Source organism: Cervus elaphus, chromosome 26 (assembly GCF_910594005.1).
Source record: "Cervus elaphus chromosome 26, mCerEla1.1, whole genome shotgun sequence".
Taxonomy (NCBI): Eukaryota; Metazoa; Chordata; class Mammalia; order Artiodactyla; family Cervidae; genus Cervus; species Cervus elaphus.
In genome coordinates this window covers 21,986,286-22,058,374 of record NC_057840.1, presented here as the reverse complement: position 1 = coordinate 22,058,374, position 72,089 = coordinate 21,986,286, and the positions used below count along the sequence as shown (strand labels likewise).

General features: G+C 41.4%; 2 protein-coding genes across 3 annotated transcripts in view; both read left to right on the top strand.

Annotated features, from left to right (window-relative positions):
• The first annotated feature begins 27,407 nt into the window (after nucleotides 1-27,407).
• IFNGR1 (interferon gamma receptor 1) lies at nucleotides 27,408-51,167 on the top strand. 2 transcript variants are annotated; one of them, XM_043888265.1, is made up of 8 exons: nucleotides 27,437-27,581; nucleotides 39,280-39,394; nucleotides 40,054-40,217; nucleotides 41,640-41,812; nucleotides 43,697-43,883; nucleotides 47,374-47,445; nucleotides 48,183-48,310; nucleotides 50,090-51,167. In XM_043888265.1, the coding sequence occupies exons 1-8, from the start codon at nucleotides 27,497-27,499 to the stop codon at nucleotides 50,636-50,638; spliced, it is 1,473 nt and encodes a 490-aa protein (XP_043744200.1). In that variant the 5' UTR covers nucleotides 27,437-27,496; the 3' UTR covers nucleotides 50,639-51,167. The 2 variants fall into 2 exon arrangements, with proteins under 2 accessions (XP_043744199.1, XP_043744200.1); XM_043888264.1 differs by lacking the exon at nucleotides 47,374-47,445 and having other exon boundaries at nucleotides 27,408-27,581.
• An 8,711-nt stretch (nucleotides 51,168-59,878) lies between these two features.
• Nucleotides 59,879-72,089, top strand: part of IL22RA2 (interleukin 22 receptor subunit alpha 2) — a 17,059-nt gene continuing 4,848 nt past the window's right edge. Inside the window, exons 1-3 of the mRNA XM_043888412.1 lie at nucleotides 59,879-59,939; nucleotides 64,073-64,208; nucleotides 66,562-66,740. Of these exons, the coding sequence (XP_043744347.1) occupies nucleotides 59,879-59,939; nucleotides 64,073-64,208; nucleotides 66,562-66,740 (376 nt within the window). The remainder of the gene's footprint in view (nucleotides 59,940-64,072; nucleotides 64,209-66,561; nucleotides 66,741-72,089) is intronic.

Sequence of the window (72,089 nt, the reverse complement as noted above, 5' to 3'; positions counted from 1 at the left end):
ACAGAAAAGAGAATGTTAATTATATTTAAGCATCTATATTTCTTTGTTCTTTGTTCCAATTATATTTTTCAAAAAAAAATCAGAAAAATAATCATGTGGGACTATCCTGGTGGTCCAGTGATTAGTGGGTCCACTCTCAAGGGCCCAGGTTCAAGCCCTTCGAAAAAGTTAATAAATAAAAAATAAGAAAGAAAGCAAAACAATGATGTTCAAGCTTTAAGCTTTATAATTACATAATAGGAAAAAATAAGGTTCATATCTGAATTTTAGCTCTAAACATGATGACCCCTCATTTGGACCGTGAACAAAGGCTCAATTGATTCTGGCACATCCTCATTTTAATATATGTGTATTCCCAGCACTGATTCCAACTGGTACAATTCTTGCAAACACACAGTAATAGCAATTGTCACAGCCGGTCAAGACAATCCACAAGCAAAAAGAGCTTCTGAGGAGACAGCACAGCTTTATGGTTTGTTCCCTCAAATATTTGACTACCACAAATTAGATGCTGTAGGAGGGAACACAGTGGAACATTGTTTCCAGCTAGATATGTATCTCTTTCACAGCCAGTTAGCTTCCCTTCCGGGCGTGTGTGTCTCACATCCTGGTCACCCTCTTCTAATAGAGGGTCCGTTTTCATAAGAAGAACTGAGAGAAAGTTGGGTTAGAAAACATTGTGTGTGTGTGTGTGTGTGTGTGTGTGTGTGTGTGTGTTGTTTGTTTTAAATCATAACCAGAAAAACAACCTATATCCAAGGGGTAAGGAGTCAGTAGTGAAGACTTTATTAGTGGCTAACAGAAAGTTTATAAGGGATATCTTTCCAAAATCTAAACCTCTCATCTTCTGGAATGAAAAGATTAAGGGAGTTTGAATAACAGCGTGCATAGCTTCTCTTTCTCAGTAACTATGGTTAATTAAAAAAAAAAAAAAAGTTAGTAGCTCTGTCACATAGGACTCTTGGTGACTCCATAGCCTGTAGCCCACCAGGCTCCCCTATCCTCAGGATTCTCCAGGCTAGAACACTAGAATGGGTAGCCGTTCTCTCCTCCGGGGGATCTTCCCAACTCAGGGATTGACCCATGTTTTCCTGTGCTGAGGGCAGATTCTTTACCAACTGAACTACCAAAGTCTTCCCTAAATAAGTTTCTTTATTGAGTAATAGATAAGAAAGCCATCTGCCAGTTTTTAATGAAGGAACATCTAGTGCAAGGGCTAGAAATCTGACTAGAGGCAAAATAAAGGAGACAAGAAATATCACCTGTTCCCTTCTCTACAATCAGGAGAACAGGCTGCCCACCGAAAGCATTTCCTGTTCTTCTCTAAACAGAAGGAACAGCTGAGCAACAATTCAGAAACATGAGGACTCTTCTCAGTAACCCCCAAATTCCCATTTTTAAGCCATGCTTTAGGTTATTCAGAACTATGCAATTCCTTGTAGCAACACAGAAGCTTTTTTAAGTGGTCAGCATAAATAAGTGCCTTGTGCAACTTCCTTCAACCAAACCACAAACTGCCACAGTGTAAATAGTCATATCCTTAAAAGAGAGCAACTGAAAATTGTTGACCCAAAGTGGGGACCAGGGAAAAGAAACAATTTTTTTTTTCATATACTTTTATATGTTTTCTGATATGGAATACCTCTTTCTGTAAGTTATAGAAATAATGTGCATGCTAAGTCGTTTCAGTCATGTCCAACTCTCTGTGACCCTATGGACCATAGCCCGCCAGGCTCCTCCGTCCAAGAGATTCTCCAGGCAAGAATACTGGAGTGGGTTACCATGCCCTCCTCCAGAGGATCTTCCCAACCCAGGGATCAAAACTGCATCTTTTACATCTCTTGCATTGGGCAGGCCAATGCAAGTTCTTTACCACTGGTGCCACCTGGGAAACCCCTATACAAATAATAAATAGCAATTATTTAGTGCCTACTGTATGTAAGATGCTGTCCTACTTCCATGAGTTACCTCATTTATTCTTTGCACAGTTCTATAAAGAAGACATTGTTATTATTATTATTATACAGGTGAGGAATCATAGGCTCAAAGGGTAGGTGACTTGGTCCAGGATGGTAGTAAGTAGAGGCTGACAGAAAAGGTCAGATGCTAGGCATGTTTTGAAAGTAAAGCCAAGAGCAAATGCTGATAGAAATGATGGAGGTGTGAGAGAAAGAGAAGTCAAGGCTGATCTCTAGGTTTGGGGCCTGAGTGCTTAGAAGAGAGGATGCCAGGGACAGAGGTTTGGGATTGTGGAGACCAGGAGTTTGGCCATGGAGGTTTTACATTTGAGATGCCTGTTAGACACCATGGCAGTGGTGTTGGGTCAGTAGTTAGATATGCAAATTGAGTTCAAGAGAAATGTTCCGGCTAGAGATATAAAGATTCAGAGGAGGAGGAGAGTGGGAGGAACGAGAACAGGGAGAATGAGAAAGAGCAGGCAGTATTGCCAAAGGGGACCCAAGAGTAATACATCAAAGTTAGGAGAAAAAAGAGGTGTCTGATGTGTCAGTTAACCTACATCAACATGCTGATAAGTCAAGTAAAACACAACTGGAGGATTGCCTGACCACTGGATTTAGCAAGATGGGGACTTTGGAAAGATGCTCTTTCTCTTTAATAGTGGAATCCTTCTCCTTATTCTCTAAATGAGAAACTTCATGCAAATCAACACCTTATTATTTAGCTATTCTTTGAGACCACATGGACTTAGCCCACCAGGCTCCTCTGTCCATGGGATTCTCCAGGAAGAATACTGAAGTGGGTAGCCATTCCCTTTCCCAGGGAACGTTCCCAACCCTGGGATTGAACCTGGGTCTCCTGAATTACACGCCTGTTCTTTACCATCTGAGCTACCAGGGAAGCCCTCAGCTTCATAGGGTAGTAGCACTAATACAGATTATACTAATTATACTAATATAGATTATACTAATATAGACTATCCTATCCCTCCTCTTTTTTCCTAAAATCCCATCCAGCCTTTACTAACAGTACAATCTAACCTAAGCCCCAGTGAGCTCAGGGCAAGATTGGGTTCCTGAGTCCATTTCTACAGTGGCTCCCGAGCTCTAGTCTTCTCACTAGCATTCCGTCTTGATTAGTCATCCAGGAACAAAGCTTTTCTCAGGGATTCCCCAGGCTCATCAGAAACAAGGGGCTTTGCTCACCCACTTTCCCACACTGGTGCTGGTGCCTGAACACGTCATCCAGATTTCAGCAGAGCCCAGTGAACCTGTGAAAGGCAAAGGTCTGACTCGACCCCGTGGAAAAGAAGCCACAGTTCAAACTTCCAGTAGAATGATTGGGCCTCTCTGTTTGTCACAATTTGATAAACTCTCTTAATCTACCGGAAAGTGTGAGAAATTGAAAAATACCAGCACCAAATAAACTGGGCAAAGGACTGATGCTTTCCAACAACAATAATAATGATAATAATAAAAGCTCACATACCTAGTAGAATGGTTAAAGCAAAATTAAAGCAAAAACAAAGAGAACCTTACAGCACCACATATTGGCAGGGACAGAAAGTAGTTGGGATTCTCATTCATTTCCTGTGGGAATGCAAAACCATATGGCCACTTTGGAAAATATTTTGGCAGCTGTGAAAAAAAAAATATTTTATAAAGTTAAAATAGGACCCATCAGTGCCACTCCTAGGTAATTTCCCAAAAGAAACTAAAACACATATTCTCACACACACAGACACAAATCCATAAGTGAATATTTATACCAATTTTATTCATAATCACCCCCAAATGGGAAACAACCCAAATGACCTTAAATGTTGAACAGATAAATTGTTTTGCATTCATAAAATGGAATCCAACTCAGGAGTAAAAAGAAAAAAATCCTAATGCCTGCAACAACATGGATGAATGCCAAAGGCGTTTTGCTAAGTAGAAAAAGCCAGACACAAAGGGGAACACATGGAACAATTCCATTTGTATGACATTCAGGAAAAGGTTTAACCAAAGAGGTAGAAAACAGATCCGTGTTTACCAGGGGCTGGTGGTGGTTGCAGGTCTGACTACAAAGGAGCCCGTAGGGACCTTCCTTCAGGAAAGGAAACATTGCTGTAACTTGATTGTGGTGCTAGTTACCTGAGAGAATAGATTTGTCAGAAATCATACAACTATAAAACAAACAGATATAAAACAAAAAAGAAAACTCACAATATAGTACATTTTGTAAATTGGTTAGGAGTCTAAAAGAACATACAACAAATTTACCTTTGCATATAACTGTAGAATTTTCTATTCAAATTACTTAAATTAGGAGTCAAAATTAGTTATTTGAAGTTAGATTTCTCTACACAGTCTCATCAAGTAAACATTATTGAATTCTAGGAGCCCTAAATCAAATCCCTAATGATTATACAGTGGAAGTGAGAAATAGACTTAAGGGACTAGATCTGATAGACAGAGTGCCTGATGAACTATGGATGGAGGTTTGTGACATTGTACAGGAGACAGGGATCAAGACCATCCCAAAGGAAAAGAAATGCAAAAAAGCAAAATGGCTGTCTGAGAAGGCCTTACAAATAGCTCTGAAAAGAAGAGAAGCAAAAAGCAAAGGAGAAAAGAAAAGATATATCCATCTGAATGCAGAGTTCCAAAGAATAGCAAGGAGAGATAAAGCCTTCCTCAGTGATCAGTGCAAAGAAATAGAGGAAAATAATAGAATGGGAAAGACTAGAGATCTCATCAAGAAAATGAGAGATACCAAGGAAACATTTCATGCAAAGGTGGGCTCAATAAAGGACAGAAACAGTATGGACCTAACAGAAGCAGAAGATATTAAGAAGAGGTGGCAAGAATACACAGCAGAACTGTACAGAAAAGATCTTCATGACCCAGATAAACACAATGGTGTGATCACTCACCTAGAGCCAGACATCCTGGAATGTGAAGTCAAGTGGGCCTTAGGAAGCATCACTAAGAACAAAGCTAGTGGAGGTGATGGAATTCCAGTTGAGCTATTTCAAATCCTAAAAGATGATGCTGTGAAAGTGCTGCACTCAATATACCAGCAAATTTGGAAAACTCAGCAGTGGCCACAGGACTGAAAAAGGTCAGTTTTCATTTCAACCCCAAAGAAACGCAATCCCAAAGAATCCTCAAACTACTGCACAATTGCACTCATCTCACACATAGGCAAAGATATGCTCAAAATTCTCCAAGCCAGGCTTCAATACATGAACTGTGCAATTCCAGATGTTCAAGCTGGTTTTAGAAAAGGCAGAGGAGCCAGAGATCAAATTGCCAATATCCACTGGATCATTGAAAAACAAGAGAGTTCCAGAAAAACATCTGTTTCTATTTTATTGACTATGCCAAATCCTTTGACTGTGTGGATCACAATAAACTGTGGAAAATTCTGAAAGAGATGGGAATACCAGACCACCTGACCTGCCCCTTGAAAAATCTGTATGCAGGAGGAAACAACAGTTAGAACTGGACATGACTGGTTCCAAATAGGAAAAGGAGTACATCAAGGCTGTATATTGTCACCGTGCTTATTTAACTTATATGCAGAGTACATCATGAGAAACACTGGGCTGGATGAAACACAAGTTGGAATCAAGACTGCCGGGAGAAATATCAATAACCTCAGATAGGCAGATGACACCACCCTTATGGCAGAAAGTGAAGAAAAACTAAAGAGCCTCTTGATGAAAGTGAAAGAGGAGAGTGAAACGTTGGCTTAACGTGCAACATTCAGAAAACTAAGATCATGGCATCTGGTCCCATCACTTCATAGCAAATAGATGGAAAAACAGGAGAAACAGTGGCAGACTTCATTTTTCTGGGCTCCAAATTCACTGCAGATGGTGACTGCAGCCATGAAATTAAAAGATACTTACTCCTTGGAAGAAAAGTTATGACCAACCTAGACAGCATATTAAAAAGCAGAGACATTCCTTTGCCAACAAAGGTCCGTCTAGTCAAGGCTATGGTTTTTCCAGTAGTTGTGTATGGATGTGAGAGTTGGACTCTAAAGAAATCTGAGCACCAAAGAATTGATGCTTTTGAACTGTGGTGTTGGAGAAGGCTCTTGAGAGTCCCTTGGACTGCAAGGAGATCCAATCAGTACATCCTAAAGGAAATCAGTCCTGAATGTTAATTGGAAGGACTGATGTTGAAGCTGAAACTCTAATACTTTGAACACCTGATGTGAAGAGCTGACTCATTTGAAAAGCCCCTGATGCTGGGAAAGATTGAAGGCGAGAGGAGAAGGGGACAACAGAGGATGAGATGGTTGGACGGCATCACCGACTCAATGGACATGAGTTTGGGTAAACCCCGGGAGTTGGTGATGGACAGGGAGGCCTGGTGTGCTATAGGGTTGCCAAGCGTCAGACAGGACTGAGCAGACTGAGCCGAACTGAGGAGCCGGAAGTGAAATCTTAAAGAGATTAAAAGATCTTAGATTTAAAAGAGATTAAATATCTTAAATCTTTTCATTAATCAGTGTCCTATGTGTCAAACTTCTGCTATATTAAGTACAAAAGAAAAGTTCCTGTGGTCCCAAGGTATGGTGTATGGAGGATGCTTCAATTAGTAGCAAGCTTAAAGAGTAACAGTAGCTAAGTCTTCATAAAACTATACCCAAACATAATTGTCCAATTCATATGTTTTCTCAGCAGAGACTTCATTCATATCAGTATAGCAATTAACCAAGTAAGAAAATAACAGTTCAGAACTTAATGCTAACTAGTCCTGCAGATTCTCACAGAAAATACTAAATACACAAAAGAGCATTTCAAGGCTGCTAAGAAAATGTTTAGGGAACATATATAGGCAGAAAACAACTACACTGTTAACATGACTCATCTATGTGTTTCTACTAGCGAGAAAACACATTGCTCTTCCTTCCTGGCAAGGAGTAGGTCACCTTTCATAACACTTTCTTGCAAATGGGTAAAATGCTAGAGGAGAATGAAAACAGCCAAGCAGAAATGGAAGAAAAGAATGTTGAACCTTGGCTTTATTTACTTAAGGCCACACCCTAGCATGAACAGGAAAAACTATCTTGTGAAGCATATGCTTCAGCACCTATACAGAGGGAATCAGTTAAGAACATGGCAGAGAAAGCAAACTACAATGCAGGGAAATAAAACTCATTTTTAAGCAATGAGCATTTTTTCTTTAACAAAAAGTTGTTAAAATTTGATATGGGGCAAGTTGTTGTGGCTCAGTCACTAAGTCATGTCTGACTCTTTGTGACCCCATGGACTACAGCACACCAGGCTCCCCTGTCCTTCAATGTCTCCTGGAGTTTGCTCAGATTCATGTTCATTGAGTGTGAAGCTATCTAGCCTTCTCATCCTCTGGTCAACCCCTTCCCCTCCTGCCCTCAATCTTTCCTAGCATCACGTTTTTTTCCAAGGAGTCCATTCTTCACATCAAATGGCCAAAGTATTGGAGCTTCAGCTTTAGCATCAATCCTTCCATTGAATATTCAGGACTGATTTCCTTTAGGATTGACTGGTTTGATCTCCTCTCCTTGCTGCCCAAGGGACTCTCAAGCGTCTTCTCCAGCACCACAATTGAAAAGCATCAATTCTTTGGTGCTCAGTCTTCTTTATGGTTCAACTCTCACATACAAACATGACTACTGGAAAAATCATAGCTTTGACTAGACAGACCTTTGTCAGTAAAATGATGTCTCTGATTTTTAGTAGGCTGTCTAGGTTTGTCATAATTTTTCTTCCAAGGAGCAAGCATCTTTTGATTTCATGGCTGTAGTCACTGTCTATAGTGATTTGGGAGCCCAAGAAAATAAAACTTGTCACTGCTTCCACTTTTTCCCCTACTATTTGCCATGAAGTGATGGGATCAGTTGCCATGATCTTCTTTTTTTTTTTTAATGTTGAGTTTTAAGCCAGCTTTTTAACTCTCCTCTTTCACCCTCATCAAGAGACTCTTAAGTTCCCCCTCTCTTATGCCATTAGAGTGGTATCATCTGCATATTTTTCCTGCAATCTTGATTTCTGCTTGTGATTCATCCAGCTCATCATTTCACATGATGTACTCCTCAACTGAGTTAAATAAGCAGAGTGACAACACACAGCCTTGTTATACTCCTTTCCCAATTTTCAACCAGTCAGTTGTTCCATGCGCAGGTCTAACTGTTGCTTCTTGACCTACATACATGTTTCTGTTATGGCAAAGGGGCTTGCATAACTCAGGGAAGCTATGAACCATGCCATGCAGGGTCACCTAAAATGGACAGGTAATAGTGAAGTGTTCTGACAAAATACGGTCTACTGGAGGAGGGAATGGTAAACCACTCCAGTTTTCTTGCCACAAGAACCCCATGAATAGTGATGTGTGAAGTAGGAAATGTACTAGGAGAGGGTAGGACAAATTGAGAAAGAAGCATTGACATATACACTATCATATGTAAAGCAGATAGCTAGTGGGAAGCTGCTATATAACACAGGGAGCCTAGCTTGTCACTCTGCGACAAACTAGAGGGGTGGGATGGGAGGGGGAGGGACGCTAAAGAGAAAAGGTATATACAATTATGAGTGATTTGTGTTGTTGTACAACAGAAAGCAACATGTACATTTTAAAGCAGTTAGTCTTCAATTAAAAAACTTTTTAAAGCTTAAAAAAAAAGAAATGTAACAGGGAGAGTGCTCATGAAAAGAGGGAAGGGAAAATAAAAACTCAGAATCTATTTTTCTCTTCTCTCTGCTTATTTGTTTTTAACATCAAGAAACTCTCATCACCCTCCTGAAAATCCCCAAGATACAAATCTTTACTTCCTCAGTCTTGGACCATGACTCATCTATTCAGCACAGCGCATGCTTTCTTCTTATAATCCAAATAATAGAAAGCAGACCAAGCTACTTGACGAACTTTAAAGATAAGCTTTCTTTCAGAGGTCAGGGCCAAAGGGGTTTCTTGAAGAAATTCAGCAGCAGGAAGTGTGCAAGAGTGGAAGGAGTCCTGATTGGCAGTCAAGAGCCCAATCTGTGGGATGAAGCAGTGAGGCATCTGATTTGGGACCTTGCCAAGTCAGTTGGTTGGTCTGCATCTCTGTGACCACGTCTACAAAATAACGATAAACAATATTGGTGCTACCTACAGTTGTGGGAATTTGATGACATAATGACTCTTTAAAAAGAATACAAGTTACGTTTCTTACACTGCAAAGCAAACAGTGGTAAGTTCCTGTTACTACTGTTATATGAGTCCGTCAGTATTGAGAGATGCGCCATATACTCAGGCCAGCTGCAGTGAGGAAGGTTTGAAGAAGTTTTAGCTAGAGTTACCAGACCATGGCTCCAAGGTAGACATCTCCACTTTAGAATCAGACAGGTGTCAGTTGACCGGTGACAGGTGCATTTTCTGCCTGTAGCTGAACCAGACTCATGGGTAAACATCAGAAGCCATTAACCAGCCTCCATAACCACCTTCAGAGGAACAAAAAACCACTGAAACGACTCCCCCAAGTAGCCCACCCGGCTCTCATCCCTGATTCTTTTCCCAAGGCTCAATCTTTGGAGTCCTCTCCCCACTTTCACCTAGATGCCCCATTATCCTCCCCAAAAATTTTACTTGGGGAACTAAAATAATATTTGTCCCCCACTCTGAGATGCTCCAGTATCTTTTCCACAAATGCTATCTGGGGGACTAAAATGAGGTACAATTTCCTCAAAAGCCTCAGAGCAATGCCAAGGAAGTTCAGGCAGAAAGACTCAATCTTAAGCACAAGGATGACACGCTGACTGAGGAAGATTTTACCAGCAAGAAGGGGTGACGGAGTGAGGAGGAAGTGACATGGTGGCAAACGGCAGGCTGTTGTACTAACCGAGCAAGAGAGCCTGAGACCAAAATGGTAACCAGAGATATGTAGAGAAAATGGCAGAAACACAGCACATAATTTTCAGCTCAGCTGATGTTCATGCAAGCCATTTTTGTGATGTAAAATTCTCTACTGGCCACATTGGTGTTAGTTAGTGGCTAAGTTGTGTCTGCCTCTTTTGCAAACCCATGGACTGTATAGCCTGCCAAGATCCTCTGCCCATGGAATTTTCCAGGCAAGAATACTGGAATGGGTTAATATTTCCTTCTCCAGGGGATCTTCCCAACCCAGGGATCAAACCCTGGTCTCCTGCGTTGCAGGCAGATTCTTTACCACTGAGCCCCAGTAGCCACATTAAATAGGCATAAGAAAGTATAAAGAAAGAGATGAAATTAGTTTTGATAATAAATTTATTTAACCCAATGCTTCTCCAATGGCTCAGCAGATAAAGAATCTACCTGCAATGCAGGAGACGCAGCCGATGTGGGTTTGGGCCCTGGGTTGGGAAAATCTCCTAGAAGAGGAAATGGCAACCCACTCCAATATTCTTACCTAAAAAATCCCAGGGACAGAGAGGAGCCTGGTGGGCTATAGTCCAAAGGGTCGCAGAGTCAGCCACAACTGAGTGACTGAGCATAGCATATCACATTCAAAATATGTTCAACATATAATCAATATTAAAAGAATATTAATAATATGCCTTACTTTGTTTTAAGTCTCCCAAATCCAGTAAGCATTCTGTACATCTCTCTTGGAGGAGCCACATTAAAGAAGCTCTGCAGCCACAGTAACTAGTGTCAAGTCTGGGCTCTTCAAACATCTTTAGATGTTTTTCTCATTTCCTAACCTCCAAACCACACTGGGTTTACAGGTTTCCAAATCCAAACCTTCACCTTTTACATTGTATGTCCAGTCTATTTTTTTTTTCTTCCAGAACGTTCCATGTAAAAAAGAAGTCTTCATTCACAGAAATTTGGACTAAAGCAATGTGAACAGTGAGTGGTCTAGTTAAAAACTACCGTTGTGGAGCTCAACCAAGTCCCCAGCTCTCTACTGCTGACACATTAACACATACATTTGCAACCACAGAGATGAAAAACACAAATCTTTTGAAGTGATAATGAAGTAATGATTAGAATTTAACACCTTCTAAAAAGGAAACTTCACTAGAGCTACATAAACTTCTAGGCTCTAATTTTTTTTTTCAACAGAGAAAATGACAAGTTTTTGCCATCAATTATGATTATTTCTCTAGTTTCAATTTTTTACTAAAAAAATATAATGTAGTCATCATTACAATAATCATTTTATAAAGAAACTATTACATCACTGAAATTTTTAAGAAACGAGGGTTTTATCTTCATCCCCACCCAGTCAGAAATGGGGCCCAGGTCCTACAAGGCAACATCAGTATACCATTCACCTCCCTAATTTTGCCTTCATCTCAGATTTCCAATTTTCCTGAGGTACTATGCCCAGCACATATGTGAAAGCTGTACTGGACACTAATTGTATTCTTTCTGAAGCAGATTCTACTAATTTGCCTTTTTCTGGATGTTTTACTTCTCAGGGGTAATTAGGTCCAAGATTAACTGTGTAGCTAGGAAGGTAAGCCTTTTCTTACTCTCCCAGGCCTGCTTCTGGGGATTTGGTGTTCTGCCAGTCCCTATTCCCTCCCTCAGCCCTCTCATAGACAAGTACCCCCCAATCTGCAACAGGAAGACCAAGTTCTGTCCATATCACAAACTAATACCTGAGCAAGTGGGAAAACCTAGAAGCCAGTGATCCTGAGAAAGTGCTCAGCGCCTAACTCTACTTTGAGTCTCTATGGTTAATTTTATGTGTGAACTTCATTGGGCCACGGCACTGAGATAGTTAATCAAACATTATTTTGGATGTTTCTGAGAGAGTGCTTCTGGATGAGATTTACATTTAAGTTGGTGGACCCTGAGAAAGCCAATGGCCCTACATAACAGATGTGGGCCTAGAATGCAGAGTGAGGGCAACTCAACTCACAACCCATGATTGCTATGTAGCAGGGGCTGTTGGGCTGGGGGTTGTAAGGACAACCCTAATGTTCAGAGCAGAGCCCCACAGTCTCTGAGACTTGAGCAGAAAGAGCTAGCAGCATAGTCTATAAATAACCAGATCAACTTGTGAAATGCTAAGCACAATTGCCTAACTCAAGAGAGATTTATTTTAAGGAATTGGCTCATGTATGGAGGCTGGCAAATCCACAATCTGCAAGGTGTGACTGCAAGGCTGGACTCAGGAGCTAAGGTTGCAGTTCAAGTCTGAAGGCTGTCTGCTGGCAGAATTCCTTCTTAGAGGAGGAAGTCAGTCACTGATTTATTAAGATGTTCATCTGATTAAATGAGGCCCTCACTAATAGAGGGCCCTGTGGCCTATCATGGGTCCCCCTGCCAGCCTTCTCTCTCGTGATTTTCTCTCAGAGCCCTGCTCTCCACCTTGGTCCTTCATATCAGGGTCTATGTCCCTGAGTCCCAAATTCAGGCAGGGTCCAAGGTCATTGGAAGGAAAGCTATGACCAACCTAGACAGCATATTAAAAAGCAGAGACATTTACCAACAAAGGTCCGTATAGTCAAAGCTATAGTTTTTCCAGTAGTCATGTATGGATGTTGAAAGTTGGACCATAAAGAAGGTTGAGCGCTAAAGAATTGATGCTTTCAAACTGTGATACTGGAGAAGACTCCTGAGTGTTCCTTGGACAGCAAGAAGATCCAACCAGTCCATCCTAAAGGAAATCAGTCGTGAATATTCATTGGAAGGACTGATGCTGAAGCTAAAGCTCCAATACTTTGGCCACCTGATGTGAAGAGCCAACTCAATAGAAAAGACCGTGATGCTGGGAAAGATTGAAGGCAGGAGGAGAAGGAGACGACAGAGGATGAGATGGTTGGATAATATCACCAACTCAATGGACATGAGTTTGAGCAAGCTTCAGGAGATGGTAAAGGACAGGGAAGCCTGACATGCTGCAGTCCATGGGGTCATGGAGAGTTGGACATGACTGAGAAAGTGAACAACAAAAACAAGGTCATCTCAAGACAGTCCCAGAGGATGTGGCCTGTTGTTGTTATTGTTTAGTTGCTCAGTCATGGTTCAGCTCTTTCGAGACCCAGTTGACTGTACCAGAGTCAGTTGCTATTTCCTTCTCCAGGGGATCTTCCTGACCCAAGGATCTAACCCAGGTCTCCTGTTTGGCAGGGGGAGTCTTTACCACTGAGCCACCTGGGAAGTCTGGATGTGGCCTAGCAGCTGTTTCAGACTCATGAACATTTCATGACAGTCCTTGACAATCAGTGATAAACCTCAATTTGTTTGTTCCTGCAATCTGAGGAGTTGTAGCAGGGTTTCACCTGTTGATAGAAATAATAAACAATTTATAATAGAAATAGAAAAGAATTTTATTTTAATCAAACAGGACTATCTAGCCTGGGAGACGTGGATTCAGGAAGCATGGGGAGAGTCTTCTAAAGGCAAAACCTGCGAAATTATGTAAGTTGTTTGTCAAGAATTATCACTGGAGCTGGCAAGAAATAAGGGTGCTTGTTATGCAAGGATTGGCTGGGATTCAAACTGGATTCCTAGTTCCCTTGAGACCATAACACTGCAGCTGGCAACTGCTAGCAGATACTATGTTGAGGATGGCTGGTAATGTCCTTGAATCTGATACACTTCAAAAAACTCTCAAGTTCTCAGGAATGTAAGAACGTGACGGCCACCCAGCTCCACTCAAGCTAAATCATGTATAAGCCAGAAGGACTTCCACATACATTAAATATTTGACAATTTCTTCCATCACACCTAACACCACTAGCCAGGTTCAGCTTCAGCCCCACTAAATAACCAAAGTTAATATCAGAAATGTCAAAATGGACCGGACTTGTGTTACAGAGTGTGCTGGCATTTGGGGCTGGAGGAAAGATGATGAAACTGACCAGATGATGCTGAGAAAAGAGAAATACTGGCTATGATTTCTCAAGCACTTTCTGTGTGCCAGGCATTGCGCTAACACTCTTGCCCTCATTCACTGAAGTCTTACATCTGCCCTACGGAGGTGAGTATGACTCTTCTTCAACATTTCAGAGACGAGAAAGGAGAGGCATGCAGAGTATAATAACGTACTCAAGTTACAGAGTTATTAAGTAATGCAGCTGGGATCCGAGCCCAGACAGTCTGGTTTACCACACTCTTAATTAACCATAGTATTCTCTGGCAAAGGGATTACATGCATGCATAATCCGGAAATGACATCTCTTTTTTCCGACACTGCTGGTGACACATTCCATGATTTTACCTACCTGAACTCTTCATTTTTTCTGTGTTTCCATCAAAACCATTCCTCCTCTTTTAATGTGGTTTTGAAAAATCATGCTAAATATCTTCACTTAGGTCAGGATTAAATTGTTTCTCCCACTTTTGGCCTAAGAGATAGTGTTAACTTCATTATATTTTGATCTTAATAAGCAAGTTCCTTCATAGATAGAGAACAAACTGAAGGGTTGCCAGAAGTGGAAGGTGGAGGTGGGGGAAATAGCTAAAGAGTGTCAAAAGAGATAAATTTACAGTTATAAAATAAATAAGTCATGAATATGTAACATACAGCATGGTGACTCTAGCTAATAATACCATATTGCGTATTTGAAACCTGCTAAGAGTTCAGTTCAGTTCAGTTCAGTCGCTCAGTCGTGTCCGACTCTTTGCGACCCCATGAATCACAGCACGGCAGGCCTCCCTGTCCATCACCAACTCCCAGAGTGCACCCAAACCCTTGTCCATTGAGTTGGTGATGCCATCCAACCATCTCATCCTCTGTCATCCCCTTCTCCTCCCACCCTCAATCTTTCCCAGCATCAGGGTCTTATCAAATGAGTCAGTTCTTTGCATCAGGTGGCCAAAGTATTGGGAGTTTCAGCTTCAACATCAGTCCTTCCAATGAATATTCAGAACTGTTTCCTTTAGGATTGATTGGTTGGATCTCCTTGTAGTCCAAGGGACTCTCAAGAGCCTTCTCCAACACCACAGTTCAAAAGCATCAATTCTTCTGTGCTCAGCTTTCTTTATAGTCCAACTCTCACATCCATACATGACTACTGGAAAAACCATAGCCTTGACTATATGGACCTTTAATAGCAAAGTAATGTCTCTGCTTTTTAATATGTTGTCTAGGTTAGTCATAATTTTTCTTCCAAGGAGTAAGCGTCTTTTAATTTCATGGTTGCAGTCACCATCTACAGTGACTTTGGAGCCTCCCAAAATGATTCTGTCACTGTTTCCACTGTTTCCCCATCTATTTGCCATGAAGTGATGGGACCAGATGCCATGGTCTTAGTTTTCTGAATGTTGAGTTTTAAGCCAACTTTTTCACTCTCCTCTTTCACTTTCATCAAGAAGCTCTTTAGTTCTTATCCTCTTTCTGCCATAAGGGTGGTGTCATCTGCATATCTGAGGTTATTGATATTTCTCCTGGAAATCTTGATTCCAGCTAGTGCTTCATCCAGTCCAGCGTTTCTCATGATGTACTCTGCATATAAGTTAAATAAGCAGGGTGACAATATACAGCCTTGACATACTCCTTTTCCTATTTGGAACCAGTCTGTTGTTCCATGTCCAGTTCTAACTGTTGCTTCTTGACCTACATACAGATTTTTCAAGAGGCAGGTCGGGTGTTTCCATCTCTTTCAGAATTTTCCACAGTTTATTGTGATCCACACAGTCAAAGGCTTTGGCATAATCAATAAAGCAGAAATAGATGTTTTCCTGGAACTCTCTTGCTTTTTTGATGATCCAACAGATGTTAGCAATTAGATATCTGGTTCCTCTGCGTTTTCTACATCCAGCTTGAACATTTGGAAGTTCACAGGTCTCGTACTATTGAAGCTTGTCTTGGAGAATTTTGAGCATTACTTTGCCTATGTGTGAGATGAGTGCAATTATGTGATAGTTTGAGCATTCTTTGGCATTGCCTTTCTTTGGAAATAGCTCTTAAAAGTTCTGATCACAAGAAAAAATGTTGTAATTAAATATGGTGATAGATATAACTAGACTTATTATGGTGATCATTTCACAATGTATAAAACATCAAATCATGTTTTGCATCTGAAACTAATAAAATTTTATATGTCACTTATACCTCAATAAGACAAAAAGACCAAGTTCTTATAGTCTTCTACCAGACTGCCAATGTTCTTGAATCTGACATGAATGACTAAAGAATTGGGCATGGTAGAAGTATAGAGTCTGTGGGTCTGTAAGTTCAGGAGCTATAAAAGGCAAAAACAGGGGAAATGCAAGCAGAGAGTACTTGTATCATTGAAATCTATAGCAGTAAGTTTTTTTTTGTTTTTTTTTTTGTCAAAGATAGTCATTTCTTAGTAGTCTACAGGAAAATACGTACTATTAAAAAATTTCTGTTTTATTTTCTCCACCAGTATTTGGTGGTTGCTAGGAGACCAAGAGGGTAGAAAAAACTTGGTTTCAAGATTTAGTTCAAAGATCCCTGCATCTTGTAAAGAACTTCCTGATTATTTTTTCCACTACTTTGAATAAAACTGGCCACTCCCTGCTGTGTTCTCACTAGAGTTGGCACAAACTTTTATTACAAGACAAATAAAGCTGTAATGTCATTTTTAGTTTACAACTCCTCCCCCTCTCTTTCTCTCATAAAATAAGTTCCTTCAGAAATGGAATGACAGCTTATTCTTATTTATATCACTGTAGTGAGGATATTGAGCAAATAATAACACACAGCTAATGTTTATCTACTTCCTTGTCAGGCCTGGGGCTAAGCCACAGGCACAACTATCTCGTTTAACCTTCACGATGACCCTATGTGGTATACATTATTCTATCTCCACTTACAGGTAATGAAACCAAGGAACAGAGAAGTTAAGTTATTCAGTGGTGATGAACCCAGGCAGACCAACTTCAGAGGCTTCATGCTTAATCAGTGCACTGTACTGATGAAATGTCTGATGGTGGACTGACTGATTGAAGAAAAGACTGTCTTGCTCACTCCCAAGCAGTAGCCAGGATTCTCTAACAAAATTAACACACTTCCATATGACAAATTTCCATGCAAATAAAATTGTTTGCTGCATACTTTGGAGTCATATCTTAGCCTGTTCAGGCTGCTGAGGAACAATATCTTAGACTGAGTGACTTATAAGCAACAGAAACTTATTTCTCACAGTTTTGGAGGCTGGCATGTCCAAGACCAAAGTCCAAGACCAATTCACCAAAGCAGAATTGGTGAAGACCCTATTCCTGGCTCACAGCCAGTTGTCTTCTTGTTGGGTTCTCACATGAGGGAAGGGGCAAGTTCTCTGGGGTTTCTTTTTGTTGTTGTTGTTTGTAAATTAATTTATTTATTTTAATTGGAGGCTAATTTCTTTACAATATTGTAGTGGTTTTTGCCATACATTGACATGAATCCGCTATGGGTGTACTGAGTCCCCCATCCTGAACCCCCTCCCACCTCCCTCCCCATCCCATCCCTCAGGGTCGTCCCAGTGCACCAGCCCTGAGCACTTGTCTCATGCATCGACCTGGACTGGCGATCTGTTTCACACATGGTAATATACATGTTTCAATGCTCTTCTCTTATAAGCGCAGTAATGCCACTCACAGGGGCTCTACCTGGTGACCTAATCACCCCCACAAAAGGCCCACCTCCCAACACATCACACTAGGAGTTAGGATTTAACATATGAATTGTGGGGTGGGGGAGACACAGACATTCCGTCTTTAGCAAAGTAAGAGATTTTCTTCTCATTTTGGTTTTATTTCTAGTCCAAAAAATCATATTATAAATTCTTCTTTCACATAATGCATTTCAATTCTCCTTTTAGAGGTCCAGATGGTAGCACATATACATTCTTTGATCAAAGTACTGACTGTGATAGCTTGGTGAAAAACTTACATTAAAGGTTAATTTAAACCAAAGAATGAGGGATTTCCCTGGTGGTCTAGCGGCCAAGACCCTGCACTCCCAATGTAGGGGGCCCCGGTTATATTCCTGGTCAGGGAACTAGATCCCACATGCTGCAACTAAGAGTTTGTATGCTGCAACTAAAGATCCCAGCACAGCCAACTAAACATTTTTTAAAATAAATTAATTAAAAGATGATATGAAATGGAGGTCCCAAACTCAAATTCCTGCAAGAACTCAGAGGTAGAATAAATTAAGCAATGTGTGTGAAGTGATTTGAGACAGTGAGACTGTGTTCAACTGGGATGGTAAACAGTAGAGAAAGTTTTCATGTTTAATATTTTTATGTTATGATTTTCTGAGCAAATTTTAAGGACCTTTGTAATCTGAGCTAAAAGAACAAGACTCGACGTGAATTTATGAGTGATTACTTATTGTGAATTCCAGAGAGATTTATTTAGAGCTGTGTTTTTTTTTTTTAATGTCAAAGAGCGATGCAACCCCCTCCCCCCCATCCCCATCATCCTCACCCCCATTTAGGACCACGCAGACATCTTCTGTGATGTGAAGCTGGAATCTCTAGTCTTATCTTCTGTGTCAATAAGTTTATTTACATCCCAAAGGGTAAAAATCCAGGATCCTGCTCCTTTGTTCCTCAAGGAGAATTTGTTTACAATATGAAGCAAAAGATTTTACTTTGCCTCTCAGAATGGGAGAGATAAATAAATGCATATGTTGATTCTGGGGAGTGAGTTGCTCACCTACAGTAGACACTATTATGAGTAGGATGACATCTGGTTCTCACTGCATGGCCCAGGGATAAGAATTGGGACAGAGAGAAGACGGGATGATCATTTGCTGTAAGTAAATAATATTCTGCTTTACTCTAGAAACCCAGTATTGGTGTACATGATAATATTAATAAATGTAGATATTAAAAACTTTAAAGGAATCTATACTCTACCTGGGCTTTCCCAATAGCAGGTAAAGAATCCACCTGCAATGCAGGAGTCAGAGGAGATATGGGTTTGATTCCTGGGTTGGGAAGATCCCCTCTAGGAGGGTATGGCAACCCACTCCAGTGTTCTTGCCTGGAGACTCTCATGGACAGAGGAGCTTGGTAGGCCAAAGTGCATAAGGTCACAAAGAGTCAGACACGATTAAAGTGACTTAGCACACATGCACGCATACTACTGCCAGCCCTGCTGACCAAACAAAACACGTCTATCGGCTGACTTTAGTTCATGAGCTGTGAGTTTGCAGTAACTAGTACTAGGTGTGCCCTGTCTTTTGGAAAGTGGGTTGTCACAGCATAACTCTAAAGGTACCTAAACGATCCCTCTTTCAGAGCAAAGTATCTTACACTTCTTGTCAAGACTTCCAACGTGACTGTTGTTACACTGTCACTGTAAATCCATTGTTTTGCTACTTAGAAACTGCATATAATGCTAAAATATCTAGCAGTGTTAACCCAAAAATGGCTATCAAAATGCTGATATCTATAAACTAATCTGTTTACCCATCTTTACTCACTGCCAGCAAAGAACATCTGCCTGTAGATTAAAGAACCACTTACTGTACCTAAATGTTTATCAAGATTAAGGTGGAGAGAAACCTTAAGCTGAAACCTTGTGAACCGAGGCAGTTCCAGTTTTTCTCAAAGCAGAAGGACTCTTGTCTGAAAAGCAGTGAGCGGGTACCGGGCATTGGTGAGACACAGGAAAGCACTTCAAGAGGAAGAAACTCTGAAAGAGGAAGTTCAAGGCACCCAAGACAAATTGCATGCTTCTTTACATTGCTTAATTCTTGCTCTGCAACAGTTTACCCAGCCCAGTGTTTTGTGTGATACTGAGAAATGTTTTCTAAAGAACATGGTAGCTCTTCTTCATAGAACTGACCACACACTGGCCAGAAATTATGATAGGTGGGCTGTTTTAGTTGCAAGAGACAGACTCTGATTACCTTAAGTGATAAGGAATTTTGGTGCAAATGTATGGGAAAGTCAAAAGAGGAAACAGTCACCATTGAGGGGGTCCTTAGAGACCACAGTGAGGGAGTACTGTCCAGGTACATAGCGGTGTTACAAGGCCTTGGGTTACCGCTGCAGCTCCAAGGCTTGGGCCTCTTGTTTCCCTTCCACAAAGGTTCTTCTTTGCTTACTGTTCTAGTGGTCTATTTTCTGTCCCTGAGTTTCTCGCATCTTCTTGTTTTCTTTTTCCCTCTTTCCCACCCCCTCTGTCCAGCCATCTTTCCTTCCACTATGGTTTACATCTCAGCTCTCTGAAAGAGCATTTATTTAGCTTGGTCTGACACTAAGTGAGAAAAATTAACAGAAAACTTAATTAACTTGATTAAAGCTTAATTAACAAAAAACCCAACTGGCAATGACTTAAATCCATAGGATTTTATTTTTCCTCCTATAACAAGAACCCAGAGGTAGGTGGTACCAGATACTGGTTCATCTGCTCAATGCTAACACCCATATCTCAGTCTTTCTAATTTTTCTAGCCTTCCATTTTTAGCTGTTGGTTTTTCATCCTTAACTGTGAAAAACCGGCCTTATGATAGCTGCTGCAGATCCAGTCACCATGTGCCAACATTTAAGGCAAAAAGATTAGAGAAGGGTCAAAGCCAGCAACCTCTCTTGTTGCATCTGTCTCTCACACACACATACAAGCACGCACATACACATGCTCACAGACTTCTGCTTATGTCTCGTGAACCAGAACTATGTCATATGACTATGCTGCTTCCATGAAGGTTCTGAAAGTGACTTCTGAGATTTTATAGCCTCTATAGTGGGAAGGAAACAAGAAGAAAGGTTATTAGCAATCAGTCGATGAACAATGCTTGCCACGGTCAGCATCTAGCTTATGGCATTGATCTTAGGCAGTGCTCCGAAACAAGCCATCTCCTAGAAGACTATAGGCTATGGATAGCTGCCTTGGAGTCAGGGGTTGATCTAATACGATCAGACATCAGCATAAGAGCTTTCCTCAAAATGAGGCTGTGTGCAGGACAAGAATGGATAGTACTTGGTATGGTATGATATCCACATGTGTCTAAATTCCCATCAATGATCCAATTATAGCTGATCAACTATAAGTTTAACTCTACCTGCTACATTCCCACAAGCTTGCATTGTCTATTCATATATTTGTCCACTCATAATATTCAATATTAATGGAATAATAGGCACTTGCCTAGGTGCAGGGACTACAACAGTGAAGAAAACACTGAGCTTATTTTCTAGTGGAAGACAGAGAAAACTTAGGCTCCAATAATCCTGTTCTTCTCTTTGTAATGATCACCATAATTTCAGTGCTTACTTGTCTGTGGACATATAATGACAAAAACACAGTTAAGTAAGGAGCAGTGTGGAGGGCATACTGGCTTTAATTTATAGAACAATCAGAATTCAGAACTAAACGTTTTAGCCACAAACTTTTCAGTCTGTCTCCTTTACAGAGAAACTGACAGACATTTTTGTGCTAGAGAAACAAGGAAGGAAATGCACACTGCCAGGAGCCAAAAGTGTAGTTTTTGCTGTACACCCTGTCCCCGTTCCCATTAGAACATAGCTTTAACTTCTAAAATTACTTTATTTGGCCTTTATTTAACTTCCTCTAGGATATGTTGAATGTGGCCTACAAAATGTAGCTTTACTCCTGAGCAGCACTTCTCTATGCACTTGACCTTAGATTTAACTATCCCTCATAGTATGGATGTGGATATGGAGGACACTGGGCAATACAATGCAGTTGAATATGGATTTGTAACAAGTATATATGTTCTTCAAACTTAGATTTAATATTTTTAAAGCCAAGGTCATAATATTAAATATTAATTCAGTGAAGGCATTTCAGAGGAATATGTCAGATACAATACTTTCTAGTTATATTACTTTTCACTTTTATGCACTGGAGAAGGACATGGCAACCCACTCCAGTGTTCTTGCCGGGAGAATCCCAGGGATGGGGTCACACAGAGTCGGACACGACCGAAGTGACTTAGCAGCAGTAGCAGTAGCACCCCACATTACTTTTCTTGCTTTTAAAAACTCACTAGAGGATATAACGGGGACCAACATATACTTGGACATTCTCTGGCCATCAGGCATTAGATGTTTACCAAGGAAACTGGCACTGCTCATGTGACTTCTTTGTGACTATTTAAGATATTGAATTTTTAAATTATTCTACTGATCTTCCTCTTACCTCTCGTACTAGCCTGTGATTCCCCCATCACCCAGCTTTATTCAGGCTAATACCCTTTTATCCTTCAGGTCCTAACACAGTTGTAACCACCTAAAGAAAGAGTCCTTAAAACCAAGACTAAGTTTCTGTTCATGCTCCTGTAAACCCATCACTCCCCTTGATAACACTTACAATTTCCTTACTTATAATAGCTTTATTAGGCTTCCCAGGTGGCTCGGTGGTAAAGAATCCACCTGGCAATGCATGAGATATGGGTCTGGTCCCCGGGGTCAGAAAGATCCCCTGGAGGAGGAACTGGCAGCCCGCTCCAGTATTCTTGTCTGGGAAATCCCATGGACAGAGGAGCCTGGTGGTCTATAGTCCATGGGGTCGCAAAAGAGTCAAGACTCACTAAGTGACTAAGTGACAACAATAGCTAGATTAATACCTGCTCAAGCTCTCCCTAGACTGTAAGCTCCATGAGGACAGAGGCCATCTCTGTCTTGCTTAAGTCTACATCTCATTGTGTAGCAGTGTTGGATATACACGGTGGCACTCAATAACATTTAATGAATTAACAAGCAACTTTAGTCTCCAAGTGACTAGCATAATGCTGCCAAAAAATAGATACTGCAGCAGATGTTGACTGTGGAGCTCTGCCCAGGAATAGGAAATTTAGTACCTTTCTCGCCCTGCTGCTGGGAGCGCTACTGGTAGACACCCTCAGCTGCCAGCTCTCTTTGGAGAATGCCTCACTTTTTAATTTATTTTTAATTGGAGGATAATTACTTTACAATGTCACGTTGGTTTCTGTTGTACAATAAAGTGAGTGTACACATAGATCCCCACCCTCCTGAACCTCACTCCCACCCCACCTCCACCCCTCCTCTCTAGGTCATGTCTAAGCACCAAGCTGAGCTCCCACTAGCTATCTATTTTACACATGGTAATATATATATGTCAATGTTACTCTCTCAATTCATTTCAAACTATTTCTCTCCTGCTGTGTCCACAAGTCCATTCTCTATGTCTGCCTCTCTATTCTTGCCCTGCAAATAGGTTCATCTGTACCATTTTTCTAGATTCCATATGTATGTGTTAATATATAACATTTGCTTTTCTCTTTCTGACTTACTTCACTTTGTATAATACCCTCTATGTTCATGCACCTCTCTATAACTGTCTCAAATTCATTTTATTTTATGGTTAATATTCCATTCTATATATGTACCATAATTTTTTTATCCATTCATCTGTTGATGGGCACCATTGAAAAAGCAAGAGAGTTCCAGAAAAATATCTACTTCTGCTTTATTGACTATGCCAAAGCCTTTGACTGTGTGGATCACAGTAAACTGTGGAAAATTCTGAAAGAGATGGGAATACCAGACCACCTTCTAGAGAAACCTGTATGCAGGTCAGGAAGCAACAGTTAGAACTGGACATGGAACAACAGACTGGTTCCAAATAGGAAAAGGAGTATGTCAAGGCTGTATATTGTCACCCTGCTTATTTAACTTATATGCAGAGTACCTCTTCCAGCTGGGCTGGAAGAAGCCCAAGCTGGAATCAAGATTGCCAGGAGAAATATCAATAACCTCAGATATGCAGACGACACCACCCTTTAGGCAGAAAGTGAAGAAGAACTAAAGAGCCTCTTGATGAAAGTGAAAGAGGAGAGTGGGAAAGTTGGCTTAAAGCTCAGCATTCAGAAAACAAAGATCATGGCATCCAGTCCCGTCACTTCATGGCAAATAGATGGGGAAACAGTGGCTGACTTTATTTTTCTGGGCTCCAAAATCACTGCAGAGAGTGATTGCAGCCATGAAATTAAAAGACGCTTACTCCGTGGAAGGAAAGTTATGACCAACCTAGGCAGCATATTAAAAAGCAGAGACATTACTTTGTCAACAAAGGTCCGTCTAGTCAAGTCTATGGTTTTTCCAGTAGTCATATATGGATGTGAGAGTTGGACTATAAAGAAAGCTGAGGGCAGAAGAATTGATGCTTTTGAACTGTGGTGTTGGAGAAGGCTCTTGAGAGTCCCTTGGACTGCAAGGAGGTCCAACCAGTCCATACTAAAGGAGATCAGTCCTGGGTGTTCATTGGAAGGACTGATGTTGAAGCTGAAACTCCAACACTCTGGCCACCTGATGTTAGTTGCTGACTCATTTGAGAAGACCCTGATGCTGGGAAAGATTGAGGGCAGGAGGAGAAGGGGACGACAGAGGATGAGATGGCTGGATGGCATCACTGACTCAATGGACATGAGTTTGGGTAAACTCCAGGAGTTGGTGATGGACAGGGAGGCCTGGTGTGCTGTGGTTCATGGGGTCACAAAGAGTCGGACACGACTGAGTGACTGAACGGAACTGAGGTTGCTTCCATGTTCTGGTTATTGTAAATAGTGCTGCAATGAACATTGTGGGTATATGTATCTTTTTGAAGAGAATGCCTCACTGAAAGAAACAGGCAACCCCAAACATGTTCCTTTTCTGGGTGGTTGTTATTCAATGCCTAATCAATCTTGGGGTTGAAGACCCAGCCACTCATGCCAACTCAAAGATACCTCTAAAAGGCCTGGAAGGGATCAGCTGAAGTCTTTGTAAGGATGGCATCATAGCTCATCATCCTCTGCTCAATCTTGTTTCCTCCACCTCCCTTTCACAGGAGTCAATCCCAAAAACACACAAGAGCATGTCTATACACCTATCTCCCCTGAGAGTCTACTCCATGGGTAACTCAACCTTTGATGGCTACTACAAAAATATTTACTGAACTGAATTGAATATTATGTTCAATTGAATTGAACGTTATGCTCCATAAACTCCTATACAGCAAAGTGAAGTGAAGTGATGTCAGTGATGTCTAACTCTTTGCAACCCCATGGACTGTAGCCTACAAGGCTCCTCTGCCCATGGAATTTTCCAGGCAAGAATACTGGAGTGGGTTGCCATTTCCTTCTCCAGGGGATCTTCCCAGCCCAGGGGTTGAACCTGGGTCTCCCGCATTGCAGGCAGACACTTTACCATCTGAGCTACTAGGGAACTTCTTACTTATCCTTGTATCCTTGCACTGATTAGAAGGTGACTTTTATCAAGGGAGGGCTATGGTCTGATTGTTTATATACCACCAAAATTCATGTTGCAATTCTATCCCTCAAAGGTTATGATATTATGTGGCCTTTGGGAGGTGCTGGAGTCATGAGGGTGGAGCCCTCAGGAATGGAATTGACACATAAAAGAGAGATCCCTCCTCTTCTGTCAAGTGAGTAAAGTTAGAAGCCTGCCATTCAGGAGAGTACTGCAGCCCTAACCTGACCATGCTGGCATTCTGATCTTGGACTTGTAGCCTCCAGACTAGGAGAAATATAATCCTGTGGTTTATAAACTACTGAGTTTGTGGCATCCTGTTATAACCACCCAAGCAGACTAAGACGGTGAACATCATGAACTCAACAAATAAAATATTTCCCCAAACAGTCTACTTCCTATTCAAAATATGATCTTAGAGCTATGGCCATTGGCATTCCTTGTGTATTTTGTTTCAAATGCAGACTCTCAAGGCCCAACCTGAATCTGACCAACTGAATCTAAATCTGCATTTTAACAAGATCCCAGGTTGTTCATACTGATTTTCAGAAATACTGAGCTAAGGGATTTATTATTATAAATAAAGTGATCTTGCTAACATTTTCTCTCTACTTTGTACAACACCTTCATAATGTTTTTCTTAAAAATTTTTCAGTTTTAGTGTGATCATGCCTTCTTTCATCCAACAAATACTAAATGAGTCCCAAAGATTTCAGCCCTACAGCGCTTACATTCTACAAAGACAAGAAAATAAACATCAATATACATATTGTAGAGCGGAATATTACCTGAGGGAAGGTGATAAATGCCCCTCACACACACACACACACACACACACACACACACACACACACACACACACACACAACAAAAAACCAGTAGGGCAGGGTAAAGAGGATGGGAAGATGGGTTGCAATTTCAAAATTTTGCAGAAAGACATGATAAGCAGACACTTAAGGCAAGCTTGGTAGTTAGCCATATGCATATCTAAGCATGATCCTGAAATGTTCTAAGAAGGGTAGAGGCCAATGTGGCTGAAGTAGAATAGGTGACTCGATGCAGAGTAATAGGAGATGTGATCAAGGAGATAAGAGGGCAGATCTTATGATGAGAGAATGCTATTTAATAGCTGAAAAGGTAATGTAAGTTCTTTTTCCTCCAAGAATAAAGTAGTTCTTGCCCAAGCCAATTAGATTTGGGCTATGACATTTTGCGCAAACCATTTCACCGGCAAAGCTTCTGGTTCCTCAACTACAAATGCAGGGATTACAGAAGCCATGTAAGGGCTCTTTCTGCCGGAAACTCTCAAATTCCCAGAGGCATTGATGCCAAAGGCTAATACGTGGCAAAGGAAGAATTATGGCTAGGTTGTGGCTTAGAACAAAGTTCTGCAATCCTCAGTTCAGTTCAGTCGCTCAGTCGCGCCCAACTCTTTGCGACCCCATGGACTGCAGCATGCCAGGCCTCCCCGTCCATCACCAACTCCCGGAGTTAACTCAAACTCATGTCCATTGAGTCGGTGATGCCATCCAACCAGCTCACCCTCTGTCGTCCCCTTCTCCTCCCGCCTTCAATCTTTCCCAGCATTAGGGTCTTTCCAAATGAGTCAGTTCTTCGCATCAGATGGCCAAAGTACTGGAGTTTCTAGCAATCCTCAGTTCAGTTCAGTTCAGTCGCTCAGTTGTGTCCCACTCTTTGCGACCCCATGAATCGCAGCACACCAGGCCTCCCTGTCCATCACCAACTCCCAGAGTTTACTCAAACTCATGCCCATCGAGTCGGTGATGCCATCCAGCCATCTCATCCTCTGTCGCCCCCTTCTCCTGCCTCCAATCCCTCCCAGCATCAGGGTCTTTTCGAATGAGTCAGCTCTTCGCATGAGATGGCCAAAGTATCGGAGTTTCAGCTTCAGCATCAGTTCTTCCAATGAACACCCAGGACTGATCCTAGCAATCCTAGAACACTGCAAAAAAGGGGAATATGAATTACAGCAAGTAGTGCCAAGCTTAAAGAACATAACGTTTAGAGCCAAGGTGCTCACAAACGGGTGAGCCAAGATCGCCACCACAGACTGCCGTGCCCCAACGCCGACCTGCCACAGAGGCGGACTCTCTTTGACTTCCCGCTGTATTCCAGCTCGCCTACCTCATTCAACCTCCTAGGCCACTCCAGCCTCCCCTCACGAGCCCTCAATTACCCACGCAGGGCGTCCTCCCCGCCCAGGCCCCGCCTCCCGGCCCTGGCCCCGCCTCCCAGCCCGCTGGCCGCCCAGTCCTGGTCTCGGCCTCGCTGTCCGCGCCCCACTTTCCCGTCCACGCCCCGCCTCCCGCTGGAGGGATAGTCCGCGGCGGAGGAAGTGACGTAAGACCTCAGCCCGAGGTCCGCGCGGGTGTATACCCGCGGTGGTGCTGGGCAGCACCCGCATTAGTCCGAAGCAGCATGGCTCTCCTCTCTTTCCTCGTCCCGGTCTTGCTGGCCAGAAGCTGGGCTGAGATGAGCGCCGCGAATCCGGAGCTATCCTCGGGTACTGTCGCTCGCGGCAGGGCCGCAGGCGGGTGGGGAGGGGAAGGAGGGAGCCCCACCGGCCAGGAAGCCCCGCCCGGGGTGGGGGCCGCGCCCACGTCGGTCCTCGACGCCCGGCGGCTTCGGGTCCTAAGGGGGCGGCCGCCGGGAAGGTGACGCCGAGTCTCCGCGGTTTGCAGCCTTCAGTTCCCTTTTTCTGGCCTCTTCCGCGGTTGCCGAAACAAAACGCGTTCTCTTAATTCGATTTTAAATAAGTGAGTTACCTAGTGAGCAGTGGCACACCGTGGCCCCGAATCCTTAGACCTTCTTTCGCCCGCTGAGAATTATTAAAAGGCAGTTAAGCGGCCGTCTTACGTGCGAGTCTGCAAGTGGTTCGGGGCACGTACTCTCGAGTCCGTCTGTCAGGCAGTAGGTCTCTTGGCAGACCTCAGTTTCTTCTTTATCTCCGCCTGCTTAAAAGAGATTTCCCAGGAAACGTTTTTCTAAAGCTCAGTGTAGTGATAATTAGGAGCTCCGGTGAGATCAGTGAACTCTTTCTGCAAAAGGGGCAAACCTAGATTATCTGAAAGCGGGGCATTCTTGAGCGTTTCCTCTGTATGCGCGGTTAGCAGCTGCCTGGAAGGGGTCAGGGCGACCCCACCTCCTTTACCCTTGGCGAACTCTGGGTCTGCACCTGTGTATGACTTCCTCTGTGACACTTGTTAGATGCGGTGCCTTCATATCCCGCCCTCCTTTGGCTTGCTGTTTAGAAGCCAAGCAAACAAATAGTTGAGTCATTCCTTGGAAGAGACTTTGCGCCATTTGTGTTGGAAATGCAAAAATAACTTCAGTTTTTGCCATCAAGAATCCTGATGGTATAGCTAACAGCTATTGGGCACTGTTGTAAGTTCTTATCACCTCATTTCCCAGACGTCCTGTAAAGTAGATGCTGTTCTATCTCTCATTTATGGATGAGAAATTGAGGCATGGAATCTACTAAATTGCTGCTATTCACTGGGAAGCTTGGCAGTTGGGTTCCAGAGTCCGAAGTACTTAGTTCTGTCCTCTGCCATTACTAGGGCAAATTGGTCACCCATACGGGCAGTTACATCCATTATGATAAGAGCTAGAACTTAACATATAGTTTACTGGAAAGCAAGAGATGGGTGCCTGACTCAGCAGGGGAATCAGGAAAGATTTCACTGAGAAGGTGACCTCAGAGTTGGAGATGGAGGTGCAAAGAGACTTGTGTGTGCAGAGGAAGGGCTCTGATGCAGCAGGTTGAATTTGTGGAATAATTTAAGCATTTTGGGGTTCGATCCCTGGGTCAAGAAGGGAATGGCAACCCAGTCCAGTATTCTTGCCTGGAGAATTCCATGGACAGAGGAGCCTGGCGGGCTACAGTCTGTGGGGTCTCAAAAGAGATACTACTGAGCAACTAAACAACAACAGCAAAATTGTTGTTTAGGAACCAGTTGGTTGGTCGGAACCAATGAATGAAGTGCCTTGTCGTGTGTAACAGCAAAGGACAGAAACACAGCTTCGGCTCACTTCGACAAAAAGAGGAGTTTATTGGCTGAGACAGTCCAAACCAGAGTTAAAACAGAAATGTAGAGGTGTTGGCTGAACCGGAAACTCAAAGTGCCAAGACCCTCCATTTTTTATCACTGACTTTGGCTGTTTGCAGCCTTCTCTACTTGGCAGGAATCATGGATGTTGACAGGCTTTTGGATCTTGACATCTTGCAGCTTCCTCCACCCTGGCAAAACCCCAGAAGAATATTCCGATTTGCCCAGCTTGGGTCAGGTGCCAGCTATGGGAAGGGTACCGTTGCAGGTGGTAACAGTAGGAGAATCCCAGGAGGCAGAGCCATAATGTTGCTGAAAGAAGTACAGGTGCTGAGCCAACGAAATAACAGGCTCACTCTTGCTCAAATCAGTGAGCAGCCATGGGATTATTTTCAGGAGATCGGTGATTTTATCCAGGATCAGATACGCCGTTTAGAAAGACCATTCAACTTAGAGGATAGTTTTTAGATAGATTCAAAGGAGGGAGGCCACATAGGAGGCTGCTACTTGAGTCTGGGAGAAGACAGTGGTAAGTTTAAATGGAAAAGAAGAAATTAGAATACAGAGTCAGCATAACTTGGGGATGACTGGATGTGGGAAGAGAGAAAGACAGTGACTGAGGTTCCTGGCTAGGGCAGAACAAGAAGCCCTTCCTTCTGAGCCTGGAGCCCTCCTGGCCATGGGCCTCTTGTGACTACACAGTCCCTGTATCCTTGATGCCAGCCCTGGGAGGAAGATTGCCTACCTTTCTCCATAGGAAGGTCTGTGGCCGTCTGTACTTTAGGATTGTATAACCACAGGTGTCCGCTACCTTTTTCCAGTTTGTTCTTCCACTCTGGGTATTATCTGAAGAGCAGACCGCTTTAAAACAGGAGTGGGGCTCTTAACTCCCCTTCTCCACTTGATTATTAGCTGTTCATTCTCTGACTTTAGGTAATGCTCTGCGTGTGTTGAGAGTTTTCATTACTTTAGATTCTACATGTATTTCAGAGATGCAGAATACTTAAATCAGTGCATTTCAATTATATTTATTGGAGAGGGTATTAATTGTTTTCATTTTATTCTGATTCATGATTTATATGGGTTTTTGAAAGATCCACATTTTGGTTCTATACAAAAGAAAACCTAAAGAACTCAAGAGAAATAACCCCTTTAAAGACTGAGCTAAGTGGATAATTAATGGCTCCATTTTAATTGGACAAAGAATCAAAATGAAAGATGAGCCAGAATTAAATGAGTTCCTGACAAAAAGGAATCAGTTACTTGTAATTTTCTTATTAAGGGAGTGTCTTTGTTTTAGATTATCCCAATACTAGATATCCATTTCAATCATATCCATTCTAAATAAATAATTTAGTATATTGTTCAGATTTTTGGTGACTGTCTTGTAATTGTGATAGTATAATAAATTAGGCAAAATTACTTGAAGCAAATGATTATGAAACAGAAAACAATTATCTCCAGTTCTGTTTATATTTTTCCCCACTTTTAGTAAACTATCACAAGAATGCTTACACAGCTTTTATTAATTAAAACCAACGAAACTTTGCACACTGTCAAGTCTTTGAGTAGCTTCTCTAAGCTTTTTTTTTTTTGCGCGCCCCCCCCCCCGCCCCCCCCCGCTCTTTTCGGTAAAAAGATGTAAATGCCTCCCTTCTAGGATGGTTGTGGTGTTTAACTGAGATCATGCATAACAAAGTTGAGCTCATAGCTTGTCCAGTAAATGTTTCATATATGTTGGTAACTCATTCAATTATGTGCGTCATTTTCACAAATATATTTTTTAAATATTGCATTATTTTAGTTGTGAATGAGAAATTGTGTGAGCTTTAAAAACAAGCTCATCCAGATCAGTATGAGAAATTTAAGCTCTGTGACTAACTCCTTCCAACTTTTTCCCAGTCTTCCTAAGACTGAAAAGCCCTGTTTAATTTTTTCTGTTCCTAAACTGCTTCTCAACTTAGAGTGAATCAGCCCAAAAGAGAATTAGTCTTGAGAAATGAGTTCTCTCAGGGACTAGGTGGACCTGGTTCAAATAGAATTTTATTGGCATGCCAAGCAAACCCAACTAGACGAGATGGAATAAACAGGAACAATAATACAGCCCTGCATTTCAGGTCAGAAAAGTGGCTGGGAAGAAGTTTATTGGATAAGCCTTAATTTGGTTGTGGTTTCTGCAAAAGACCTGGGGGGGTTTAGTTCGTTACAAATTTAGTGTAAGCCACGATTTGCTGGAATCATCTCTTCAGAAAAGTATTTCGTTCACAGCAGTTACATTACTTCTGGGCCCTACATTTTAAGGAAGAGAGAGTGAGTGATAAAACCTGCAGACAGGAGGAAGAGAAGACTGCAGGGACACTAGAGGTCTTGACACAGCTAAGGAACTCTGGAAGGTGAAACAGACCTGAAATATTTTAATGAACTCGCTTGAACCCTTAGTTCTAACACCCTTTTTACGAAGGTACAAGGAAATAATAGAAGGAATTTTAAATAGGATAATTTTTCCTTTCGTTTCACAAAGTGATAGATAGGATTCCTTTCAAAGCCCCCCCCCCCCCAATATTTAAATGTTTCAGTTTTAAAACTTTTATGAACGCTTGAAACACCATGTGCAAGAATTCTTAAATGTCTTTATTCGGCTTAAATTTAAAGGATGGTGCTATCAATATTTGCTAAGAGAAGAAGTTGGAAAGCACTAAGAAAAAAGCTATTTTATCAGCATCGTAAAACCATTCAGTAGATAGATCATAATCATAAATATATTCTGAAAAGAATGCAGAAGTCTTAATGTTTTTCCCTTTTTCTGCCTGGATTTCTCATGCCATTTCTTGTTTTGCTGTGTAAGAAGAAGCCTTTGTGAAAATGTCCATAACCCCACATCTTTAACATGAGGAAGTTGTTAGATATTTTGATAAGTTGCTCACTCAGAAAAGAGTCTGGATGCTTTAAGTTAGAGAGTTTGTTTTTGAGTTGCAGTGTCAGATGACTTTGAATCCTCCAAAACAATTTACTCACTGGCCACTGTCTCCTTGACCTCTTTATGCTTCTCAGCCTGTCCTTCCCCGAGAGAGGTTGTGAGCAGATAGTCGAACGGTGTCTGTGGAGGGCAGAGCTGTGTTTTACATTTAGATGTACACAGCTTTTGGGGCTTTCCAGATGGCTCAGTGGTAAAGAATGCGCCTGCAGTGCAAGAGATGCCGATTTGATCCCTGGGTTGGAAAGATCCCCTGAAGGAGGAAATGGCAACCACTCCCGTATTCTTGCCTAGAATATCCTATGGACAGAGGAGCGTGGTGGGCCACAGTCCATGGGGTCGCAGAGTCAGATACGATTGACCATGCTCACACGCGCTCACACAGTTTTTTTTGTCTTTGAATGCTATTGTGTAAAAATCGGTGAACTGCTGTGACTGTCGGTCTTTCGGTCGAGGCACAGATGCTTTCAGAGGCTTCGGGATGGAGCATAGGAGGCTGCCCGCACCCCTGTAACTGTCCCTGCAGAGGAAATCTGGAGGTGTCTGTAATAGTTTGCTTCCCCCTCCGCTGCCTTTCCCAGCGATGATCATAGAGCTGTCCTAGCTGCTGGTTTAGGGGCTTCAGTGACACCTCTGTTGCCCCATCTAGCGGCAGGGCTTCAGCACGTGCTGAACTTCATTTGTCTTTTCTATCCTTTCCCTTGCTGTTTTTTCGTATCCTTGCTCCTTTTTTCATATCTTATCACCAGGAAACAGTCCATTGTAACCAGATCTCTCCTTTTTATCTGCGTTGTAATTAGAATGTTATGAAAAGTGATTCTTCTCTCATTTGTTTGGTTTTGTTTAATCTTCAGCTGCTAGTTCTAGAGGAGTTTGGAGAAGCAGATCTTAAAAAAAAGAGCTGAACTTGACTGTGGGTTATATGCAGATAATAATGCTACAAGTAACTTTGAACCCATTTCCAAAAACAACATGTGTTACAGAAAACTTCTGGGCATTTTTAAGAGGTGGGGAAATCTGTAAGATGATCTTATTTCATGAGATACTCCTTTAACTTCACACTCTTGCTATTTCTACACATATTTTTATTGACATAGAGTGCATTTATTATGAATAGAAGTTAGCTGTAAGCCTCAATTATTTTAAGCTGATTATGTAGTCATTTAAACTTTAGGTTACAAAATTCTGAAACTTAAGGAGAAAACTACTCATGTCTACTTTATCATGTGATTTTGGCAAAGATGACAAAAGCAGATGTCTGATCACCACATGGTTTCTCTTCTGGTAGCATTAAAACCACAGGTTACATCCTTTGATGTAAATATTCAAAAGTCTCTTCTATAATCTAGTAGTAATTTCTGTGTTTTAGAATCCATTGAAACCTGTTTTCCTACTACCTGTCTTGATTGCTTTGAAATCTGTGATTTAAGTCTTTGTCCTAGTCTAATCATGCCATGCTTTTACTTAAATTTTGGGAAATATTTGATTCACTCTAAAGACAAATGCAACAGAAGTCTACTGCTGTTTGTATTTCATAATGTATGATTCAGTAACCTCTTCTTAAATATAAATGCACTGTTTTATATTCTAGTATATAGTTTATTTCTATATGCCTTTTCCTCAAATGCAGAAACTAATTTCAGATTGGGTACATACATATTCCTACTGGGAATAATTTTTTAACAGGAACTTAAAAGGAAGTGAAGGACTTGTCTTTACTGGAAACTGTGAGAGGATCCTTGTTACATAGTGGCAGGAAATTTACCACCACCATCACCTTTAATAGCAGGGAAAGTGGGAAGTGTGCCTGGTGAGCCCAGTGACCTAGCAGAGGAAGTTTCCAGGCAGATTGAAGGTGCCGTGTCGTGTCTTTTTATTTCTTACTGTAAAGTACAAGATTAGAGAGAGTAATCAAGAGAAGGACTGTTAAAAGAAACCAGTACCTGATGGTTTGTAAATTCTCAGCTACTAACTGCAGTCACGAAATTAAAAGACACTTGCTCCTTGGAAGAAAAGCTATGACAAACCTAAGCAGTGTATTAAAAAGCAGAGACATCGCTTTGCCGACAAAGGTCAATATAGTCAAGGCTGTGGTTTCTCCAGCAGTCATGTATGGATGCGAGAGTTGGACCATAAAGAAGGCTGAGCACCAAAGAATTGATGCTTTTGAAGTGTGATGTTGGAGAAGACTCTTGAGAGTCCCTTGGACTGAAAGGAGATCAAACCAGTCAATCCTAAAGGAAATCAACCCTGAATTTTCATTGGGAGGACTGATGCTGAAGCTTCAATACGTTGGCCACCTGATGTGAGGAGCAGACTCATTGGAAAAGACCCTGATGCTGGGACAGATTGAAGGCAAAGGAGAGGGGGGTGACAGGATGAGATGGTTGGATGGCATCACCAACAATGGACCTGAGGTTTGAGCAAACTCAGGGAGATAGTGAAGGACAGGAAAGCCTGGAGTGCTGTAGTCCATGGAGTCACAAAAAGTTGGACACAACTTTGAGACTGAACAAAAGCAGCAAAAGATGTTAAAATTAAGAAATGGCATCTGAGGGATGTTCTGATTTATTATGAGTTTTCTTAGCATTAGGTTTCTTATGTAGTTGCAAAATTATGTGTGTGATTGATATTTGATATTAATGTTGAATTGACCCTAGAGGGGGATGCCTTTATTTCCTTCTCAACCATAGAGCATGAGCTGTTTGAGACAGGCTGCTTCATGAAGTTGAGGTGTGAACACACCGTGGAAGAAGGAGCCCAGCTGAGGAGGGCTCAGGCCACCCTGCTGTGTATGGCCACGGGAACTCGACTAACACCAGGGCTAAATCTGGCAAGTCCAGTGCTTCCTGACTACCTGTAAGAAAATTGCTTAGAGAACCAGCAATGATAGGTACCAAGAGCCATCAACGTTATTCCAGAAAGGAAAAGTAGAAAAATGCTGTCTGATCACTGGCTACAGGTCAGAGGGCATGTTGAGTATTTGAACATGAGACATCTTTCCAACTTCATAATCTCAACCTTTAGGTACAAATTGTTCTGCTACTTTGGTGAATAATATGGAAGTTAGAGATTTCGGCAGACACCAAGGCTATTTGCTGAGCAGGAAGTGTAAAACGTATTAGTTTATTAAAAGAAATTGTTTGCCTTTTGTTTTTTATTGAAGTATAGTTCATTTTCAGTATTAGTTTCAGGTGTATAACAGTGATTCAGTATTTTTAAATTATACTCCATTTAAAGTCATTAATATCAACTATATTCCTTGTGCTGTACAGTGTATTCTTGTAGCTTATTTATTTTAGACATAGTAGTTTGTGCCTCTTGGTCCCCTACTCCTCTTTTACTCCTACCACACCACTGGTAACCACTGGTTTGTTCTCTGTATTTGTGACCCTGTTTCTTTTTTGATACAGTCATCCATTTGTTTTTAGATTGCACATATAAGTGATAATATACAGTGTTTGTCTTTCTGTGACTTTTTTCACTAACCATAATACAGTTTAGGTCCAAACATGTTGCTGCAAATGGCAAAATCTCATGCATTTTTTGTGACTGAGTAATATTCCACTATGTATGTGTGTATATGTGTGTGTGTGTGTATATTATAGATACACAAACACCGTATCTTCTTTACGCATTCATCCATTGATGGGCACTTGAGTTGCTTCCATATATTGGCTTTTGTAAATAATGATGCTGTGAGCATTGGAGTACATGTATCTTTTCAAGTTAGTGTTTTTGTTTTCTTCAGATATATGTATATATCGAGGAGTGCAATTGTTGGACCATACGGTAGTTCTGTCTTTAGTTTTTGAGGAACTTTCATACGGTTCTCCATAGTGGCTGCACTGATTTACATTCCCTCCAACAGTGTGTACTAGAGTTTCCTTTTCCCCACATGCTTGCCAACATTTGTTATTTATCGACTTCGATGATAGCCATTCTGACAGGTGTGGGGTGGTTTTGTATTCCATTCTTTATTTAAATTAATTTTCCTCCTAAATAAAAATGATTCCTAAAATTATGATAAGGCAGGGTTTCTCAGTGTTTAGCACTGATGGTGTTTTGGGCTGCCAAAATGTGGAGGGCTGTCTTGTGTATTACAGGATATCAGCAACATCCCCAGCTTTTATCCCTTAGATGCGAGTAAAACCCCACCACCATGCCGTTAAGAGAACTGAACTGTCTCTAGACAGTGCCATATATCCCTAGGGGACATATCACCTCTTGTGGAAAACCACTGATATAAAGGGAAAAATAATGAAAAAGAGGGTGGGGGGTATGGCAATAGAATCACACTGTCCTTGAATGCTTCCTAGGTGGCTGAGCAGTAAAGAATCTGCCTGCCAGTACAGGAGACATGGGTTTGACCCCTGGGTCAGGAAGATCCCCTGGAGGAGGAAATGACAACCGACTCCAGGATTCTTGCCTGGAGAATCCCATGGACAGAGGAGCCTGAAGGGCTACAGCCCATGTGGTTGCAAAAAGTCAGACGTGACTTAGTGACTAAGCATGCAGGCACACACTGTATTTTTTTACCTAAATAACTCTTGATCTGTGTTCTGCTCTGAAACAATAATGCAGGTGCTAAATAATTGTAAATTAAGACAGTGTACCAGTTTGGCTTCAAATATTGGAATTTTTGTTTTGGGAAAAAATATAGTAGGTGTTTTCTTCAACAGTAAGCAAATATCCTATGTATGTAAAATTAACACCTCGCTTGACAGGTGAGGGATTCTGAAACAACTCTTTAGTAATATAGCAAGAAAAGAACCCAGATTTCTTAAGGTCCAACCCAGGGAATATATTTCTTATTAGAACAGTCTACTCGGTATAAAGCTACTGGGTATAGGGCTTCCCTACTGGCTCAGTGGTGACAAATCCTCCGGCACAGAAGATGCGGGTTTGATCCCTGGGTCAGGAAGATCCCCTGGAGGAGGAACTGGCAACCCACTCCAGTATTGCCTGAAAAATCCCATGGACAGAGGAGTCTGGCGGACTGCGGTCTATGGGGGTCACAAAAAGTCAGACACAACTTAGCAAATAAACAGTAAACAATTTGGTATAAATCTAAGTGATTATCATTATTATCTGGAATACATTTTTAAAAAGTGTAAACTTTTGGCTCTCTTTGAGGTTTTTAGGGTGACAAATTATGTTTGGAAGCCACTGCACCTGACCACATTGCTATTCATTTATTTATTTTAGCTGTACAAGCAAATCATGTTTGGTGGGGTTTTCTAGATAGGTAAGATTGAATGCTGTTACATTTCAGGTCATATTGCTAACACTGTACCTTCATGTTTGTTCACAAAGACAGGCAAGAAAGGAGGGAGAGAGAGAGAGAAAAGGAGGAAGGGAGGTGTGTGTTCAGTTTGCTGTGGGGTGGTGGACAATAACCATTTACACCCAGCAGGGGAAAAAATGGCAGCTTTTAATAACTAGATAATGGTTGTGGTAGAGTTTGGTTATAAGATGTTAAAGTAACTTCTGCCTATTTTCTTGTGTGACACTTGCACATCTTACCAACAGACATTTTCTAAAATGGTTTAAAAGAGCAAAGGCAGGAGGAAATATAGGGTATGTTTTGAAAAAAGTCCTGTACCCCTCAGAGAGCAAAATGCTGATGAAACTGGAATGCTTGATGGCCCTGTCAGGCAGCCGTTCGGTATCTATCACTGTGCTGGAGAGAAGGCAGTGAAGGTGTGTAACAGTGCTGAGTGGGGGGCTGAGAGCCCAGGGAGCACTTCAGAGTGAAAGTGACCCTCCCACTTGGGGCCGGTTCTTCTCTAGACATTGAATACAATCTTTGGTACCAGATATAGAAAATTCTAGTGATTAAACAAATTGAGGGTTAGTATTGCAGTGCAGTTATAATTGTGCAATTACTGATAAAAACTCCTAAAACATTCTAGGAATGTGTTGCTCATACTATATTACTATTTTTTTTAAGTCAATTGTGTTTTATTTCTACTGTGGTAAAATATGTGTAATGTAAAATTTGCCATTTTACTTATTATAAGCGTGCAGTCCAGTAGCATTAAGTACATTAACATTGTTGTAGAGCCAGCACTCCATCTCTAGAACTTTTCATGATCCCATATTGAAACTGTGTACCCATTAAACATTAACTCCCCATTGTCTTTTACCCCCCGCCCCGCCGCCCACCCCTGATAACCACCATTCTAGTCTCTGTCTCAATGTATTTGATTATTTTGTATGCTTCATTTTAGTGGAATCATACAGTATTTGTCCTTTTGTATTTGACTTATTTTGATTAGCATAAAGTCTTGAAGGATCATCCACATTGCAACAGGTATCAGAATCGTTGTGTCCCTTTGTAAGGCTGAGTAACATTCCATTATATGTATATGCCACATTTTTTATTGTGGTACTAACACTTAACATGAGATCTACACTCATAACAAAATTTTAAATACGGCAATTGTTGTTGTTCAGTCACTAAGTCGTGTACAACTCTTTTCAACCCCATGGACTGCATGCAGCACGCCAAGCTTAGCTGTCCTTCACTACCTTCTGGAGTTTGCTCAAACTCATGTCCATTGAGTCGGTGATGCCATCCAACCATCTCATCCTCTGCCCCTCCCTTCTCCTGCCTTCAGTCTTTCCCAGCATCAGAGTTTTTTCCAGTGAATCAGCTCTTCACATCAGATGGCTGAAGTATTGGAGCTTCAGCTTCAGCATCAGTCCTTTCAATGAATATTCAGGACTGATTTCCTGTAGGCTTGACTGGTTTAATCTTTCTGCTGTCCAAGGGACTCTCAAGAGTCTTCCTATAAGTAAACAATACAGTTTTGTTAATTATAGGCACAAGGGTATACAGCAGATATCTAGAACTTACTAATCTTGTATGCCTACTTTTATACCCATTGGACACCAGTTCCACATTTCCCCTTCCCTCCACCCCCTGGTAACCACCATTGTTCATACTATATTTGTGTGTCCCTTATATCACAATGTTGGTTCAGTAATTTAAAATGAATTAGAATGCTTCTGTACATTCTTCAATAAAATTAATTTTTAGAAATACTTAACTTAAATAAATTTACTATCCTGGTGAAATCTTCAAGTGCATATTTGGCTTCTTACATTAAGGTTTTGTAATGTTAATGTTTGTTGCTCACTATGATCTTTCTTACTTTTTGCATCTCTTGTAGTGCCACCACCAACCAATGTTACAATACAAGCCTACAACTTGAACACTGTTATATTTTGGGGCTACCCTATTACGCTACAGAGGCCTATGTTTACCGTACAAGTGATGAACTATGGGTGAGTGTCACTTTTATCTTTTTATATTTTTTGCCTAGGTCCTTGCACATCTCATAACTGATTCTTCCATCATCATTCCTTCCCATGTGGCAGAACTTCCTGAACTGCTTAACGACTTCCAGATGTAATAAGGATGCAAATTAGTTCTTTTCAGAATATTTCCTGCCTCTTCGTTGTTCTTCCTGTCAGATTTAAGGTAGAGGAGTAGGACTAACTTCTGACATGTTAAGGCATGACGAATGAAGCTTACAGTTCTGTTAAAAACAGCCAAGTCATCTTACTTCCTATAGTGTATGTATGAAGTAGAAAGAAAAATTTCAACAAAATTTTTGACAAGTGTCAGGAGTTATTATAATATGTTGGATTCTATAAGTTATGACTGTTAAATGGACTCTGCATTTGTTTAAAGAACAGATTTTTTTAAAATTACATGCGGAATGTGGTTTATAGAGGCCTTATTATGAATTGAGCCTCTTTATTATAAATGATTTTATAGATCTTCTAATCAAAGAGTAAATATTTCCCACTTTATCTCGCTTCTTCCTCCTGTCCTTACTCATCTCTGTCTGCCAGCTCCATGCCGTGAATGAACAGCAAGGCACAGACAAAGACGGTTTATGTGTTAACAGTAAAAGTTACCTTTGTGTTCTTTATTTTAGGGACGGGAAATGGATTGATGCCTGCAATACTTCCAATCATTCTTGTAATATCTTTTCTATAATTAATGATCCATCAAGTTCTCTCTGGGCTAGAGTTAAGGCCAGGGTTGGACAAGAAGAATCTGTCTATGCACAGTCCAAAGAATTTATTTTATGCAGAGAAGGTGAGTAGAATGTATACATGTCTGAATTTTAATTTCATTTGTGTCTTCTGTATATATTTGCTTTTATAAGCAGTTGCTAAAAATTACCACAATGCCCTCAGGAACATTTGGAGGAATTTAGGGAGTTCCTGTCTTCTCTTCGCCCAAGCCCCACAGAATAGGGCTGAGAGGTGCCCGTCACTTTGCCCTTCTCAACCGTTACACTCCCACCCCACGCAGGTATGGATCCGTGCTGTCCATTTGATCGCCACACTCGCTTCCCCTCTGTCTTCTGTCATTTCCTCCCCAGGTTCCATTCGCTGAGGACTGTGAGAACTGCTCTCAGTCTTCCCCTCAAGGCCTCTGGCAATGCAGCACATTAAATTTAACGTTTTTAATTTAACACATTAAAAATGTTACAGCTCTATAATCTCTTCAATCACAGTGATTTTTCAGTTCTTCATGCTTCTGACATCCCATTCCCATGATCTGCCTGATCTTCGTTGTCACCTCAAGCTCCAGACTCTTCAGCGCCCATTCTTCTTTCCTGGCTCACATCCTACCCTGTAGCTCTCATATCGCCGCCCATGAGTAAGAGAAGTCTGTAGTCAGCTGGTTCCTTCCCAGTCTTGTAGCTCTTTAATGCCTCGCCTTCTAGCTTCTCTTTCTTCCTTGTTCAGCTTCCATGCTTCATGACTTCAACCACTGCCTGAGTTCTGCTCCTTCCTTTTGGTTTGTGCTTACTTCATCTCTTCTAGAAGCCCTGCCTCTACCTGTCCTTGAAGTAGTTTCATTCCCCAGAGTCCACGCTTCTCCTGATAATTATACTATCTGTTATGTCAGATTTTTCCCACACAGGTTTATCAAGGTCATACTATGTGCCAGAAAGTATGCTAGGCCCTAAAAACAGACATAGTAGGTATGCAGTAAATATGTGAAGAATAGATAAATGGTTCACCTACAAAGTTCCAGACATCAAAGACTTAATAATAAACATTATGGAATCCGTGAATAGCTAGTTCTGATTTTCGTAGTAAAAATTAAATGTATTTTGCAAACTTGTATGGAGTCTTCATGCCACGTGTCCATAGGCACTGGAAATACAAAAAGTTTTGATGAGGATTCAAAGATAATTACAATGCCTTTTCTGAAATGTGTTTTAATAAGCATGTTCTGTTTTCTGTTTAATAATTTTTAATCTACAGAATCAAAGATAAAGGAAAGATAACTTCATAGAGCTTCTTTTATGTCAAGATTCATTAAGGACAGTTAAAATATATTCTAGGTGTTTGTGGAATGATTTAAATGCAGTCCTGCTTTAGATCAATAGCAACAAAAAGAGTAGGTTGGTGGATTGAGTTTGGTACTGTTAGGTAATATGCTGTGGATCACAGTTCCAAGGCTGATACAAATTGTACTTCTTTTTTGTTCTCCACCCCCTAGGGAAAGTTGGACCACCTAAACTGGGTATCAGAAAGAAAGAAAACCAAATCATTGTTGATATATTTCACCCTTTAATTACTGTAAATGGAAAAGAGCCAGAAGCTATGTATGATGATGAAAATGCTTGTTACACATTCACATACACTGTATTTGTGAGCGTCAATGGAAGTGAGGTATGTGTTTCTATCTCATCTTTTTCTACATTGAAATTTTCCTGTTGTTTGCATAAGTTGTTTTATATGTGGTAAGATGAAAGTAGAATGTTTATGAACATTCAGTCACGACTCATGGCTCATCAGTTTTAGTAAGAAAAAAAGAAATATATGTTGAAGGGAATCCGTACTGGAGTTAATCTTTAACACTGGCCCGGTGAAAACATTTTAAGTTTTTTCTTCGCCTCTTTTAACAGTGTGGTTCTAATCTAGACTATTATCCTGTGTATCTCCATTTCTCCACTGGTAAGGTAAGGATAGCTTTAATCCTTCCTTCCGCATTGGTAGTGACGTGAAGTAATACGAAGCTCTCGTTGGAATCCCTGTCTTTGAAAGAAGCAGCTACCAGGACTCCTGTAGGACATGATTACACCCCGGCACTGATGTGCAGACCCACTTTGACTAGAATTTTCCTGTCCCGGCCCCTCTCCACGGCACTGCCGGTCCTTACTTAACCGAGTTTGTCAAGCACATGCCTGCTGCCTTTTGGGCTCTCGGAGCAGCAGGGAGGCGGGCGGGGCGGCGGGGCGGGGCAGTAGTGATTTCCAGCGGGCAGCCGGGCCTCACGGGGAAGCGTTACTGGAGCCGGGCCTCGGGGAGTTAGGAGGTGAGCTCCTGGGTGTCCGCGGGGAGTGTTTCAGGCAGGGCCTGGCAGAGGCGCCCAGGCCCGTGACGGGGCGGCACGGCTGGGCAGGGCGCTGGGGCAGCGGGCGTTGGAGGGCTCGCTGGGGGCCGCTCCTCTTGAGGCGGCGGAGAGATCTGACTCCTTACCGAGTCGTCGTGCCTCGTGGAGAGATGTTAGGAGAAGGACACCTGATTGAGGTTGTGAGGCATCACTGTGGTTGCCCGCTGAGTTGTCTTTCTGAAGTGCGTATCTGACCACATTACCTCACTGCTTAAAACCCTGTAACAAGTCCCACTAGGTAGAAAATCGTGTCTAAGTTCTCTTCCGTGGCACGGCCCCCTTGCCTTCATGCCGTGGCCTCTTGCGTCCTTTCCGCTGCGTGTCCCCCCTGCTTTCAGCTTCGTTTTCGCGTGTGCTCTGCCGACCTGCTTGCTGTTCTTAGTCTCCTGCGGGTACCTTGCTCTCTGGCAGAACGCCCTTCTCCACCTTGGAGAATTTCTGTTTGTTCTTAAGTGTTCAGCCGGCAAACCAGCTCCGCTTCGAAGTCTTTTCTGACCCCATGGACTGTTTCCCCTTCTGTGGTCTGGTTAGTCCTCATTTCCTAGAGTGGGGCTCTCTCCTACAGTCCTCACCCTTCACTTACATTTCTTTCCGGTGTCTCTTGTACACTCTATCATGAGTTACTGGAAGTCAGGCACCACTTCTTACCTTTGTGTCCTCAGCCATAGCACAGTGATCCGGGCACGGTGGCTGGTTGAATGAATAATAAGCTCCCAGAGATCGCTTCAGTCCCGTCCATGTGTTACTGCTGAGAGGTGCTCCGGCAGGATGCCTGGGTTATTCTTCCTATGAGATGCTCATCTCTCTCACCAGTTAAGTTTCAGGCACTATAGAAATAGGACCAGTGAGCATTTGTTGGTTTGACAGCTAACACTGAACATTCCTGCTATTTGAGCTTTTATATTCATAATCTATATTTTAACTTTTAAATTTATGATCTCTCTAAAGAACATTTTAACGGATTTATGGCATCATGCATCATGCTGTGTTGAAGTAACAGATTGACTTACTGTTTGAATATCAACACTATTTTTAGACATGTCAGCACTCATCATGTCTATGTTTTTCTTGGAATGTTCGACCAGGATAAGTATGGTGATTTTTTTTTCCCCCAAATTAAAAGGTGCCATGCATTTTCTTTGTTTTCTTCTTCTGTCCAGACCACAGATAAAATGTACACAAAGGAAGAGGATTGTAACGAGACTCAATGCTTCTTAAACATTCCTGTGTCCTCGCTGAATTCTAAGTACTGTGTTTCAGCAGAAGGAGTCTCAGAATCATGGGATGTTACAACTGAGAAGTCTGAGGAACTTTGTATTACCTTTTCTGATGATAGCAACACAGAAGGTAAGTTGTTACCATTTTTTCCTAAATATAGGGTTTAGGTTTAGTCACTAAGTAGTGTTTGATTCCTTTGGGACCCTGTGGACTGAAGCCCAGCAGGCTCCTCTGTCCATGGGATTTCCCAGGCAAGAACACTGAAGTGGACATTCTCCAGGGGATATTCCCGACCCTGGGATCTAATACACATCTCCTGCATTGGCAGGTGCATTCTTTACCACTGAGTCAGCAGGGAAACCCAGTATAAGGAGTGATCACTAAAATGGTAATGTGAAAAAAGTTGATTTTTAATTTCAGTACATCTCTGCTCTTTTCAAAAAATATTTAGTAGTTCCATTCCTCAAAAGTTTAAAATCAAAAATAAGGCCATTTTTCAGTCTTAAAAGATACGGAACAACCAATTTAGAAAGCCTTGTGATGACCTTTGACCCAGGAAAGAAAAAATGTAACACATAAAGCTGTGTGCATAAATTTCTGCATTTCAGGATTATGGGTAAGGACATACATCAGTTTGTTACTTTAATATAGCAGGATGTTATATATTCATTAAAATATTCTTCCTGGGGACAGTAAGTTTATAAACTAAAAAGCAGGAATGTGCACTGACTAAAATTGTGTTACCTGTGAACTGGACAACCACTGAAAATTAACATCTAAAAATAAAGATTGGTTTAAATCATAGATTATGGGTCATTTTTATAACACATTTTTAAAATAAATGTTTTCATTTTATTATTATTTTCTTTAACAAGCATTCTCATTTGGCAGGTACCTTAACAAAACTTGGGGCTTATTTTGATGTTACAAAATTTAAACGTTCGTTATAGATAATCTTTAAAGTATAAAAAGCCAGAAGGAAAGAAAAGCTGTAATTTGGCCATCCAAATGAATACTGTTACTCACCGTTTGGTGGGGTTTTTTCCATCCTATTTTTTCTTTTTCTTTGTAGCCATGATCATACTATAGTACAAATACATCACAGTATATGAGGCTTCCCAGGTGACTCAGTGGTAAAGAATCTGCCTGCTAGTACAGAAGACACAGGAGACGTGGGTTTGGCCCTGGGTCAGGAAGATCTTCTGGAGTAGGAAATGGCAACCCACTCCAGTATTCTTGGCTGGAAAATCCCATGGACAGAGGAGCTTGGCGGACTATATATAGTCCGTGGGGTCACAAAGAGTTGGACACAACAGATGCACACATGCTAAGCATATGCTATAAATATTTTTTCATTTTATTTTACATACTTTATTAATAGTATTTTTAATATCTTTAAAACATTTTATTATGAAGATCATATTTGAAGTGAAGTGAAGTGAAAGTCGCTCAGTCGTGTCCAACTCTTTGCGAACCCATGGCCTATACAGTCTGTGGAATTCTCCAGGCCAGAATAGTGGAGTGGGTAGCCTTTCCCTTCCCCAGGGGATCTTCCCAACCCAGGTATCTAACCCAGGTCTCCCACATTGCAGGCATATTCTTTACCAGCTGAGCCACAAGGGAAGCCCAAAGATCATATTTAATGTTTCTCAGTTTTTGGATTACCTTGTCAGTTTGTTTTTATAAATCATACTTTGATGACTGTCTTTGGGTGGGTGGGTGTGTGTGTGTGTGTGTGTGTGTATTTTACGTTGTTCAAGTGTTTTTAGAATATATTTCCTAGGTTAAAAATATACAAAAAATGTTGCAAATTTCTTTTCAAAGAATGAAAATCTAGCCTGAAGAATCAGACCAAACACTGAATGAATACTGAAAACTTTTAGGCCATCATGTGAGGATTTCAAATAGATAACTTAAAATGATGCAGTGCATTTAATATCTGTTTGTGTTACGCTGTTTTGAGTAAGAAAATGCATAAAATTTGAAGTAATGCAAATACCCCAGATTTATTTTAAGAAAGAGAAATCCTGAGTCACACACCGGACTGACAGGTGGTGCCCAGTGGCACCTCCGTGGCTCATACGCAGGCAGCCTTCTCTGCCTGTCCGCGCCAGTGCTTCTGAGCAGGGAGCTGTGTTGCTTATGTGGTTATTTTATCTTTTCCTATTGTAAAAAATGTTTTCGTGTCCTCTAACGGGTGTGATACAGGCATGTATTTTAGTAACTTCCAGAGTTACTCTTTTTAGTTTCTTGTTGGAGTATGACTGCTGTTAGTTTCTGCGGTACAACATGGAATGAGCCACGTGTGTGCATATATCCGCCCCCCACCCTGCCCCCGTCCCGCCCAGGCAGGTCATCACAGGGCATCAGGCTGAGCTTCCTGTGCCGTATGGCAGGTTCCCACCGGCTGTCTGTCTCACACATGGCCTGTGTATGCCAGTCCGACTCTCCCAGTCTGTCCCACCCGCTCCCCTCCACGTCCGCATGTCTGTTCTCCACGTCTTCATCTCTCTTCCTACTGTGGAAATAGGTTCATCTGTACCATTTTTCTAGATCCCACATACATGCGTTAACATACAATCCTTGTTGTTCTGACTGCACTCTACATGACACATTCTAGTTCCATCCACATCTCTACAAATTACCCAAGTTCATTCCTTTTTTATGGCCGAGTAATATTCCATTGTAACTGCTTACCACATCTTTATCCATTCCTCTGTTGATGGACATATAGATTGTTCCTGTGTCCTGGCTATTGTAAATAGTGCTGCAGTCAACATTGGGGTACACATGTCCTTTTTTTAAATTTTTTTGTTTTTTTTAATTGAAGGATAATTGCTGTATGGAATTTTGTTGTTTTCCGCCCAACCTCAGCATGAATCAGCCACAGGTATACCTAAGTCCCTTCCCTCTTGAACCTCTCCCCCGTCTCCCTCCCCATCACACCCGTCTGGGTTGATACGGAGCCCCTGTTTGAGTTTCCTGAGCCATACAGCAAATACCCACTGGCTCTCTATTTTACATACGGCAATATAAGTTTCCATGTTACTCTGTCCATACGTCTCACTTTTGAATTACGGTCTTTCAGGGTATATGCCCAGTAGTGGAATCGCTGGGTTGTATGGTAGTTCTGTTTTTAAGGAACCTCCATACTGTTTGCCACAGTAACTGTATCGGTTAACATTCCCACCAACAGTGCAAGAGGGTTCCCTTTTCTCCACGTGCTCCCCAGCATTTATTGTTTGAGAATTTTTTGATGATGGCCATTCTCACTGGTGCGAGGTGATAACCTCATTGTAGTTTTGATTTACATTTCTCTTACAATTAGTGATGTTGAGCATCTTTTCTTGTGCTCTTGACCACCTGTATGTCTTTGGAGAAATGTCTGTTTAGGTCTTCCACCCATTTTTTGATTGAGCTGTTTTGGGTTTTTTTTTTAGATTTTGAGTTCCATGAGCTGTTTATATATTTTAGAGATTAATCCTTTTTCCTTTGCTTTGCAAATATTTTGTGCCTTTCTATCTTTCTGTCTTGTTTATGGTTTCCTTTGCCATACAGAAGCTTTTAAGTTTCATTAGGTCCCATGTGTTTATTTTTGTTTCTATTTTCATTACTCTAGGAGATGGGTCAAAAAAGATCTTGCTGTCAGAGTTATTATTTCAAAGAAGTAACTTTGGAATAGAAATTAAAGGTAATAAAATGCTGTGAAGGATGGCAAACACCACCACAGCATGTAGAGCACTGTTAATTTGAAGAGAGGACCAGAAAAAAAAATTGAAGATTGTGCTGTGAAAATACAAAACAGCATCAGAGAAAAATATGCAGTCGTGATTACAGGTGTTTATACTCAGAAACAAACCTTCCCTGTTTTATATTGTTATTTATATCTGGTTTACATTCAAAGGGACTTTATTCATGTACAGCTTGCCTGTATCTGTATGTGTTTGTGTCCATCTGTGTATTTTATTAAGTTTTTGTAATCTTTAACTAAATAATAAAATGTAACAATTCAGAAGAGTGGGACTAAAAGACATTCAGTTTGTTTTAAGAGTTACAGACATTGCCAGAGTTTATTTCTAAAGAGATATATTTAAATTTTTTTTGTTCTTTTTGCCTTTTCAACTGAGAGAAACACCCTGTATTGGGGGCTGTAAGGAAATTGTTATGAAAAAGTCATTTTAGCCACACTGTATGACAGTATAGTTGCAGAAAGTTTAGAATCTGAAAGCTGGGAAGAATCCCATGTTGATACCTTGGACAGGTACTTAATTTTTTACTCATGTCTTCTGACTTCTGTGTCAGTGTTCTTTAAAACTCTGACCATATTAATTACCGGATATGTAAATCCACTGCGACTCTCTAACTATTTGATGGATCTAGCACTGTTTGATTACAATTCTAATTTGTGATTTTTTTCCCTTTTCGTAGATCCTGTTTGGATTCCTATTGTTGCTGCTTTAGTTCTCTTTCTTGTATTTGCTCTGGTAGTTGCATGTTGTATCTTTAAGAAGCTGAATCCAATTAAGCCAGAAGGCACCAAGTTACCCAAATCCTTGGTAATATATTTAGATATTTTTTCCTTTATTTATTTATAGTTGGCTCTTGAACAACATGGATTTGCACTACACAGGGCCACGTCAGTATTTTTTTTAGTGAATATATTGGAAATTTTTTTGGAGATTAGTGACAGTTTGAAAAAAACTCACCATATAGCCTAGAAGTATTGAAAAACTTAAGTGAAAAAATGTATAAAATGCATGTAAATATAATACACAGGGTATGTGTTAATCGACCATTTATGTTATTGGTAGGTTCTGGCCAATAGCAGACTCTTAGTAGTTAAGTTTTTAGAGTCAAAAGTCACATGTAGATTTTCTGACTGCAAGAGAGGCTCAATGCGCCTCACCCTTGTATTGCTCAAGGGTGAACTGGATCCTAAAATGTTAATTTAAACCTTTTCGATAATTCTTTGAATTTGTTTTTTAAAGTAGAATGATGCTCAGCTGCTCACCTATCATAAATCACTCAATCTCCCACATACCCAAAACCACTTATTTTTTTAACTATGCACCGGGTGCTTTTTTATGTGAGGGACAGAGGCATAGTTAGGCCTAAGTGTTCAGGAGCTTAAAGTCAAGTGGGAAAAGATACGGACTCAGTGGTTGTCCAGTGCGATCTGAGGTTCGAAGATGGAGCTTTAGGTACATGCCAGTGAGGACTTGGTCCGTCTTTGCGGGGTTGGGTTAGTCATGGCTTCTCCAGGGGCAGTTATAGCTAAGCAGTCTTGAGAGGCAGAGAGGAGTTCATCCGGTGTGTGCTGAGGCCCACTGTCAGTAAGCTGTGGCTTTCGAAAACCTGTGAATACAGAAATGCTTCATGGTAATTGAAGTGTAGAAGGAAAGATGACCAACAGTGAGTCTAAACTAGAAGGTTGACATTTCAATGCCTAACATTTAAAAGTATGATGAAAAGAACATTTAAAGGTGTCAGAATGATAACTATTTAAGTCAAATATGACAGGAATCATACCTGTGATATGTAAAGGGCATGTTTAAATTTGTTATGGAAACACTGTCTTTAAGTAGAGGGGATAAGAATTGTCAACAGTTAGCAGACAATTCACATATGAATTATTAACTACTAGTGGTTAAGCACAAATGAAGCTAGCAGTATGCTATTTTACACCTACTAGAGAAGGAAAAATAAACCTGAATATCCATTAGTCCCTTGTAATAAAAGTAGTGTATGCTGGCAAAAAAAGAAATTTTAGCCCTGAGGAGTTGATACGTATGCATTGGGTGTACAAAGTAGCAGCATCCTAAGCATGCCACACTCTAAAAAATTAATCCTTAAAAAGATAGTTTCATAATAAAAAGATGTATAAAAATATTAACTTCAGCATGTTCTATAAATGGTAAAAGTTCGAACACCTTAACACTTAGTATTAGATAAATGATTTCATCGTCAGTATAAAATTATTGACCCTATGAAAATTGGACTATAAAGACAAATGGTGAAACATTACATAGAATAAGTAACTGTACTCTTACTACAAATGTAATGTGCGTGCTTGTCTAAGGTAGCACACAAAAAGCAACATATGTTGGTGAGATAGTGACTTTCTAAAAACTTGTTTTTAATCTTAATGGTGTTTCCATTAAAAAGAAAGAAAAGGCAATTATCAGACTCTAGTCCACTGTTATCCTAAATATGCCAATGAGTGATACACTTAGTTACCCTCTACCCCTTTTAGACCTTTTTTAAAATTTTTTTTTGAGGATAAGCACTAACTTTAATAATTTATTATTTTTAATCACTGATTTCTCTTCCCTTAGCTGTCTGTGGTGAAAAATGCCTCTTCAGAGGCAAGATTGGACTCAAAAGTTATATCACCCATCACCTACCAGCCAATTACCGTAGAAAATGAGCAGCTGTCCCCAGGGACCATTTCAAGCGTGCACACTGAGGACGATCCTGGAAAAGTGGAACACGGAGACCTTTCTAGTGAAGTGGAAGTGGTGACCATTGAGGAAAATATTTCTGACTTGGTCCCGTGTAGCCCTCTGACCCCAGAGAGGGAGGGTTCTATCCACGCAAACAGCAGCCAGTCTGAGCCCTGCAGCATCACTCTGAATGCCTATCACTCCAGAAACGGCTCTGATAGCGGCCTGGTGGTGTCGGACAACTGCTCCAGCTCAGAGTTTCCCCCAAGTAATAAAACTGAAGTGAAGACTGAAGGACAAGACTTCCTAACGCTGAGAAACACCACCACCTCCTTTGGTTATGATAAACCACATGTGTTAGTGGACCTGCTTGTGGATGAAGGTGGTAAAGAGTCCTTGATTGGTTATAGACTTACAGCAGACTCCAGAGAGTTTTCATGAGATCAACCAAGGTCACAGACTGGGAAGGATCTGCTTTTCCTGAGGAGCTTTTCTACTTATATTCCGTGAACAGATCCATGATTTCAGAAATTGTGCCATCTTGATAGAAATCAGATGGAGTGTCATGGTTTAGATAAAAGTGTAAATAGCCTGTTTGGACTTGTCACTTTTGGTCTGAAAACTGCAGTCTCTTTAAAAAAGAAAAAGCCATTGTCACATGTGAACCTTTGCATCTACATGTTAATAGTAAACATAAGCCTGCTTCCTATAGTGTTAACTCTGGGGTCCTTTCTAACCACTTTGGGAGATGATAAGAATTGTTTTTCTTTTCGTGCCTCAGCATGGTATTTGTTTTTGGAAGTCTATGTATATACTTTCAGGAGAAAAACGCACTTAAAATTGCATTGAAATCAATAGTATTAAATAGAATGTATAAGTAAAAACATGTATGTATATTTTTATGAAATGTTATAGGGATTTTTTTAATAACTTTTTAAATAACTTTAAAATTCATTTTTGTTTTCATTTATTCTGAGATGTGTTTTATTCATTCGCTTGTTTCTATCCATTAATATTATAGAATCATTTTCTAATTATTCATATCTTTAAAACCATCCTAAAAATAGCCTAATCTTTAAAAATGGTCCTTTTGTATCTATATCTTAATATTTAGCAATCAGTGTGCAGAACACGCACAAGGAAAACCAAAAGTTTATATTACACAGAAGTTTGGGGAATTACTAAGAGGATAGGAATTTTAAGACTCAAATTAATTAACTCACCCCCAAAAATGTTAAATGCAAATTACATGAGTAAGTTAACAAGGCATGGAAAAAGCATATTTCTTCTCACATGAAAGTGCAAATTAGGTTGTGGAGGGCTCCCTGCCTCACCCAGCTCAGGCCTCTGCTCACGAGTCACCTGCTGAGGCAGGCCCTCCCCACCTCCACTGGCGGCAGCACCTCACCGCCAAGCTCTCACCCTGCCCCCTGCTGACCCTTGCCTGAGAAAGCAAGTCGTGTGTCTGCCTCCACATGTAGATGCTAGGATGTCGGCTCTCTTGAGAGGAAGAATTTTCTAATCCCCTGTCATATTTCCAGAATTTAGTGTTGTAGCCACGCGTTCTGGGAAACAAACTCATTCAGAAGGACAATGCAGATAGTGGAGTGCAGTTTATTACATCGGCGGGCCCAAGGCAGTCTCCTCTTAGCCAAGGACCCCAACCAGCATTTGTGAAAATCTTTTATACCCCATGTGTACATGTCCAAACCCACCACCCCAAATTGCTTGAGAGTTACATAAACTAAGGAAGGGTAAATAAAATCCCAATAACCCCATCACTCATGTGCCATGTGCTCAGACAGTTAAACAATTAGCCAATAATCAATAAGCCCAAGGTTACACTCCAATAGGTACAGAAAAATTTATGGCCTGTCTGGAGGAAGGGGTGATTAGTGTATGTGTTCTCTTAGGCGATGAGTAACCTGGATACGATCTTCAAGATTCCCCTGTCCGGAGGGAGACTTACCCTTCTATTGTCGTTTCCATAGACACTAAACCCAGAGTTCAGAGTCCACTGGAGAGGTGGCTGAGCGTGATCAGCATGAACAGGCCTAAGATGGAGTCCAGGCCCTATGAAGTCCTTCTTCATTAGGACAGTGCCTGCAAGTGTTACAGCAAGTGTTCAGTAAATACTTGATGAAATGAGTTGTCTACACAATCACTTCTATTTGGCTTATGATTATGTCCATGTCAGTTTTACTCCTTTTGCAGCAAAATGTGTGTGTGTGTGTGTTGTGTGTGTGTGTATATAGAGAGAAGTGGTCTGTTTTTGTGATTCCAGAAAAATCTGAAAACTTTTTGCAAAATCACAAATTCTTGCAAGCAAGAACTGAGTCAAAATCTGGAATAAACGTGTGGGATTAAAGTCATGATAAGCTAGACACGTTACAAAACTAACATAACTTCTTTTTTCATATAATTTTATTTATTTTTGGCTGTGCTGCATCTTTGCTGCTGTACTCGGGCTTTATCTAGTTGAGGTGAGCAGGGGCTACTCTTTATTGCACTGCTTCTCATTGCTGTGGCTTCTCTTGTGGAGCTTGGGCTCTAGGCATGCAGGCCTCAGTATTTGTGGCATATAGACACAGTAGTTGCAGCATTCAAGCTCTAGAACTTGGGCTCAATAGTTGTGGTGCCTCAACTTTGTTGCTGCATAGCAAGTGGGATCTTCCCAGACCAGGGATCGAACCTGTGTACCCTGCGTTAGCAGTCGGATTCTTATCCACTGCGCCACCAGGGAAGTCTCTCATATTTTCTAAGAGAACCAATTTCCATGTTTCATAACAGGGAACCAAACTCGGTGAACTGATTTTACCTCAACAATTCCACCTGTGTTGTGCCATCTATAGAACTGTTCCTTTCCATCATTCCCAGTGTCTTGCAGGCTACATGGAACAAGATATGATTCCCTCTCTAGATCCATAGGGATCCTTTGTTTCACACAGCGGGAATCCCCCTTGACTCCTGCCTGAATGTTTGGAAAACTGCAACACCTATCTCGACTCCCCCAGCCTGCAGGAAGGACTGACATTTACCAAGTCTCTGCTCTAAGCAGATGTCTGGCAAATTTCTTACTGATCCCCAAGTAACCTGATGAGGAAAGTATTCTACGTTTCTTCCAAGTAAAGAAACTGGGGCACAGGGAAGTTGCTAAAAGTTGCTAGGTAAACTAGAAATCAGGGAGGTGTATCTTGGGAACACAGCACAGTAGGCACTCAGAAGCCAATAAAACCTGGAGGACAGCAGGACTGGGACCTATGCAGCTGGGAGTGCGGGTGGGTTGCAGCTCAGAGGTGAAGGAGTCAGCCAAGTCCTGGAATCTGGAAGCCAGGAGCCCAGCATGACCCTGGGCAGGAACCTCTGCGGGAGCCTCTTGAGCTGAGGAAAGGACAAGTTGTCACGGAAAGGCAGGTCACCTCTGCAGTATGAGATGGTATCCCGACTTTGGGGAATATAGGATACTTAAAAGAGTCCAGAGACCCCAGAAATCAAAAATTAGTGCTCTGGGTTTTTCTGGGCATTTGGTGGAAGGGGATAAAAAAATGGCATCCTCCAGGCCTTTGAGCAGCTGGTTGGGGACTACACCAGTGAATGAAGCTCAGAAAAACTCATTTTGAGAGACTCAAACTCAAGTGTCACTTGTCTCCAAAGTCCAGGATTTTTCTGTTGTGGTCTGATGTCTCTAGGTTCTATTATTAAAAAACAAAGGGGTAGGGGGGACACTAAACCTTCCACTTATCTTTGGATATGTGTTATTCTTTGACAACTGGCACCTACCCCCAGAAACAGCCTTTGATGAAGCTGGAAATACACTGGCATAAGTTATGGTGGTTACTCACAAGGCTGTCATAAAATAGTACATGAAGTCATTATTTTTAAATGGGAGAGGTCCTTTGCTTACTCTGAGGTTCATGAGGATTTTAAAATTTTGTTAAGAAACTCAATGTCCTTCTTGTTGGATTGTCTGGCCATGTTTTATCTTTGTTCATGAATGATAAATTAAGACTGATCTGTTTCTCTGCTCTTCAACTTCTCCCAGAAAGCAAAGCAATAAGAAAGGGGGTTTCCAAGTTGCAAATTGTTGCCAAAATCAGCATCCTTTTCTTCCCTGGGAATCATGAAAAAGCAACAATGAGAATTCAAAAAGTTTTCCCACTTGGAAAGTTTATTTTTAATTCTCTTTAAAAACTCTTGGATCAGAAAAAGTAATCCAAGTTACAGAATTGTTAAAAATAAAGGGGGAAAAAACACATTTCCGAAGCAAAGGGAGAGCCTGCGGGATACATTCCAGAATAAATTCCTAGTGTAAATATTTGTATTGCTGTCAAATAAAGAACAAAGCAAATGAGATAAACATCTGACACACAGAATTTTTCTTAAAAAGAACAACAAGTTATATAGAAAAAAAGAAAAGAACTTTGAAATGTAAAAGGGGAGATATGAAAGAGACAAAATTTTCAAAAAGCTGAATATATATAACGAACCACAAAGTCTGGTTCCTTGAAAAGTGGTAAAGATAAATAACCAGCTTACTTAACTAAAAATAAGAAAACAAGGGAGAAAATATCACTACTCAGAATAGGAAATTATAAAAGGGAAACTGCAGAAACAGGGGAAATTGTATGCACCATAAGGGAAAAATTGGCTCAACTCTCCGCAAATACATTTAAAAGCATGAATGAAGTAGAGACTGACTGTTCTAAAGAAATACAATTTGTAGAAACTAAACCTAGAAGACATAGAAAATCTAAACAGACTAATGATCATACAAGAATTATAATAAGAAAATTGCCAAAGAAATGCTACCCCTAAGATCCCCCACGTCCCACCCAGGAAAGCACCCAGATGATTTCTCAGGGAAATCTCTCCAACCCTCAAGAAGCAAATAGTTCTCAGGTCACATAGATTAGTCTGTCCAGCTGCATAGCCATATACACGGTGAAGGTCATTGTCTCCTCTGTGTGTCTGACTGAACCACAGTGACCCCAGGCATCAGAGAATCTCAGCCCTCTCCCACCAAGACTCCAACACTCAGACCATAAGAAGCAAAGAGTTAGTCACTCAGTCGTGTCTGACTCTTTGCAACCCCATGGACTGTAGCCCATCAGACTTCTCTGTCCATGGGATTTCTTCAGGCAAGAATACTGGAGTGGGTTGCCATTCCCTTCTCCAGGGGAACTTCCCCACCCAGGGATCGAATCCAGGTCTCCTGCATTGTAGGTAGATTCTTTATTGTCTGAGCCACCAGGAAAGCCCCCCAAAACAAAGAAACATCTTCTTATTCCTTCAACTTCAATCTTGCAAATTCATGAAAACTGCTATATCACTTCCTTTCACTGATTCACTAGATATGTATTCTGTGTTTACTCTATGCCAGGCATCCTTCCCAAGGGAAGCAGCAAATAAAACATACAATTTTCCTGACCTCATGGAGTTTATAGTCTAGTGGAGGAGACAGACAGCAAGAATACGATAACACAGCCCGTTAAATGAAAGTGTGATGGAGAAAAATGAAGCAGATGAAGTGCTGCCATGGTGAGTGGTCACAGAGGGATTCACTGATAAGGTAATATCCAAGTTAAGATATGAAGGAGGTGAGGGAGTGAGCCTGGACATCTCAGGAAGAGCACTCAGGCAGAAGGGACAGCTAGTAAAAATAAGCCCTAGTGGAGGATGTGCCTGATGTATTTGACAAATAGCAAAAAAGGCCACCAGGGCCTGAGCGCTTGGGGTTAGGAGGAGAGTTATAGCAGATGAATTCAGAATCTAGCAGGGCCAGATTACACAGAGCTTCAGAGGTGACCATCAAAATTTTGATTTTTATTCTGAGAGGCATGGGAAGACATGGGAGGATTCTGAGCAATGGCTCTGATCTGACATTTCAGAGAAACAATCTGCCTGATGCAGAGGACAGTGACAGAGGCAGGGAGAATGGCAAGGAGACAGTCAGCCTCAACCTGGGCAAGAGATGATGGCGGCAGAGACCTATGTGGTTGCGATCAAGGGGGTGATCTGGCTATGCCAAAAATCCTTTCCGAGTTGCAACAAGATACAGGCATATGCTAGTGCTTGAGTATCATGATTGACGACACCCAGTAGAGTTTTTGAGGTCAGTGAAAGAACTTGGTCAAGAGCAATCGAAGCAAAATCAGTAGTGTCTTTTATCCAAACAATATGAGTGAAGAACAGAAAAAGTTATCTTAATGAAGCCCTAAGTCCTATGAATGGAGACTGAGAAGAATGTGTTAGTGTGCAAAGTCCAAAAATAAACTTGATCAAATTGGTCATTGTGCTTATTGCCTGTATTTGAACAATACAGTTCCTTTTTTTACTGAATTCAAGTCCATAAACTATCTTAAAATGCATGCCAGCTATTTCCAGAATGCGGAAGTACTTAAAGGTCATGGTTATTACTCAGCGGAGTTATTGAGGGCCCAGTGGATAAGAAAGAACAAATAGTTTCCCAGTTAAGGGTACTAAAGGCGTGTGGTTCTCTGTAGGTTGAGAAGAGTGGTGTTCGAGATGTAATTCATGATAGAAGTTTAAAAGATGCCCTGCTGCTTACCAAGTATAGAATGAGGGAAAGGACATGAAGCAGAAACCCAATCCATCCGACCCCCTTGGATAAACCCACTGAAATAGTGCAGAATGTCAGTTTTTAAACACCTTTCTGAAGATAACAAGAAACACATAGCCCTTCATCACCAGGAAGCACTGGAGATGATGACCCTGGCTCCCTGTGGACTGACTCTGCTGGCTTGTTCAGGACCGCATGGCTAGTCAGGTGCCTGGCACACAGCATACTCAGTAAAGATTTGTTTGAGTGAATAAACAAAGGAATAAATAGCTGAATCTTCTTTGACATCATTCAATCCCTTTATGGAATCAACATTACAAGAAAAAAGCAACTTCCGATTTTTATAAGCCTCAGATCCTGAGTGTAGGCAGACCTGGCTTCACTGCTCACATGATACCTCATGCTATCGAGCCTGGTCAGCTTCTCTTGCCGCTCAGCGTCTGTTTCCTCATCTGCAAAATCAGGATAATAATTCCAAACTCCTGGGTTTATTGTGAGGATTAACTAATGTTCAAAAAGGATCCAACATACTGCCTCAGAGTTGTTAGATACTATTATTGTCACTAAAATGGCATTAAAATTACTATATGAAATTTTACAGAGATGACATCTTGTAGATAAACTTAAAATTTTTTTCTTTTGTTACAAATTATTTCAAACATATATGAAAGTACAGAGTATAATGAACTGCCTTGTACCCAGTACCCAGTTTCAATAGTTATCAGCTCATTGCTGGTCATTCCCCTTCCCCAACCGCTTGGATTATTTTGAAGCAAATCCCAGACATTATGTCATGTCATCTGTGATACTTCAATATGTATTTCTAAAATAATAACTAAAATCCCACATCACTCTTAAAAATAATGAATAAAGATTCCTTAATTTGATGAATTGTTGGTCAGCTGGAAGCCACAGGTGAAAAGAGAATCAGGTCTGTCCAAGGCAGGGCTTTAGGCAAGTTCTCTCCAGATCCAACACAGTAGAGGCATCCACGGTCACTGTCAAGGTGGTCTCTTCCTGCTAAGGGGCTGGTGGCTGGGAGTAGGGGATTTGGTAGGGGAGGGAATAAGTTTGAAGCCAGCATTTCATACCTGAAGCCAAGTAAAGCAGGGGGCTCCCATTGTCTGTAAGTTTCTTACTTCCCAAAGCAAATTTCATTTGATTTGAAATAATTCTGTACAAATTCCTCTGCTTTCAAACTGGTGGGATTTTAATTGTACCTTTTCATTAACTTGAGGCATGGTAGGCAGTGTCGGCTTTTGTGCAGACTGTGATTTCAGACAATCAGACAGCTCATCTAAGGGTGACAAGATGAGCTCTGTTTCTGAAATTTAATGTAGCACAGACACACATATTTGAGAGAATTTGGTTCTTAGTATATTCTCTGCTCTCTTCTGAACTTCTCCCCCCCATTTTCCCCTTATTTGTTCCTACAAAAAGTCACTCCAATGGAAACCCCAATTTCCTTCTCTGCTTCTCTACTTATTAAACCTTGAATTAGTTTGTTTTTTTTCTTAACTGGAAGTTGGAGCAATTTGGTTGCTCTAAAACATGAGTTATCGGCATTAAAGATATTGAACATCAATGGTTCAAACCTAAATGACTATTCCCCACTTGAAACCAAGGTGAATAAGAAGTCTAGCATTCAGTGGTGAATCATGAGCAAGGAAATGAAGGATGATGCTGAAAACACTAAGGGACAAAGATCCCTCAGCAAGTATTCATACAAAGGGCACCTGAGGTAGGCTGCTCTTTCTTCTTTGAAAGCCTAAGTCAACTTAGAAGCAGTGGAAACTTCACCTGGAGGAGATACGGAGTTTGGATTCAGAAGTCTGATCCCACCAGAAAGTGCTGGAAAACCCAGCATTGTCTCCACAAAGCCTACCTTCTTGCTTAGGGAATATGCATACTTCCCCCATTAAAACTCATCTTCGGGTAAGTAGGGACAATGTCTATGTTATTTGCTGCTGCATCCTTGATGCTGAGAACAATGCCTATCTCATGGTAGGGCAGAAGCTATGTTATTGAGTCAAGTAGTTACTTACTTATTACTTAAATAATTATTAATTAATGGATACTGCTCAGCAGCCATCACTATTCCCTACTAAAGGGGTTATTCTACCAAGAGCTTGAAAGTTCAACTACCCAAGAGGAAAAAGAAACCAGCATGTATTTCTTCTTTTACCCCAAAAGCCTCTTTTAAAAAATCTTTGAGTTTCTTGTGCTTTAATGTATAATCTTAGTGTTGCTAAAAACATGTGGTAAAAAAAAAAAAAAGTTTGTAAGAAAACTGATGTAGTGAATCATGGGCAAAGAACAGATGACCTAGTTTGATTAGATTTCCAAGAAGATATGGTGAAGATTTAACATAGTTCAAAATGATTGTCCTTGGTCTTCATCCTTTTAAGGATTTACTTGGTTTGTCGGGCTCAAAATCTTTATCAGCTAGATTGCTGGAAACGGAGAGTGCAGATGGAAAAGAGGGAGGCAGGAGCTGCTTGGGGGCCAGGGTGCCATGGACTGGGACGGCCGCAGAGGGTGGGAGGGAGCCCTGCAGAGAGGCCAAGCGGGCAGAGGGTATGAGGTCTACACCTGGGAGGCTACTCGAGGAGTTCCCATGAAGGGAGGAAAAGGGAAAATTAGCCAGAGACCCTACCTGCTTGGACCACCACCAGGGGCCCTGATCACTGCAACCACCAAGCCCATTACTCAGAATCACTGGCAGCCCCTCTGCCCCCTCTGTCAGATGCCGTTCAGGCCTCCTCCACTCACCTGCAAGAACCTTACATAATTCCTCACCCTGCCTGCCCTCCAGCCCACCAACCCTCAGTGTTCTGCCTTTCCTCAGCTAGCAAAGCTCCCAGGAAAAACAAGCTTCCACGTTAAAGTGACTTAACTGACAATAATTTTTGAAATGATTCTTAATACTTATTCCTCTCAAATTATAATACACGAACAGGATGGAATCGTATTTACTTCAAGAAGCATGGTTAAAACCAAAAGGGGATCTTTGAGCGAGAGGATTCTGGTTTCCTCTCTTGTCCAGAGCTGTCGTCTCATTGAGGTGAACGCTGGCCACCCAGCCAGTCACACTCACAACCATGACGCTGAAACGTTGCTTTCTAGGCTTCCTCCTCAGTGTCCTCCTGCCTGGAGTGGTAGGTAAGTGCTTCCTTTCGTCCTAATTTCTCACAGCCTTGTCATCAGAGTCTGCTGCTCCAGGGGGCCGTTAGACATGGCAGGGGCGCTTTTCTGGGCTCTGTAAAAATTTCAGCTCTCTCCCGTCACAAATCAGTCAGAACAGACACGGGGTCAGTTTCTCATTGTGCGAAGTCGCTTCAGTCGTGTCTGACTCTTTGTGACCCTGTGGACTGTAGCTCCCCAGACTCCTCTGTCCATGGGGATTCTCCAGGCAAGAATATTGGAGTGGGTTGCCACGCCCTCCTCCAGGGGATCTTCCTGACCCAGGGAGCAAACCCACGTCTCTTGCGTCTCCTGTGTTGGCAAGCGGGTTCTTTGCCACTAGCACCCCCTGGGAAGCCCGCAGTTTCCCTCTATAGCCTGAATAAATACAAGCAGACTTCATGAGTAGCTACTAAAGAGGAGGCACTCTAGTGGGTTCAAAAAACTCCACACAGGACAAATACACACCCTTCTCTGTCTCCTTAGCATTTCTTTCAACTTCAAGGGACAAGCAGCACTCCTAAACCAGACTGCCTGAATCTGGATTTCAACTCTGTCTCTTTATTATCTAGAAAAACTGGGCTGATTGGCTTAAACCTCCTCTGCCTCGATTTTTCCATCTGTAGAATGGGGATTGTAGGTCACTGTAAGGATTAAATGAGTTAATAATATATGCCAAGTGTTTAGCACAGTGCCTAGCATAGGATAGATCACAAACAACATGTGAGAATTTGCTGTTGGCATTCATGGAGAATTCTTCAAGAGCAGAGAGCATCTTGTCACACCAGCTTACCTCTGAGCAAAACCAAGAGGGCCCTCAGTTAACAGATGTGTACCTTTCAGTATAAGTGGCTCAACTAACTTTACCAGCATTCTACAGTTGCCCAGTAACTGATAATTTAAACACAACTCAAGCCTCCATTTCCCAGAAATGTGTGGATTTGAGTAGACTATGCCTTTGGTCATACCAAGGATTCAATTAAAAGAATATGACAGGAATTCAAGTGTCACCAAAATGACCTTGGTGCTGCATCTTACCGACCTTAGGCAAATCACACAACTTCTTTAGACGTCAGTTTTCCCATCTGTAAAACGTACTAATAAAAGTACCTATCTTATTGGGTGGTTGTAAGAATGAAAAAAGAGATAGAGCTTTGCGCACGGTGCCTGATAGATGTTTAATGTTCAAAATATGTTTAAATATGAATGCCAGCCAGGAAGAGGAGGAAGAGGGCAAAAAGGAGTAATATCTTTGACTTCTCACCGTTCTGCTTCCTCCATTAACCCCTGTCCCCCCAGGCTTTGCTCTTGGTTTGCTGTAGCCGCTGAGAGGCAGGCTCTAGAGCCAGACAGCCTGGGTATAAAATCAGCCTCACTGTCTGCCACATTGTCAGCTCTTTTACTCCCCAAGGCTTGGATTTTGGTCTGTAAGAGAAAGACCATAATGTTATCCTTTTCATAGGTGAACTGGGCAGATTCAATGAGTTCTTGCAGGAAAAGACCTGTGGTATTTTGCACAGAGAGCTTGTTATTTTCTTTGATGGTGCTTACCAACGCTGCTACAAAAATAAGAGAAGTCTGAAGACAGACGAGACTAAGGACACTGGACCATTTGTCCTCAGGATAGCAGATCAACTGTAGGCAGGATCTTTAGGAAACTGTGCCTATCACTTCCTATCAACTCCTGAAAACTGTCCAAGTTTCTATGTGCTAAATATGATTGATCCGATAGTGACTTGCGTGAGCGAAACCAGTCATGGCATTTGACTCTTTCCAAGTGATATGTTCTTGTACTTTGGACGAAAGGAAGTCCAAAAAAGTAAAAAATAAGCAAAAACCAAATAAAAGCATTGACACTATGTGGTTGGTAAAAGTAAATACCTAAGGAAACAGCCTCATTCCTTAGACAATAACACACATTTTATGTATTTGTTTACTTTTGGCTGTGCTGGGTCTTCCTCGCTGCTTGCAGGCTCTCTCTAGCTGCTGTGAGCAGGGGCGGCTGTCTAGTTGCAGTAGGTGGGCCTCTCATTGTGACGGCTCCTTTGTCGAGGGGCAGGGGTTCCAGGGTATGCGGGCTGAGCAGTTGTGTGCACGGGCTTCGTTGCCTCACAGCATGTGGGATCTTCCCAGGCCAGGGATCAAACCTGTGTCCCCTGCATTGGCTGGGGGATTCTTAACCACTGGACCGCCAGGGAAGCCCCAAGAATAACAAATTTCGAAAGTTCAAAGTAGAGATCATAGGCCTCAGAATATTTGCTTCCCTCTGAATGATATTTGAGCAAAGACTCGAAGGGGGTGAAGAAATGAGGCTTGTGGAAATCCAGAGAAGAGCATTCGAGGAAAAGGAAAGGGCCAACACGGAGACCTCAGATGGGGCCACGCCCAGCATGGTGGAGCAGGAGAAAGGAGGACACTCTGAAGAAGTCAGGGGGCAATTGGTAGAAGATGAGGAAAAGACAGATGGGGGAGACATGCTTCCTGACTCCTGCTTCTGCCTGTCTCCTAGCCTTCAGCAGAAACGTTGGGCCTGTCAGGAAAGCAAAGCTTTAATTCTGCCTCTTTTAGGTTTTCAGCTGGGACTCCCTTCTTTTTTTCTTTTTTTGCTTACACAATGTTACATGACAAATTTATTCAGTCAAAAAGTCAACTAGGACTCTAGCCAAAGATTAATAAAATAAAAACAGTTTATTGATGCATACATAGCATATCACTAGTGGGGAACTTAAATGAAGAGGAACTCAAAATGGCGTCTTAAAATCCCGGCTTCTGTAGCATCTTCAACAAAGAATGATATACCTGTGGAAACAGGACAGGACAAAGGAGAGCAGTTCCAGGCTTCCAAAGGTGGCAATCTGTGGGGAAGTAAATGCACGGGAGGAAACTAATGGAGTGAGTTTCATTTGCAGATTCTTCTAGTGTTTTCTTTCAGCTGGTAAGAGTCTGTCTCCAACAAAAGTAAAAGAAGAACTTATATGCCAGCTTCCTTGGTGGCTCAGAGGGTAAAGAATCCACCTGTAATGCAGGAGACTTGGGTTCAATCCTGGATTGGGGAGATCCCCTGGAGGAGGGCACGGCAACCCATTCCAGTATTCTCGCCTGGAGAATTCCACGGACAAAGGATCCTGGCGGGCTAAAGTCAGGGGTCACAAAGAGTTGGACATGACCGAGCAACAGCATAGCATAGCATTTAGGCAGAAAAGGGGGGATCAGGAGAGCTTTTACTGCATTGGCTGCTTCTCACTTGCCTTCAGCTCAAAATAGTTTTCATGTCAAAGAGACATTTCTGGGGGTGATATATTCTGGTTTCCTTCAGACTCCAGAAAAAAAAAAGAATTGTCAAAGATCTTTTATCTCCAGCAGGCTAAAGGCTGGTAGACTGAGCTCTCGCGTCCCATGAATTGTGCAAGAAAGCGCAAACTGTGCCAGTGAGAAATTATGGCCATTCCTGTCCTGACCCCTGATGAGACTCCCCTCGGGGAATTTCCTGGCACGGGCAGTCTCCCTCCTTAGCCTGGACCAGTCACCTGAGCAATTGTGCTCGGGCACTTGGAGCCAGGATGCAGGCAGCTAAGAGGATCTACTCAGGAGTAGAACCAACCTACGTGGAATAAAGCCAGGTCAACCAGAGAGGCAGAGGACAATGCGGCAGGACCTGGAGATGGAGGAAGAACCAGAGAAAGGAGGAATGAGTGCTAGGGTGAGGTCCTGGAGGCAGAACTGATCCCAGGCAAAAGCTTGAGGAGTGGCAATACAAGGCCTCCTAGGAAGATGGGCATCTCAGTCATTATATTTCATCACCACCAGGGACAGATCAAAAGACAGTATCTTCTAACTGCTGTTACTTCCTCTCCAGTTTAGGAGTGATGTGGGAAATTATCACATATGTTTTTACAGTCTGGATCACAACTGTTTTGAGACTTTAGCACGCATCAAAATCCATCACATCAAAGATCCAAAATGTGGATTTCTGGGCTCCACTTTCTACCACCTGCTCTTATAGCAACTATTCCAAAGAATCCCAATGGAGATATTACTACACTGAAAGTTATGGCTAATGACAATGGTGCTTGTATCAATGTTCAGTTTTGTCTCTCTTCTTATTATTTTAGAAACTCAGCCAGCCAACGAGTCTCTGAAACCTCAACGAGTCCATTTTCAATCCCGAAATTTTCACAACATTTTGCACTGGCAGCCTGGGCGGGCTTGTCTTGGGAACAACAGTGTCTATTTTGTGCAGTATAAAATGTAAGTAACCTGAGTCTCCTCCAGCGAGCAGATGGCTGCTGAGAGTCCATGTCCTAGAATGCGATGGCATGTCAGGGTCTGAGCTTTTGTTGGTTTCAGAAGGGTTGAGAAGAAGCAGAGATGGGGGCAGGAAAGTGTCTCCCCTGAAGGTGACACAAAATGCCTGATGATGTGCAGTCTGTGGAGGGAGGTACTTCATCCCTGGGAGACCCCACTGAGGCCTCACAGGCTCAGCCTTCAGCTTCACAATAGACTCTTACTGCACATTTGTCCACCAAGTGCTGGAAGAGATTTGTTTAGCATATAATAAGTACTCAATCTCAATTAAACTGATGCTATTGATAGTTGAAAAAGACGTTGTGGGACACATGCAAGTGGGTGTGTAAAGTATATTTTCAATTAAAAGTCTTTTTAAATTTAGAGTGAGTTTGCTATTTAGAAAAGTCCTTTTAAAACTGAATACCTCCTGTAAACATGGACGCAAATTGGAACACACCACGGCCTGTTCCTCCTGCATGATCTTCAGGCTAATTCTGATGGATCAATGCAAAAACTCAGATATAATCTACTCCTTTCCAGGATCGAGGCCTGGGAACAGAAGTTTCTGATTTGCAGACGGCAGATTTTCCCCTTCGCACATCTTGCTCTGGGCAGGGTGGGGCATTGGGGTACAAGGTGGGAGTTGAGGCTCTTCCTTCTCTTTCACAGATTGAGATGCTAGTTGAACATGAGGCAGGCAATATTACTGTTAAGCTTTTATGGTTTTCTATTAGAAATTCAGAAGATCAGGTGCAGCTATGGACCAAAATGGCAGCTTTTGTGCCATAAATTCATTCCTGTCTCTCTAGCATGGGATAGATTCAGGTCAAATTTTTCCATTAATCAATCTCTCTAACTTCAGAAGGACTATCTCCAAAAGTCTCTCAGGCTTGGTGGCTTTTTTCAACATGTTTTGTGGAGCAGTTATAAACTTTATGAATCTTTATGATAAAAATTTCTCCACTTCTAAAATGGACTTGTGCATCTATTTTGGAAATGCTCCTTGCATATAGGAAGTGGGGATCGATGATCTTTCTATTCTTCCCCTTTAGGCAGTATAAACATGTTCAAAATGAGCCTATTTGTGGTTCAATATGAACAGTGGATTAGAAGTTGTTTTACCATGAAATTAATGAAGATTAGACTTTAGGGCCCAATGGATGAATTTCATAGTTCTAATTCTTTTTCTTAAATAGAGCTCCCAGACTTGTATAAAATTCAGAATATCTGGATCCCTTCCTACCCATGTGGTATTTTCAGTAGCACGATGCAGATTTATATTTTTGAAATTTTTTGCTTTCGGTCTATCCAGTTCTCATGGATATACTGTTAGTATCTATCCCCTTTGGAATAGGACAAAAAATAAGGTATTATACCAAAAAGAAGCCAGTCGTTATAGCTAAATTTAGCTAGCAAAGACAATGTCTCATCAATAAATAAGAGTTAGAAAACATTAAACTGTGTTCAATATATGTTATTGGTTCTGCCCATATGGTATCTTTTGATATAATGAAACTATTGTCAACATATAGTTTGCAGAGTACAAATACCATCAATGTTCCTCTTTATATGACTATAGAATTATATTTCAAGTCCTTCAACAAATACTTTGGGGGCTTTTCTCCCCAGCATCTAATCCCTCCTCTGTTCCCACCATCACCTTATTGCGTTTTCTCTGATCTGTGACTGGTAATCTTCCTTTTTGCTGTTACACCATCCCAGAGTGTTAGGCTGAATCACTGTATCTGGCTCTTTGACTCATTATCTTCTCTTCTTGGGTTCTCCTCCCTCCCTCCCAGCCTCTAATTGCAAAACTCCTTAGCTAACCCTCACTACCACCCCTGCTCAGTTGTCAAAAAAGAGATTGACCGTAGGTGTTGGGTAAACATCACCTGAGATGAAAAGTGGTAGCAACTTCTCAGAACCAGCCGCGTTACTCAACAGCAGGCTGATGAGAAGTGAGGAAAACCACAAAGCGCTGAAACCTCAGGAGCCTGAAGGACGTAGTCAAAAATGGAAGTTGGTTAGACACCAGCAGAAAAGCTTCCCTAGGTACTAAGAACCCAAAAACCCTTATGCTAGGGATACAGAAGGTTATCAGGCTTGAATTGATCTTTCAACAAGATAGCACTTTGATTAACGAAAAGAAAAAAAATTTAAAGAGACTTAAGAGCAACTGTCAACCTTCACAGGGGTGCTGATATTGGAGGACAAATGCCAACCAGTCTGAAAACTGAATAGACTGGGGAAAAAAAACTGAAGACCCCTCCGGTGGAATAAAGGAACTCAGATTTTTGTCTTTTTCTGTCTCTAGGTACGGAGAGAGACAGTGGAAAAATAAAGAGAACTGCTGGGGGATTCAAGAGTTCTTCTGTGACCTTACCAATGAAACGTCAGATATATGGGAACCTTATTATGGGAGAGTGAGGACAGCTCTGGCTGGGATCCACTCAGGCTGGACCATGACACAGCGGTTCACTCCATGGTGGGAAAGTGAGTTCCATTGCATTTCTTTGCATTTGCTTTCCCTGACCTTGAATAGCCCTCATGGAGCCTGGCTAGCTAGCTACCAGGCCCTGGGCTTTGCTGAGGTGCACACCATCATCTCATTTGATCTCATTCTCAGAACAACTCTAGCAGATGGGTTTTACTGTTCTCATTTACAGTCCAGAAAATCAAGGGACAGAGTCTTTGGAAGTAGCCCAGGCCTCACAGCCTGTATAAGCCAAGTCGGGATTCAAAATGGGCTGCATCTGATTACAGAGCTGACACTCCATCTTACTGCCAGGATGTTGCCGCCTAGAAAAAAAAGTATTTCTATATAGCAGAAAAGATTCATATTGCCCTTCCTAAGCACGAGGGTTACGTTCTTGAAAATACACATTAGACAATTTTTCTATTGAGAAAATTAAGGCTTTTAGTTACCTCTCCAAAACAGGAGAACCAAAATGCTCTCTTGTATCCATTTCTCAATAATATTTGTTCTCCTTCTAATTTAGTCATAATCTCAGCATAATGTATTATAACTTATGATGAAAATTATTTTAAAAAACTAACAGACCTCATATAAAATAGTAGACAAAATGTATGAGAAAAATGTGTCTAAAGTGTTTGTACCAAGATATGCATAACAAAACAAGAATGAAACTATGGATATTATAGTCCTCACAATGCAACTAGTCATGAAGCTGCAGTTAGTATTTACATCTTTTCCTCTCATGATTAACTCAACATTTGCTTTCTTTTCAGCCAGCACCTCAGCCTTTCATTTTTCAGGAGTTTGTGTCCTTTTGCTCTTTCTTCTATTAGTTTAACATAGTCTACATTAATTTTTATCTCTGAATATAGGAGTTATATCAGAGGTGCCTGTTAGAATACCTAGCTTATTTGACCCCAATGTATATATAACAACTCTATTTCACTTTGATAATTGGAACCAGTCACCCTAGACACCTTTAACCTCCTTGTTGGTTAAATGGCTTAAAAATCTCCCAACCGTCAAGAGGCAACCTTAACTTCCAATTCTTCGAAATCATTGTTGTTATAACCCAGAAGAATGAAAGGATTAAGTGTATGGGAAACAAACCATTTGATGAATCATTCACTGTGTTCAAAAGTGAGAATTGCCCCTCCATCTTTCACTTCTTATATCCTACACCAATGAATTCTGTCCATGGAAGAAATAGCACCATTTATTGGTCATATTTCATATGAATAGAGTCACATAATATATGATCTTTTGTGACTGGCTTTCTTCATTTAGCATTTCATGTTTTCAAGATTCATTAATGTTGTAATGTATATTAGCGCTTCATTCCTTCTTGCTGCTGAAAACATTGCAGTGCCTGAATACACTGCATTTTTTTAATACTTTCCTCAGTTGATGCATATTTGTTTGAGTTATTTCCACCTTTATGCTACTATGAATAAAGTTCCTGCAAACACTCATATACAAGTTTTTGGGTTAACATGTTTTAATTCTCTTAGGTATATACCTAGAAGTGGAATCACTTGGACACCTTATAGCTTTGTGTTTAATCATTTGAGAAAATGCTGCATTGTTTTCCAAAGCAGATGCACCATTTTCCATTCCCATCAGCAGAGTATGAGGGTTCCTGTTTCTCCACATCCTCAGCACCACTATCTGACTCTTTGATTATAGCAGTCCTAGTGGATATGAAGTGGTCTCTCATGTGATTTTGATTCGCATTTCCCTGATGATTAGTGATATTGAGCATCTTTTCATGTGTTTATTGGCCTTTGGCATATCTTCCTTGGAGCAATGTCTATTCAGACCCTTTGCTCATTTTTAAATTGAATGCTTTGTTTTTAATCACTGAGTTTGAAGGTTTTTTATGTATTATGGACAACAGTATCTTATCAGATATGTGATTTTCAAGTATGTTCTCCCATTATGTGTTTTCTCTTTGAGTTTTCTAGATGGTGTCATTTGAAGCCCCAAGTGTTTAACGCTGATGAAGTCCAGTCCACTTATTTTTTCTCTTGTTGCTCATGCTTTTGGCATTATATCTCAGAATCCTTTGCCAAATCTAAGGCTATGAACACTTATCCTAAGTTTTCTTCTAAGAGTTTTATAGTTTAGCTCTTACATTTAAATCTTTGATCCATTTTGTGTTCACACAGTAGTATTCTGAGTCCCCAAGGATTACAAAGTTATGACCAACCTAGACAGCATATTAAAAAGCAGAGACATTACTTTGCCAACAAAGGTCCTTCTAGTCAAGGCTATGGTTTTTCCAGTAGTCATGTATGTATGTGAGAGTTGGACTACAAAGAAAGCTGAGTGCCAAAGAATTAATGCTTTTGACCTGTGGTGCTGGAAAAGACTCTTGAGAGTCCCTTGGACTACAAGGAGATCAAACCAGTCAATCCTAAAAAAGGGAGGATAAATCTTAAAAGGAGACTGAAAAGAAACAGCCAAAGACGTAGGAGGAAATCAGGGGACTGCTTTATTTGTGAGTATCTCAAAGAGAGAGAAGTCAATGAATACAACAGAGCTACGAGGTCAAGTAACCTTAAATTGGCCATTGTAACGCAATCGCAGTCCAGTGAAAGGGCTGATAATGGTCTCTGAGTCACAAAGTCCTCCATCATAAATCACAGATCAGGAGCCCTTATGAAGTCTGTAAGTCAGGTTCACTGGTATTCCTAGGCCAATGCTTGAAATCATGTGCTTCATCTGTATGTAGGATCAAATAACACATTAGATGACCAGAATCTAAAATAATGAGTCGATACATTCCAAGGACGAGGTCTGTATGCACATGATTCAAGGAAAATTCTTCAACAGTCACAACTTGGGCCAGAAAGAACGAATATTACTAGGAGAAAATCAGTTACGCATATCGTGCTATGCTGTGCTTAGCTGCTCAGTTGTGTCCGACTCTTTGTGACCACATGGACTGTAGCCCCCCAGGCTCCTCTGCCATGGGGATTCTCTAGGCAAGAATACTGGAGCGGTTGCCATGCCCTCCTCCAGGGGATCTTCCCAAAGTAGGGATCAAGCCCAGATCTCCCACATTGCAGGCAGATTCTTTACTGTCTGAGCCACCAGGGAAGCCCATGAATATTGGAGTGGGTAGTCTATCCCTTCTCCAGGGGATCTTCCCAACCCAGGAATCGAAGAGGGGTCTCCTGCATTGCAGGCGTATTCTTTACCAGCTGGGCTACCAGGAAGCCTATACATATCATACTGGCCTACAAAACTGACTCATGCTTCTCACCTTTCTTTTTTTTTTTATGCTTTTCACCTTTCAAGTGATAAGCAGGAGGTCTATGGGCACCAGAATTTGGAGTATGAAAACCATAAACAGAATTAAATATCAGCCACTTTGCATGATTAAAATGTAAACAAACAAGAATTCCTTCTTCAAGCAATTGGGCGAAGTTTCCAACATAGTTGAAAAGTGAATTAACCTTTTTTTGGTTACAAATTAAAATGAATTCCCCTTTTCTAAGAGGCTTAGAAATTCTGAATATAATATACCACATTCTCTTAACTCTGTAGAGGAACATGAAAGAAAAGAAAGAAAATCCCCAGGTGCCAAAACAAAGCAGCTAGAAGCCAGTGAAGAAACAAAGTGAAGTCCCACTGCCCTGAGGACATTTGCCCAATTTAGTAACTAGTAGTAACTAGACCCTGGCAGGGGAAACCGCCATTCCTGGAACAGAAGACATGTCATAGCCAGCACAACGTGGGGAGTGTATTTCCAGAAAATCTTGCCCCCACAAAGGGCTACACTCTCAATAAAAGTGCAGACAAGGAAAAAGCCCTTTAGAGAAACAAAGAAAGGTGTACGTTTCAGTCTTGACTGTTAGGAATCAAATGTTTCCTAAATTCAGAACGTTTAGAGATTCAAATACATACACCTTCATGTTCCAGAAAACACCACTTTGAGGCTGTACCAGACTGATGGTGCCATGGAAACCTTGCAGAAGCACGTGCTCAAACCCAAGTTCAGAAGGAGCAGTACACAGATGAGGTCATGTGATCCATGTCCATGGTGCCGTTCTGTAGAGTAACCACTGTCTGTTTAATGAAGGAGACTGGATCAATTGGAAAAATAAGAAATCTTGGTTCTCTACATCCCTCATTCTCAAAATCAAGTATGGCAGAATGAAAACAGTGAAACTTGGCAACTACAGACTGTGGGCCAAACTTGACCTGCTTCTGTTTCTATAAAATCACGTTTGTTTTTTTTTTTATTTTATTTATTTTTTTTTTCCAGTGGGTTTTGTCATACATTGATATGAATCAGCCATGGATTTACATGTATTCCCAATCCCGATCCCCCCTCCCACCTCCCTCTCCACCCGATTCCTCTGGGTCTTCCCAGTGCCCCAGGCCGGAGCACTTGTCTCATGCATCCCACCTGGGCTGGTGATCTGTTTCACCATAGATAGTATACATGCTGTTCTTTTGAAATATCCCACCCTCACATTCTCCCACAAAGTTCAAAAGTCTGTTCTGTATTTCTGTGTTTTTTCTGTTTTGCATATAGGGTTATCGTTATCACCTTTCTAAATTCCATATATATGTGTTAGTATGCTGTAATGTTCTTTATCTTTCTGGCTTACTTCACTCTGTATAATGGGCTCCAGAGCTTCATCCATCTCATTAGGACTGGCACCCCAATGTTCATAGCAGCACTGTTTATAATAGCCAGGACATGGAAGCAACCTAGATGCCCATCAGCAGATGAATGGATAAGGAAACTGTGGTACATATACACCATGGAATATTATTCAGCCATTAAAATCACGTTTTATTGCAGCAAAGTCACCCCCATTCATGCACACTTTGTTTGTGACTGCTTTCACGCTACAATGGTAAAGTCAAGCAGGTACAACGGAGACATATATGGCTCATGTATGCGTGTGTGCGCCCAGTCACTTCGGTCATGTCTGACTCTTCGGGACCTTATGGACTATAGCCCCCAGACTCCTCTGTCTATAGGTTTCTCGAGGCAAGAATACTGGAGTGGGTTGCCAAGCCCTCCTCCAGGGGATCTTCCCAATCCAGAGGTTGAACCCACATCTCTTATGTCTCCTGCATTGGCAGGCAGGTTCTTTTACCTACTGAGGCAGCTGGGAAGCCCCATATAGGGCCCAGAAAGCCTAAATATCTATTATTTGGCCCTTTACAGAGAACTTTTGCTGACTTCTATAAAATAACATGGGAATCCCTGATGGCTCAGGGAAATCCCATGGACAGAGGAGCCTGGTGGGTTGCAAGAGTTGGACACAACTTCAGCAACTAAACCACCACTGTAAAATAACATAGAAGAATATTTTTATAATTTGGAGATAGGTAGACTCCCC

Excerpts from the sequence above, each read along its gene's own strand:
- IFNGR1 (XM_043888265.1), top strand. The coding sequence starts at position 27,497 with ATGGCTCTCCTCTCTTTCCTCGTCCCGGTCTTGCTGGCCAGAAGCTGG. Across the intron at positions 39,395-40,053 it reads GTACAAGTGATGAACTATGG|GGACGGGAAATGGATTGATG; the intron begins GTGAGTGTCACT and ends TCTTTATTTTAG. Across the intron at positions 41,813-43,696 it reads TGAGCGTCAATGGAAGTGAG|ACCACAGATAAAATGTACAC; the intron begins GTATGTGTTTCT and ends TCTTCTGTCCAG.